The sequence below is a fragment of the Parambassis ranga genome, chromosome 12 (assembly GCF_900634625.1).
Source record: "Parambassis ranga chromosome 12, fParRan2.1, whole genome shotgun sequence".
Lineage (NCBI taxonomy): Eukaryota > Metazoa > Chordata > Actinopteri > Ambassidae > Parambassis > Parambassis ranga.
The window spans coordinates 434,211-506,299 of NC_041032.1; the positions used below are offsets into that span (position 1 = coordinate 434,211).

Genomic DNA, 72,089 nt, shown 5'->3' on the forward strand with positions numbered 1-72,089 from the left:
GCCGGGTTCATTTCTGGGTCACAAGCATACCACCGTCCATTTATACAGACTTCTCTTGTGGTCAGTGCTCAGCATCATGGTCACCCTTTCACCAATTATTGGAGAAGCCAGTCTAAGTGTAGCTGACGTCAATGGCATGGATAAACACGGAGGTGAGAGCCAAGGACATGTTTGATGCTGAACGAGGACGCTGCAGCCAAGTGTTGTACCTCTAAAGAGGTTGTTACCGTTCTTGTCCTAAAATCCAGGAACTTAAATCACAGACTGAAAACTGCAGTAGCAGTGGCTCAAACGCTGAACTGAGAGGTTTTCCCTGAATGTGGTTAACATTTCAACAGAGGAGTTGTACAAAGATGGACAGATAACTAAAAGATTTTGTATTATGTTCATTTGGACCATGTTTGAACAGCTGTCTTTAAATCTGTTACCACATATAATGATACATTTTAGTACACAATGAGGTCAGAAAGCAGATCAATTTATTATATCAGTCTTTAGATCACAATGCAATAACAATGCAGTCCTTTTGACTGGAGTACGATCACAGCTGGCTCATGGGGAGAGCAGACGCTGCATAGCACAACCATCCAAATTTATTTATGGGCTGTCAGTAGTTACTATAACTTAAGTAATGTAAGGGGAATAGAAGAAACATACAGACTCGGCTGAACTGGGACTGAAGAAGACTTATTTACAGTGACTGGACAGATTGCAGGAACAAGATTTTTTTCTCGTCGTGAAACGATTGCAAATTTCATTCTGTGTTTTTCCATTTCCAACATACTTTACATGTAAATAAATAATTACCTTTACACAGTCGCCTCAGAGCAAATTGTGTAATTTGGATGAAACGGGGAATTTAACTGTCAGCACATATGCAATGAAATTAAAATATTAAGTTCTAAAAGCAAAACCAGGAATAAAGCTTAATAAACCTAATTACTGTATGAGAAAAGACATACAGCCTCTTGTATGCCTGTGTAAATGAAGGTGAATTCAAAAGCTTCAAAAAGCATACATCTGAAAAAGGAAATCCCTCTATCCCCCAAAAGGAGCATAATTTATACTCGATTCATTATATAAATAACATGAGAAAAATATAAAGATGCTCCAAAGTCAGAAAGTCACCAACTTCTTGCTCTGCATTAAACGTACTCATACCTGCAGGCTTCATGACTGCGTGTGCACAACTGTCAGTGTGTCAGACTACACGTGGGGGGCTACTGCTTCTAATAACTGATTTGCATGTGAGGATGGAAAGGAGTATTGTTGGTTCCAATGCTTGGGATTTTGGTCATTTCCATCATGTGTGATATTTCTTCAAAGTATATATCAAGGCTTTACAGGCTGGATGGACAACAGGCTACCGAATTTGAAGTGCTGGATCACAGGAAACTTCTCCAAACACTGCAAAAGAGAGAGAAAATCCATCAGCTTACAGAGACAGAACAAAGACAGTTTAATGTCCATGTGTGTCAGACAAAGTGGAAGGCCAACAGCTGACACACTGAAAGTTCACACAGGGATTATACCAATGGTTTTAAGGCCATGCCACTTTTATACATGCGTTCACAATAATGAAAGACTGCTAAATGTAGTCAGTGATGGAAAACTATGATAGTTCCTAGGTTTGGATTTTGCAGTTATCCGTGAAAACTAATCCAGCAGTTTGTTTTCATCCACTTCTTCATACTGAAACATTAAAGTTAGGCTAATCCAATTGGTAGTCATTTTTAAAATGATGAATTAAAATGTTTGTTTTGGTTTTCTGATTATTTTACTGTTAGGATTTCTAATTTATTTTCATCACCATTAACACACCAAATAATATCTTGTTTTCCATCCCAGACATTTGTCCTTAAGAATTATGAGAGCAGGACGATGAGAACAACTATTTATAAGGACTTTTGTTGCCTCCTTTTTAGTGACAGGACATGTCCTTATATTTGACCACTTCACATATACACACTGAGTTAATTGTCTGAAGGCCCCGTTCACACTGGAGAAAGTCATTCCAGCTAGAGTAGGATTGAGCCCAGACAGCCTTTAAGCTGGATGCGCTCAGACCTATTTTCAAATCTGGCTAGCACACACTTGTGTCTGCACTCGGTGGGACCACGTGTGCGCATGCGTCGTGCGTTTTTTTGTCCCGTGTCGGGCCCTGTGAGCCGGAAGTAGCATGTCGCTATCCGGATTCGCTAGCCACATTTGCGTTCACACCTGAGCCACATTTGAGACAATCCGGCTATTGAAATCAAACTGGATACTGCCGGATTCGAGGTGTTCACACTCAGAAAAAAACATCTGGATAGGCCCGAATCTCGCTTTAGCCAGATTTTTTTCCCCCAGTGTGAATGGGGTACTAGTCACACAACTTGACTCTATCCTGCCAGCACCCTGGTTCAAAGTCTCTGTGTGACTGAGCTCATCAGAGGACTTCCAGTGAGTAACTGGGTGTGTTCAAAATTCTGATACACTTCCAGAGATTTTTAAATACTTTGTACTTTTTGTTGAGATTGTAGATCCATTTAAATTCATGTAGTTTCAAGAGTTTTCAGCAGTGAGCAGTTCAGACAGAGAGACTTCCACATTCTAAGAGACCAGGTTACACTGGACAACATGTGGACCTGATTCTAATGCTAATTTGATGAAAACAGATGCTAAGAGAGAATCTGCAGCACTGAATTATAAAACATACCCTGCATGCCCTTATGTGTTATGGAATCGATTATGGTGTCAATTCTGCGATAGGGTGAACTGGTACAGTGTAACATGGCACAAGAAAACACACAACGCACACCTCTCTGCGGAACACAAGTTACGGTATATTTATGAAAAAATGATGTTGACATTATGAGTAGGTAGGCAACTACATAGGTCAGCAAGAGCAAGATAACATGTTGACCTAAGACATGGTTAGAGGTCTTTTGTACATTAAATTATACATTTGCTAGGTCAATGATTGATGTCTGACACACATTTGTCACTGTTGGTGCATTAGAAGTTATCAGTGCAACTCTGTCTGAAAACGACTTATTTCTATTAATCTAGTGAAAATAGGCAACCTCGAAATTACCACTGCCTCGTGCTGTGTTTTGTTTTAACATCCTATATTAACTTTCATTTCTGGCGCGTTGCTTTTCTGTAATGCACTATAATGTACTGAACCTTTTAAAAGTAAGAGCTGGTTGTGCAACTTTCACAACGTTTATTTACTGTATACATTATATAAAATTGGATGAAATAAAAATTACAAATCAAAAAGTCCTGCCACCATTTTTCTCTGCGTAAATGTGTCATTTTGTAAATTCAGTTTGTTCAAAAAAGCCAATGAAACCCCATTAACTCCTCTCGGATTCTGCTCTTTCTAGGTCTACCACAACTCTCTGCTCGAAGCCCTGTGTGGGGCCAGGAAAAGGGAGAGAGGAATGCAAGTCTGCTGATGGTAGCTCCAGGCTTGGAGGAAGGTCGGGACAGAGGGAGGGGAGGATTTAATGAAGGGAACGGCGGAGGAGGGGGAAGGGAGAGGCAGACAGCTTGGCCCCTCAGCTCTTTGGGAAGACTCACACACTGGAAAACACAGGATGTGGGTATGCGGGTGGGGAGAAGCCCCCCCCATCACACACACACACACACAGACACACACAATTCCATTCTCTCCATTCCTCCCTTAACCCTTTCCTGCCTCGCTCAAACCAAAGAAGCAGTCAGTTTGAACGGTCAAATCCTGGGTCCCAGTCTGCTTTCTGCAGTAACCTCATTTCTAAGATGTCATGTAAACAAGTTTCCTTGGTCAGGGTGAAGAATTAAAGCAAATCCAGGAAAGGCAACAGCATTTTCATTTCTAATTTCTTGGGCATGCATTGGCTGATTTTTATTTAAATTTGATGCAAGGAACCATTCATTGGGCAGATAAAAACAGCAGCAATACGGCAGGAAGAAAGACAACATTTTAAGTAGAGGCTCTTATAGTAGCAAGCACTGGGAATGGCATTTATGTCCTAGTGTGTCATTGACCAATTCATTTTTCATCAGGTCAATAACTCAAACATTACAATGTCAGATGAAATGACTTATTCTCAACAAATGGCAATCCTAAATATTGTGTTCATGAATTAAGTGAATGGGGAAAAACATGTTTCTTGATGTTACACCGAACTGTCACACAACAGTGTACTCTACTACAGTCGTCTATCTACAAATGAAAGCAAACAATGACAGTTTCTTAAAGCTTTTGTGTTGGCCATTCAAATATTATGGTTTTCTATTGAAGTCATACTTAATGTTCTTTCAACTGTCAAAAATAATGAATCACTGAAGACGGCAGCAGACATACCTCAGCCTTGTACATTTTGACCAGGCCCTGGTTGACTTTGGACCAGGAAGGAACAGCACTGATATTCCACAACTGGTTGGAGTGTTCAGCAAATGGACCAGTCTTCATCTGCAGGATAGAGAATGTCAAAGACGAGGTGAAAGAGAGACAGCTGACCTGATATTACCGAGTCACACTGTAAGAAAATACAAGGGAGGTTTTGTTGACAGCTCCAAATGAATAATGAAGAAATAAAAACTCTGGATTATCCAGTGTGTTAAAACGTCCACAGGAAATGAGCACTAGTACCAGAAAACCAAATCAGACAAGACAAGTAAAGCAGTGTAAAAAATGTCAGCTGCAGCCCAGATGTATGAAAATGTCTTCTAAAAGAAAGTAAAAACAACGAAGAGTGTAAGGAGAACAGTACAGGCCATCTTGTACATACTTATCCACTGTGCATGTATGGTTTTAAGTAGTTCAGTAGGAACACTGATGCATTTGTGACTCTTGTCCATGCATGAATTTTTTATATTTATACTGAACTTAATATTGCGTAGTGTCAGGAAACCCCCCATCGATCATGATGATGGATAGCAAGTGTCACCTGTTCATACATTTAAAAATTTGGTTGGAGGCCCCTCCCTTCCACTACACAGCCAAGACGGCAACCATTGAGGGTGAAAGAAGTCTGTCCCACACTCAGCTTTTGGCCATTTTGAGTGCACTGCCTTGGTACTCATACAACAAGTTAGCATCCCTGTGTAACAGTGTGAACAGTCACGCACTCAAAATAACTGGTACTTGAGTGTTTCTGATTGGACCGACTAACTCCTTTCTGCATGTTAAAGTGAAGTCAAAGAACAAAAGGCTGCCTATTCTGGAGTCAATGAGTGTATGAGCTTACAGAGTGACAAAAACAAATGTATGAATTATGAATGAAAGATGAGGACTATAGACGGTTTTCCCACCATTTTCTCCCAAGAGGTTGAGGAACCCAAACCCAGACCCCGAGGCATCAATCCACCAACCCCCTCCTTTTTCCATCCCCCCATCCAACAGCCCCTCACACTGCTGTAGACACTTTCCAGGGCCTCGCATGAGAACACTTAAGAGAAGGGCATGGAGGCGGGAGGAAAGGGGGTGGGGCTGTGTGCTGGAGACAGCCTGTATTCCCTGGAGGAAGGACTGATTCACAGCAGCATGTGGGGAAGGAAGTGACTCATGTTTAGGCCGCTCACACACATACACTACAGCCTTTTGTCCAGAGTAAAAAAAAAAGACACTTTTAAATATTCTTGTATGTGGATAAGATGAAAGTAAACCCAGAGCCTGAGGCATCAATCCTCTGGATTTTGGTATTTGTGTGTATTTAAACACACAAATTACCACAGAAACATACATACACACACACACACACGTGTATAATGTTGCGACTCCAAAAACACCATGGGTCTTTTTTTTGGTAATATTTAAAGCAGGAGATGAAGACAGACAGAACAAAGATGTTGGAGTGGTGATACAGGGGTGATATAGGGTATGGAACTGCTAATAAACAACATACAACCTGTTTTTCTTGTGGAGTTGTCAATGGTTTTGGATTGTTTTAGGCACTTAACCTCAGCTACCCATCAGAACTCAAGTTCAGATGAATTAGAATGACAACAAATTGTTTTCAGGTCTTGCACTTTAAATAAAGATGCTTCAGTTAAACAAAGCCCGCCTCAATTGTGAGAGATGTGAGACAGATGGAGAATAATTAGCAAAAATGTTGTAACTACCATCATGGACTGGCTGGAGATGAATGACCATTGTGTGTTCTCGCTCATTTAGCACAAAACAACATGAAATATAGAAACTGTAATGTTTGTGATAATGTCTATTTTAATCAGGTGGATTTACATTGTTTTCCTGCCACTACCGTTTGTTTGGCTTCAGTAATTTCTAGGTTTACATCAGGGTCAGCGATGGTGGTTACAACCTTCTACAGCTATACCAGATCTTTAATCTCACAACTATAACACATCTCAGACACACACAAACTAATTAATAATCAAAATAAACTAATTAACAGACAGCTCTCCTCCAAGCCTCCAAGACACTGTCAAAGGGCCGCAAAGAAACAGAAATAACTAAGAGGAAGGTGGACGGAGCAGCAGCATCCTTCATGACCATGAGGTGGAGGGAGAGGTCATGCAGAAGGAGGCGGAGGAAGAAAAAAAGAAAGAAGGAAAAGGATGTAGCTGCTCCACCAACGCCCTCCGCTGCTTCCTTCCCCTCCTTTTCCTCCAAAACCCCATAACAAAGCGCACGGTTTCTGCTCTGGCACGTTACCAACGCAATCCATCTGCTGCCCCCTGTAACACCCCCGTATTCTTTTTCCTGGACAAAACTACATTCAGCTGTGGTCCAACTACTTATTTCCAACATTAAATCTGTAGAAAATCACACTGACTACATACTGATGACATTTATATTACATATTAAATGTAAATCGATTAAACGCCCAGTGGTTATTCACTTGTACAGAGCCAGAAAAGATAGTTTGGTGTGAATTTTTAAATATTTCAAGAAAGAATTCAAATACAGAGCTGTTCAACACAACGGCCATTAGGGGGCAGGTATTTTACGTGGAAGCCTCCTCATATTGATGCAGCTGCCTTCAGTCTTGTTTGTTAGTGAGTGAATAGCAGCTCTTTTGGGCTGAGTTTAGGTGACTGACTTGATCAGTAAAGATTACTCCAGTTCTTTGCCTTGAGAAACTCTTAGGTGTATTTAAATGTATAAAGCCGTTTCTGACTGTGGACTTTGGCAAAGACACTCCTACGCCCTGCAGACGGTTCCTGACTTGGCTGATGTTGTGGAAGGTTTCTTTTTCACGACGGACAGAATCCTGCCGTCATCTACCATGTTCACAAGTCATTTTTTCCACGTCAAGTCTTTGTAGTCAAGTCCAAGTCAAGGCTCAAGTTTTAAATGATTAAAATAAATTAAAATGAATGTTCTCTCATTAGATTGAAAGGATCCTGTACCATCATCTATTATTATACCGTACAATGGTTCCCCAAAGGCAAGAAGTGTACGTGTGACCGTATAAGGTAGCTAGCTTGCTAGAAGTTAGCTATTTGTTAGCTAACTTGGCTATCTCATAACATCGACTGCCTCCTAGGCTCCTACCAATGAACAAGGCAAATAAATGACTCATAATTAATCAAATAAAACTAGTGTCAGGCGGGGAACAATGTAGCCTACAGCTGTGGTTTGATTAGTTTGCTAGCAGTTATCTGTCCATATGGGCCAAGTTTCCCTTTAACCTAACCAAGTGACAGACTGACCTGTCCTTGTGCTTTTTGAGGTGCTTGATCAAGTGCGACGTTGTTGTGCTGCATCGTTTATCCTCACGCCACACACTCTGCAGGTTGCCATTTGCTTGTTAGCCGTCTGTTTGAAGGCGTCATGTCCAAATGTTATCACAAATGGCACAGCTACAGGAGAAGCCATCACCATGGTCTGTGTTGATTTGAAACCGTGCTGCACTCATGAGTTACGTTGTGCGTAGTAACACATTGTAACAACTGAAATTAATGAAATGAATAATTCCATGAAATGAACATTGTTTCCAAGTCACAACACCCAAGTCCAAGACAAGTCTTAAGTCACTGAGGGCAAGGTCAAGACAAGTCACAAGTGTGTGTGTGTGACTTAAGTGCGCCTCAAGTCCCCATCTCTCTCATCTACTTTAGTTGTCTACTGTGGTTCTCCAGGTCTTTTCCATTGCTAACCATGCCAATTAATGCTTTTCTTTTAAGAAAATAAAGGGTCGTACTGTACTGTGTTTTTGTTATCTTTTTATCTATTTACTTGCTTAGACACCTCTAAAAGACATGTTTTAAGTTCCACCTACAAATGCACAAGTAACACTCAAAACCACCTTCAGGACTTTTATCTGCTTGATATTAATGGACGAGGGAACAGGACACACATGAACATGCAACTTACATATACCACCAAAATATTATATATTCCAGAATGGTGAATGCCGCAAAACCCTTGAATTAAAGGTGAAAGTCTTGTTCATCAAAATCTCAGATAAGCTAATTATTGTATTCACACAACCAGTCACATGTGCACAAGTAGTCTAGTAACCAAGAAGGTGTGGGAGAAGCTTGTATACGCTGTCACCCCCAATACCTCACAGAACATCTTGTGTTGGCCAAACTGAAATGGTGACCAGTAAATGTGGACAGCAGTTCATTACCCACCTCATTTATAAACTTGATGCACTCCAGAAACATGTAGTCATGGTGGTGCTCATTTACCACCCTCTCATCAATGAAGTGTCGTGGCTCCAGTGTTGGATGATCTGAAGGGAGATCAGGCTGTAAGTGCACATGTTCACAACCAGGTGTCACCATTCAATCAATCCAAGCACTAAGCAGATGCAGGCATATCATCAGTCACTGGTGCAATAAAGTTTGTTAAAAGTAAACATAATGGACATGTCATGATCATAGACTTTTTGACAATGGAAACAGTTCTAAACAGGATCTAATGATGATGGCGTGTAAGACCCAGATAGAGTTATTCTTTCTGCCACTAAATAAAAAAGTAGGATAGCACTTAGACCATATATACAGGATAAGGCCATCAAAAGGCATAGAGATACACATCAGTCTCTGTGACTTTGACCATAACTCCTGTCTTTGTAATAGTAAGCCACATATAAAGTATAATATGTAAAACAGGCACTGTCATTACTGGTAACAGCTGTGCAGATGGCCAGCTATGGGTGTCTGCTAGAGTGCATGACAGTGTTAGATATTGAACTGATGACCCCTAGTGTTTTTAACTGGTCACTACATCATTTCAAGATACAAAGAGGTTTATTTATCATATGTGCAGTATCGACAGCAGGGTCATCTGAGCAATAAAACCTTGAAACAAGGCAGGCACCTCCGAATAATCTTAAGTACGAAGAACACAAAATATAACAAATGTGAAACATAATTATGATCAACTTTAAAGCCAACAGTACTTTTCGGTTTCAAAATATTGCAACTCCAAAACTCTTCACTTAACAGGGCCTCCTGTACGGACAGAGACCGGAACATAAATGAATTGTAGTTTAGGATGCTCATGGGTAAGAAAAACATACATTTGTTCCTAACTATGGCAATGTCTCACCAAAATCCTAGTGTGTCCTGCAATGTCCCCTATGTGTCTCTCTATATACATATTTTATTACACTGTTGTAGCAAGTCTTACCTACAAACTGGGAGCTGCCCCAGATAAAGGGCAGAAACTGGAAGTCATCCAGCCCCCACACACCTTGGCTTCCAGCTGGCTCCATTCTGTAGGTTCTCTGCAGTTTCCGCATCACTGAGAGATACCTGAAAAAACACAGTGTGTTGTATACATAAGCCAGTTAGGCTTGTTACTGTAATGGTTTGCATGCTCTTCTGTATACATTTGCTCCTCTAAAACCAGAACTATTTCTTTCACCCGCTCTGCCCCCAGTTCACACTACAGCCTGTCGCCTGGCAACGCCTCTACACAATAAAACAAAAACTGAACCTGCTGTACACAAGGACATTTACTACAATCACTGCATTACAAGGAAGCCCTAAAGCTGAAAACAGTAACACACAAGCCCTGTGTTCTACAGTTACCAGACACGCTTACAGCTCACCTCTTCAAATGGACTCTGCATCAAGATCTGTTTTGGTTACATGTATAGTACAGTATTTTACTTCCCAGTTCATGTTTTTGCTGCTCTACTACCGCAAACTTGTCTAACATTGAAATAACTCTGTAAAACGGAGAGTGTCACTAGCTTTACATGGTTCACTACCTGCTCACAGGCAGAATGAGGCTTCAGGCAGCAGTGGCTCAGTGGTATAGCAGTGTTGTCCAATAACTGGAAGGTTGGTGGTTCGATCCCAACTCCTCCCTAGTCACTGTTGTGTGTCCTTGGGCAAGGCACTTTACCTGCACTGCCTCCAGTGTACTCACAATTTCCCCATTGTGGGACTAATAAAGGTTTCTTAATTTAATTAAGAGTAAATGCTCACCTGTTAAAAACCTTAAAGACAATGGCAAGCTGATCATCTACTCTGAGAGCTCCAACCTTACAGAGACAGCAAAGGAATGCTGCAAAGGCTGCTTCATGACCTGCAAAGACAAACAATCACACTGAGGATACACACAAAAGACAGACACAATGCCCATTTTATATGAAATACCCCGGACCATCCTCAAGTAGAGCCAGTGTGTTTGGCTGTGTTCTCTGTACATAATGCAATTAACATTGACAGTGTGGACTATTATTAACTGCAGACAGAAGCAACAGGGCTTCAGGTGTTGGTGGCTTTTTAACAGTGAATGAAATACCATCTATGATTATTTAAATGTATTTTTATATTACATTTAAAACATATTAAATATTATGAATGTATTGATGCTGCAGGTTACTATAGAACCAACAGTAAAATGATCAAATACTGAGGGAATTAGTTATCAACTATTAGTTGTAGTTCACAACATCACAATGCCTCTGACTAAGGTTTTTTTAATCAAATGTTGCTCATGCTGAACAAATAACAGAATTTCCAAAGGATAGAATCTCACAGATAACAGTATTAATTAACCATCTCATTATCTACAGTATGGTGCTGAGACCCCCCCAGTAACTTATTATTAGAATTACCACTATTTTTCACTAAGAACACTCCAAACAATCCGCTGCTCATCAACTGATTTTGTAATAATGTAATGTAAGATTGATTTTCTTTAAGGACTAATCTGGCTTTGGTTACAAGAAAAAGAACAAAAGTGATGAAACCAAATCTCAAACATCCCTTTGCTTGTAATGAATATTAGTATTTCTATAATAAATTGAAAACATATGTAGACAGTACTGTTACCTGTTCCGTAGTCTATCCTGGTGGGGTTACCCACAGACTCCTTCAGATAGACAGCTATCTCTGGAGCTGCTGCAGACTTGTCAGTAGGGAGCACAGCCATCACCAGAGCCTCTGCTTCCTACTCTTACACACACAAACATTTTGTTGTGTTGTCTGAGAATTATTTCAGTATTTGGAATAGTTTTACTAAAAAATGGTCACTGAAAACGCCATCGCACAGATCCTCACAGGGTCCGTCCACACACACACCTTTCTAGTTGCAGGAATTATCTGCTCAAACTACTATGTATATGCAATGACCATGTAAGACAGTGTGTGCACTGACCTGGTCTAGTTTGGCATACCAAGTTCGATAGGCCTTATTGCCAAAGCGTGAAGGCTGGTCAACAGGAGGAGTCTCATTTATCCATTGGTCCAGAGTTCCCAAAAGATCTAGAAGCTTCTCCACAGTCTATCAAACGACAACACAGTTGTGACTGCAGCATCACCATTTCAGACACAGTGTAAGTTACAAGCCAGCACATGAGGCACAAAGTTACATGTGGTACACATTGGTAAAACAAAGTGGGTAATGCTGATACCCCTGAGTCAGACATCACCATTCAGTCACGCAGCTGTTTGGGTCTATGAAAGGATCTGTAATTCATTTTCAAAGTCCAGCTGGTATGTGTGCATCCCCCACTTTAGGAACCACTCATTTAATAATCAAATGTCTAGATCTAATTTAAAAATACTGTGCACTTCTTCATGTCAGAAACACTGCCTATGTTAATAATGTAGGTTACTTTTTCAACCATCAGCTATTTAGGTGCTTTCTGGTCTTGAAATCTTTTATTTATTAACACAAGCCAAATATTTGTTTGTGTTATTAGAAAAAACAAGAAGCAACTCTAAAGTCCTGAAAATAATTTTCTAATATCTGTGTGTATGGGGCAAGCTTGCCTTTAGTATTTGGAGAGCAAAACCTCTGGTGCTGTCTGGTAAAAAGATGCATTTCAAATAAAATTGTCATAGAGAAGATGTACATACATAATGAGGACTGTATACTAAAGTTTGTCAATGCATTCAGATCACATGCATGGTGGGTTTGAGGCTGTGTAAACACCAACTGTTGCATTAAGAAAGACAACATACAGTACCTCAGACACTTTATATTCACATGTGAGTTTCTTTCCCTTCACACCTTCATTCAGTGTCAAAACGAAGCTCATATAATCTGCATAGGCCTGTATGAAAGAGAGGACAATATCAGGACTGGGAGTATTATGATATTAATAGTATTATTCGAGTTCAAAGACATTTCTTAAGGCAAAAAGAAAAGTCTTTGACCCGATTTATATAGAAACACATCACCAAACTGAAACCTGTGATGAACCTGTTCCACCCCAAATGTGCACACAGCTAGAGGTAGCAACCTACTTGAGATCGCTTCCACTTTCCCATGTCAGGCACCATGCTGATTTCTTTCTTGGGAACCATGAAGGTGCTACTGGCTGCAATGTCAGGGGCTTCATCTTCAGGAGTAGATCCTAAATAAAAGTTTAGGAACGAATTAGTTCACTCATTGATCACTCCACCATGAAAGCTTTTAGCCAACAGATGGATACTCATGGTTCATGGCCAAGCATAGGTTTACAATTATTATTAATAAATACATTATTATTATCATCATATCATTATTATCACTCTTTAGGGGCTGAGTTTATTACACCTCATATGATTTTTCACAAATATAAAATCATGATTTAACCGGCTTTGTCCTGCACACAGGGTTAAGGGGGCCTGGAGCCCATCCATCACAAAATCACTTTGAAAAACCCTTTATATTATCACATATTCATCATTTCCTGATGGTGTTATTGACTATCATACATATGTCTCTAGTATTTCACATACTGTTTCCATCATAGGAAATGCTGGATTTGGAGCCTCGGTCTAGAAATGACAAAATAAAAGTAACTTAAAACACTAAAAGGTTAGCGTTTCACATGAAACGATGGCTTAACTGGCGTAAAGGCTCATACAGTACGTACATATACATTTGCATATTTATGATGTTTTATGTAAGAAGCAGGAGTGCAATACTCAGAACAATTTCTCTCTCCGTGCTAGCTAACACTTCCAGGACAGCAAAGCGAGCTGCGGAGAGTCAACGAACAACAACAAAACAATATTTACAAGTTACACTTGATAAACAAACACACAGTAAGCTCAAATAGCGACCCATCCAAATGTAGTCAGTATGATAATAGCTTTTATTGAGGTAGTGGTCATATTCTTCACCGTTAACCCGAAACATGTACAGTCAGATTCTTATGCGCAATGGACCTGCTAATGTTACAAGCATTTACCACGTGCGAGTATAGCACCCAAAAAGTTGCTAATGTGAGCAGAAGCATCAATCCGACTTTACCTGACTGCTGTTCTGTTTCCGCCATGGCGAGGATGACGCTCTTTTTTGTGGCTCTTGTGGTAGATTTAAAACAGTTATGACTCACCGTTGCCCCCTGCTGTTTGGAAAATAAACGGCATCGTGGCTTCTGGGTAACATGCAGAAAATCAGCCCTCTCTCTATCAATGCTTTGTTTTTGTCAATACATTACATTCAATCAATCAATCACTTCAAACACTCGTCAAAAAAGTGGCAATTATGATGTTTATACTAAGTTATGAGAAATAAAAATGATTGAAAGATTTACAGGTGAAGCTGTTTACATTCTTAAACCAGAGAAAAATAATTCATATGTTTATATTATGGAATAATCTATGTGGGTGTGGTAATAAAAACTAGTTGCCGGGGATGGTGTTTGAGGTGATGGTTGTGGCTGGGTACTGAAGGATATTAAGAATCCTGAAAATGATTTTATCTACAATACTATATAAAGAAACAAGAAAAAAAATCTGGCAGTACTAGGGCTTACATAAAATGTTTTTATATTGACTTAAATAAGTAAATAAGTATTGTTTTTGTCCATACTCCGGTCCGGTAGATGGCAGTAATGCGCTCATAAAGTGGTTGGCAACCGCCCCACAAACCCAGCAGAGGAGTAAGAAAACTCAACGCAAGGGTAATCTATCGATTTTTGTTGACCTGCTTTTTCTTTATTTTGTCTGTTTTCATGGATGTTTTTACCGAAGTCAAATAAAAGAGACGTAGGTCACTACGTGGACTGTTCGAATGCATCCTATGTCTACAGTAACTTTACTTCTTGTGTTTTGCAGCTGTTCGTGTGGTGATGACGTCAGGGGTGCTGCTAACTTGCCTGTGCCAGTGAAACGCTGATAAAAACACTAGTGAAGGATACTGCCGAACCTACGGACAGACAGTCAGTCAGAGGCCGTTCCTTCGATTGCAGAATGTGGGGCATTTGCTGCAGAACTGTGGTATGTAACGCGAATTCACCTGACTGTCGATGTTTGCTTATATTGGTTAAATACCAGCTTTAGGACCGATGTGAGACAGTGATGATAGACTAATTACAATAATTACTTGGCACATTAAGCTGGAGGGTAAACGTTTCCAAGCTAGGTGTTAGCAAAGCTTGTATTGAGCATAGGAATTCAAATGAGGTAGCTAGCATTGGTAGGTAGCATGTAACGCTAGCTAATCCAACTAGGTTAAAGGTGACTTTGGGGCCAGCTAAGAGCAATACAACAATATCTGTGTTTGGTCTAAAACTTTCTAATGGATTGTAAAAACTGTAATGAACGACGTCACAAAATGTAACTGCATTTATTAGTTAGTAGCCTACTAGTTTTTCAAACAATGTAAGTGCAGGTCAGCCATAGTTTATCAGTTCAGTTCCGCAAAGGTGAATGATGATTTGGCAAAATAAGCTTTAGGCATATTTAATAATATATTTGAGTACAAATTAATTAATATCTCCTTTCCTTGTTATTAAGCTAAAGCTTGACCGTCGAATCTTTAAAAATACCCTCTAAATATTAGTTTTATTTTTTACAGCTTTTGTTGTCATGGTGAAAATGATGGACTACCTCTAAGCTGGTCATATGCTCTTTGGCTTTGTTATAACTGGTTAGTTGGCGTCAGACATTTCTCCACATCAGCGTAGGAAGCATTAAAAATGTAAGGGGGACACCTTCTGTAGGTGGGTGGTGAAAAAACGTACATTAGTATATTATAAAATATAATATAACATGAAGTAGTTGCCATTTCCTGCGGATTTTAACAGGTTGTTAAACTATTTTACCTACAGAAGTAAACTTAATGACTATTTCAGAGACGGATTCAACAAAAACTCATTTATTTAAAAACGGTGACAAACAGAAACTAATTCCAAGTGAAACAACACTTTTGTCAACCACACTGGTGCTACTACACTAACAGATTATACAAAGCCTCCATATCTGAGGCCTTCTCTCATTTACAGAGACAAAAGTTTGGCAAATCTCCCTCATGCCCACCTGATAGAGTTTTCATCACTCACCTCAGCAGCAGAACTTCCTCCACTGGCCCTACATGATGGCCCTGCCTCTGACTCACTCTCAGTACCAACCTCAAATATCAAGAGATGGAGAGACTGTGCTTTACTTTTCAATTAACAACCAATATAAGTGAGATTTAAATATATATACATCATTAATGAAATAACATCAGAATGTTTTGTTTGAACACAGTTCTCATCATCTGAGTTTCAAAAAGTTGTTGGACCATGAACCAAACTCTGCTTAATGCAGATAATACAGAAACACTAAAAATACTAACTTACAAAAAAAATGCATGTCTTTATTTTTATTTGCTTATACAACTGCTGAATTCACAACAAACCTTGTGGATGTGTTTATAATGATGCACAGCCTCATCTGCTACATCAGTGTTTCCCTGTTCATATAATGCCCCACTGGCACTGGCTCGGCAAGTCTGAAGCTAGCAGGCTAACAGGAGCTAACCTGCCTCATTACAATATGGGTTAATGCTGAAAACAACTCTAACTCTCCGTGTCTTTGTTAGGAATCTCCTCATGTCCACTGTGTGTGGGGAGGCAGCAGAAAAGGCAAACATGTCGTCAGACTGTCTACTGTAACTGAAAGTAAACAGCGGCTTCCTCCCAACTTTTCTAAGTTGATTTAACATCAACCTAACGTCACCTGGGTCCATGTGACAAAACAGTCAGGCTTCAGCATGAGCTGGACTTTGTGGGATGACACTGATGTTACCTCCTCCAGCTTCCACAAGCACTGACGGTTCTCTTTGCGGTGTTTTACGCTCGCTCGAAGAAAGCCACTGGCTTTGTTAGCTCTGTTACTATAGTAACAGTATTGTACCGCTGTGGAAACCAGGAAAACGTCGAGTGGATTCAGCGGTGAGGTTATTCTCTTATGAATAAAGTGGAACGGACTTTTCCACGAACAATCGCGACAGCGCTGGGTGGAGTTTCCTACTCGGTATATGTGACTGTACAATATTGACTGCTCACATTGACAAGTAACCCCATTACTTTTCTTTGACTGTCTGACAAATATTAACTCCACAGACTGGCCCAAGCCAACCGGCAGGACCCTTACCCCTCTGAAAAAACAGTGATAACCAGTGCAGCACTGTACTGCTACATATGTGTGATACTGTCTGTTTTACCCTTAGGTAAAGGTGGGGATGGCAAAACCCCGTCACTTGGTGAAGCCTGTATCAGCAACTCGGGTGGCTGGCAGATACCTGACCCACCAAAAGGGATTGCCCGGGCTGCCTGTCCCACCTCTGCAGCAGACCTGTGAACGTTACATCTCTGCTCTGGAACCCATTGTAGAAGTGGATGAGCTGACACACACAAAAGAGCTGTTGGATGATTTTCAAAAAGCAGGAGGGCTTGGAGAGAGACTGCAGAGTGGTCTGGAAAAGAGATCACACAACACTGAGAACTGGGTGAGCTTACTTTCATAGAGTCAACGTATTTAAGCAGTTGTGACACAGGATTTACAAATCTTCCCATGTGTTAACATGTACCTTTCACATAATTTAGCAAAGATTATCTCTTTTTATGTGTAGTTATCAGAGTGGTGGGTTCAGGTTGCATATCTGGACTACCGAATGCCTGTCATTGTCCATTCAAGTCCTGGATTGGTGCTACCCCGCATGAACTTCAGTGATAAGCAGGGGCAAATAAGGTAATCACGCAACCTTAGAAGGAGGCCTGGGTTCTGTGTCATTGGAATGTGCATAACGTAAAAATTTGGAACATCTCGCTTCCCTCTATGCAGCTTTTTCTCAGAGCTCCTAATTCAGCAAAAGCTAGTAGCTACAGAGTGATGTACAATGCATCATATGATAGAGTCAAACTATAAGCTGTACTTTCACATTTTATGATGCTTGTTGTTGACTTCATAGCTTATTGGCAGAGGCTGTTATACATGTAGAAGGTGCAGTGCAGAGGAATTAGTAAAAGAAATAAGTGAATCAAACTGAGAGACATGCTTAGCTAGAGTGCTACAGAGCTGCCTGGTACCAGGCAAGGGCTAAGTAAAAACATACAATTTGCTTAGTTGCTTAGAAAATGGTTAGCTCCCACAATGCTATCAGGATGATGGTGTTTAAACCTATGTTAATGCTTCTGTTTTTTTAGTAGCATTAGTCTAAGAAGGTAACAAACACAGAAATGCATTGTATGCTTCTTAACACCAATTTCAACATTTTCCAATTTGTGGCAAATGTCACAGATTAGAAAATAAAATCACTTTTTATTATACCCTATTGCAAGAAATGAAAGCCTGCTGTAGAGACTGCAGAGATGTCGTGTTATTGCTGACAGATAAGTCAAGTTGTATAGAAGCCTCATTTACATCATTTTTATAATGTTATAAAACAACCAAATGTAACAACTCTGGTATTTTCAAACTCATCTTCAGGATATGACACAATAATAATTTATTGTCACTCTCACTGTCATTTCTGTTCCATTTGCTTTTCTCAAGCTTTAACAAGATAAGAAATGAGACAGAGTACAGTAGGGGTGGGCGATATGGCAAAAATTTTATATCACGATTCTTTAATGATAAAATCATCAGTAGATTTTAAAGGCAAACAACAACTCTGATAACGTGCACTCAGTATTAGTTTTCAATAAACATGAAAATTTAAATAACAATTACAGAACAAAATTAAGTTTTATTTCAAATAGGTTAAAAAGAAGACTAATGTAGTTCTGTAAAGTATTATTCAACAGTCATTTAAACAGACTGAAGTGTGCCTCCTAAGGTTAAACAATAAATACAGTATGAGACTTAAGTAACTCTTAAAGTTCAATGTGATTTAGACCAAATGATCAAACTTTAATGGGAATCATATCTAAGGACAAACGGAGCTGCTGCTGTCACCTCTGTCCACCGTTTACTAGAGTCCTCATGGAGCCTCTTCATCAAATGCCTGCGTTATTGTTTTGGTGACGTCATTAGCTGCTGCCTCTGTCTGCATCTGACACACACACACACACACAGGTGTAGAAGAGCTGCTGACGGCACAACAGCAGCGAACCTGAATATAACGCTGGTAATGTTCAGAGAGGTGGGCGCATACGCGCTCGTAGCATTATAATACACGCGGCCCTTCCACTGTCACACACGTCGCGCGCACACACAGGCTTAGAAGACGCGTCGCTGCTGCCGGCAGAAACAGCACCGAACATAAAGGTGGAGTTCGTTTTAGGGACCAGTTCCTCCGTTCTCTTTTCGTTTTCAGCCGTAGCTTCCTAACAGGGAGGCTGTCATTGGTTGGTCGTGTTCACATTAAGCGCACTGAGAGTTGGACGAGTGAAAAAACTCATGCGTCTGCGCGAACATAGAACTGCAATTAATAGAACGTGCTCTATGGACGATAAAACGATCTGTCCGTTCTGGTAGATCGCAGATACGTTCAAATCCTTCACGATCATTTATCGTCAAATCGCACAGCCCTAGAGTACAGTGTTTGAACTAGCAGAATGCCAGTACAAGTTGCACTTCAATAAATCACTTTTTTCTTTTTAGATTTGCTGCCAAACTGATAGCAGGTGTTTTAGACTTCAAGACGATGATCGACAAGTAAGTACTCACACCAAAAGCTTCTGCCAAAGTCCAGACATTTCTTCACTCTATGGATACCAATTAATGACTGTGGTTTTCATTTACATGTCCTTTCTGTGCCCATGCCGTGTGTCAAACTCTGTATACTCTCCATATGTTCATGTTTCATATTAAGCTTATTTGTCTTTCAGTGAAACTTTACCAGTGGAGTACCTAGGAGGAAAGCCCCTGTGTATGAATCAGTATTACGAAGTGCTGTCATCCTGCCGTATTCCTGGTCTAAAGAGAGACTCAGTGGTGAACCATGCCAAGAGCCTCCCCAAGCACATCACTGTGGTACACAACTTCCAGGTGAGGGGCACTATTCCAACATGCATCCGCTGTAATATAGGGTAGTTTTTACAGCACTATTATGAAGCTGCCTTAACACATACAGTGAATTCTAGATGAAAAGAATACAAGCAGTACCTTCATAGATCCAGAATCTGAATGATTATCATGACACTTTGTCACAGTCACAGATAAACAGAGTTACGCTAAGCTGTATTACCGTAGAAAGACAACATAGCAAATCATCTGGCTTGTTATCAGTTGACAGTCAGTAATAAATATTTCCATATTTAAATTTTAAATTAAATTGAAACCTTTATTAGTCCCACAATGGGGAAATTGCTTAAGGCAGCCCAGCAAAGAGAGCCACACACCAGTGAGTACACTGGAGGCTATGCAGGTAAAGTGTCTTGCCCAAGGACACACAACAATGACTAGGGGAGTTGGGATTGAACCACCAACCTTCCGGTTACTGGACAACCCTGCTATACCACTGAGCCACTGCTGCCCACATATTAGCTGCTTTCTTAGTGGTGAATGACACATGGATTTGCTGAATATAAATGAGGTTCTTCCTCTTCTCTGTGAAGCTGTTTTAAGGTTCACAGAGGGTGAAGGTTCAGAAGGAGCTTGAGGGAAGGGGTCGGAGGCCTGTGGAGATGCTACTTTCAAATCTTGCTAACTTTCCAAAAATACCAGCCCTAGCTGTAATTGACTCTTAACAGACAACACTTACCATAAAAAAACTGATTTTGGCTTTTCTTGGTTTCTTGGTTGCAGTTCTTTGTGTTGGATGTGTACCACAGTGACGGGAGTCCACTAACAGCAGACCAGCTTTGTGTGCAGCTGGAGAGAATATGCAGAGCTTCAGCAGAGAGCAGTGTAGATCCTGTTGGCATCCTTACCACCCAGCATCGTGACTCCTGGGCCAAATCCTACCTCAACCTTATCAAGGGTGAGCCCACAGACTTCTGACCTAGCCACATTCACACAGAGTTTGTGGCATAAAGCTGCATTGGGAAAAAAAAAACCTTCTTTATGCCACCTTTGCTCTTCTTTGCATGTTCACGCCAACTTGAAACAGTTGGTGTAATGCTGCCTTAAGGGTGTGCCTCTGTTAAAGAGGTCGACCGGTCTGATATTGGGTCATTTTTTAATAATCGGTTATAGGCCAATGCCGAATTATGTAAAGCCAAGCTGTGTGTACTTTTCATGACCTGTGTGTATTTTACATGTCCAGATAAAACCAACAAAGAATCGGTTTTAGCTATCCAAAGGAGCATCTTCACCCTGTGCCTTGATGGAGCAGTGCCTCAAGTATCGGATGACATGTACCGCAGCTGTGTGGCTGTCCAGATGCTACACGGAGGAGGCAGCCAGTGGAACAGTGGCAACCGGTGGTTTGACAAGACGCTGCAGGTAGCCCACACAGGACTCTCATACACACATAGTAATGGCTACATCGCTGTCTGACTCGATGAGGCCATGGTGCTATTGTCAGGCTTATTTTCAGGAAATTATTTAAAAATGCTGGTTAGAAAGAAAAATGATGTGTATATGCAAACGTTTTGTTCTTCTCATCATTCTTTTAGTTTATTGTTGGGGAAGACGGGACGTGCGGCGCAAACTATGAACATGCCCCAGCAGAGGGCCCACCCATTGTGGCGTTGATTGACCATGTTGTAGAATATACGTAAGTAATGCATAGTATTTAGTAGGGGTGAGACAGTTCAGGAAAAAAATCCGAACCGTTCGGGCGCGTGTTCTGTTCGGCTCTGGACATGCGCATCAAGTAATGCAGGGAGGCATTTTACCACAGCATGGAGACGAATGTGAAGACACTAGTGACTTTTGGAGACTGACGTGAAATCATTCTGCAGTCAGGTTACTGTCCCCGACGAGCAGTGTTTGTGTGTCTCTGTGTGTGTGTTTATCTGTGCATGTGTCTGTGTGTACGCACATCGTGCCTCTGTGCGCAGACAGCAGCGCTGAATTGTAAACGTACAACCATGCAGACAGAAATGACATGCTGCATGCAAATAAGATGAATAACATGAGCTGTTCAGTTTGTTTAATAAAGAACAAGGTGTAGACCTGTTCTATAGTAAAGGTTATCTTAAATGGCTTCTGTTATGGTCTGGCGCTACATAGAAATTAAAAAGAAATGAAATTGACTTGACCTGATATAATGATGGAAACACTGAACTGATTCTTAAATATGGTAAATGTTGGATAATTAGGATATATTTTGTGCTCATCTGGTATTTCCAGACTGTTAAAAGTAGAAAAACCCTCAACAATGTGAACCGAAAACTGTGACCTCAGAACCGTGATACGAACCGAACCGTGGATTTAGTGAACCGCTCCACCCCTAATATTTAGGCAGCTTAGATGACTTTGGTTGTCTATTCAGTTTTAGCAGCCAGAAACTGGAATTGCAGCTTATTACAACTCTATTGAAGACATTGCAAATGTTGGATATGGATAAATAGGAACTACATAAATGTGCCTTGCACTGAAAGACCTTCAGACCCTTGAGTGGTTTTGCAGTGTTTGTCTAGTCTGTTATGTTCACCTTGATGGAGCTGTATAAATAACTGTCTGAGATTTCTGAGTCTGAACCCTTGCAGATTGTTCAGTACCGTTGTTTTTCTTCCATGGTTTTGTTTCCTATTTGTGATGACAGGAAGAAGACCGAGATGGTAGGGTCTCCCACGGTGCCTTTGTCCATGCCTCAGAAACTTCACTTCAACATCACACCTGAGATAAAGAACCACATTGAAGAGGCCAAGCACAGCATGAATGTGTGAGGGCATATATATAACATATATATTCTGTATTATAACATACATATTCTGTTATTAGGAGTAATGATTAGATGGATCTGATCTGTCTATGTCTCTTTCTGTAGTCTGGCTGAAGACCTGGACATGAGGGTTATGGTATTTAGACACTTTGGAAAAAATGTCCCCAAAGCCCACAAGATGAGTCCTGATGCCTTCATACAGATGGCCCTACAACTGGCCTACTACAGGTGACATGCTGATTTCACCTTCTGAACGTCTTGACAAAACATTGTCTGATTGATAATGTAATTATTGCACACAATGCTTGATGTCAATTCTTTGGTCAGTTACCTGCTGATCTCATAAGGTTCAATCACATGGAAGTTATGTGGAATATACTATAGTCAGGTTAAAGTCCATTTAACATTTGACTAATTTAGATATAGTCTCACATAGAGGAGGGACATCTGTGTTTATGTCTAGAGCTTTTGTCATCTATTAAAGCATTTAGGAGGCTTTTCCTCACAGTATCTTTCTTTTGACAGGATGTACCAGCGCTGCTGTGCCACATATGAAAGTGCCTCCCTGCGTATGTACCGACTGGGCCGTACAGATACCATCCGCTCAGCCTCAAGTGCCTCGGCTTCCTTTGTCAGGGCCTTTGATGACCCCAGTAAACAGGTCTGCAACCCAGATTCTCTGGCATGGTAATTGTAGGCATAGTGATAATTGCCAGGTTCCAAGAAAAATGATAAATGTGAAAAAATACTTTATAGTAGTGTGGATGAATTATGATGTTTTCAGAGAAACTTCAACAAACACTGAGATGTGTCCTAACATCCCTGCTGTTTGGTTTTGCACAGAATACAGAGAAGGTTGAGCTAATGGAGAAAGCTGTGAAAGCCCACAGGCAATACACTGACACGGTGAGTCTGCACAGCCAACAGAGAGTTAAGGAGTTGGCAGCACTTACTGCCATTCTTACACGCAGATTTGCTCCAGCTCTGTCACAGGGAGCATGACAAAGCTTTACATATCTCCACAATGTTCATTAAGGGACAGAGACTCATCCAGTGTCGTCTCCTTCTCTTCAGTCTTACATTGTTTAGTCTAAGATCTGTTAAATTCTGTCCGACAGGTGAATAACTTTATTGTACACTCTCCCACAATATATAGCAAGGTCTACCCTATTCATGTTTAAAACTAAAGATGGCAAAGGTGTTTCCTCCATAACTGCTAGGTTGTGATCAATGCCAGACATCTACATCACTGTAACATATATTGAGTGAAAGGATCATACTTCATGAATTTACGGTCTAAAATAATGCCAGCATCCTTTCTCTCCTTAATAACAGGCCATCAGTGGGCAGGCTATAGACAGGCACCTGCTCGGCCTGAAGATGCAGGCCCTTGAGGAAAAACTCCCTGTGCCAGACATCTTTAAAGATGTTGCTTTTGCTAAAGCCTTGCACTACCAGCTATCTACAAGTCAGGTACGAGTCTGTTTGAAACAAAGTTCTTTTTCCATCTTCTGATTCCAGCAGTAAAAGTTACAACAGGGGAAATGTTTGCACAAGATTCAAATATTTACCCTCCCCTGTCATTTCTTTAAAAGGTACCATCCAAGACTGACTGTGTCATGTGTTTTGGCCCTGTGGTGCCCAATGGGTATGGTGTGTGCTACAATCCTATGATCAACCACATCAACTTTGCTGTGTCTTCGTTCAACTCATGTGAAGAAACAAATGCAGGACAGCTGGCCCAGGCAGTGGAAGGCGCACTGCTTGATATGAGGACACTGCTGGAACAAACCCCAAGAGCCAAACTGTGATGCCTCTCGTCTGCACAGGTCAGCAGCCACATTGCGACTGAAATATTTTGGATGTCATGCTCTGTTATTTAACATCACAATGCACTTTAATTTACTTGATTATTTCGATGTCAGACATTTCTGTAGAATGGTATGATAAAGGTCAAGAGGAAAAGCCCATATTTTATCCTTGTCAATGGATCTTGCTGATGGAGCTGGATGTTTTATTGTCAAATAATTGTCAATCAATCAATCGACAATCTTTAGATTCTAGCTCTGTTACTTCATCTACTATTAATCTGTCCTCACATGGCATTCTGGTAGTTTGTTTACACCATTCATACTAAAGTTTAAAGCTCCATTTTGTTGGTTTTAACCATTTCTGGAATTCACAAGATATTGCAATTTAATCATGTTTTCAGAAAAATAATTGCAGTCACATCTTTCTGCTGACAAAAGTTCTGTTTAATAAAGTATTGAAGACGCAAACTGAATGTATTTCATATTTCATTTTGAGTTGTCAATGGGTCTCTTTAAATCTGCACAAAACTATTTAGCGCTAAATAGAAAACCAACTTCAAGGTCACTTACAAACTATTTCAAAATATAGTAAGCAAGGTCTTTTTCATGCATTCATAGATCAGAGGTCACTGTATCTGGATTGTAAACATTTATTATTTTTAAGTTTTTTTTAAACTGAGCACTGGTACAATAAACACTTGCATGTTGCAGTCAGCATGGCCAGTTGACCCACCTGTGGTCACATGAAAATGTGTGGTATTCAGATAAAGGTGGGGATGTGTAAATGCCCTAATGATCAGCTCATTCGGGTCAGAATTATGCACATATCTTCTGTCTTCTGACCCTGGACTTTCACTGGGGTTTGCAACAAAGTTGTCAGTTGTGTTTATCAGGATAAAGATGCCATGTTTTAGATCATGTAATAATTCCAAAATAGTGTAACATGCCCTGCCACATTTGACAAACACATTTCTTAAGTTCTTTCATCCTCTCTGGTACAACAGCAGGGCAAGACTGTATGGCTAAGGTATACCGTAGTTCAGTTCAGTTCAGTTTTTTTATATAGCGCATTATACAATCAGAAATGGTCTCAAAGCGCTTCTACTGTAGAAACACTGTTGATCCTTTTACGGAATGGCATTGCTGTGGTAATACTACACCCGTGCTGACATTCCCAGGAATTTCTGAAGAATCCATGTGACCCTTACTGTCTGAGACAGCACGCCACAGAGTAAACACCTTACTATGATTCAGTAATTCCAGATGGAAAGAAATGTGTATTTTAAGGCTAAATTGAGCAACAACACCAAAAGTTGTGTCAAGACAAAGTAGATAGAACAGTAAAAACTGCTTTGTGTTAAGTCAGCCACCTTTGTTCATTGTAACATTTTGCCTTTACACTGACACTGGATTAAGTAATTTTAACTAACTACTAGAGAAACACTGCATTATGGAGAATAAAAGGGATTCTTAGTAAATATTGTAAAAATCCAGGTCGTTTCAGGAAGTCACTGCTCTTAATCTTCACTGGTTCACCCTAATAAAGTGGATTCAAATGCACTGCACAGAACATAATTAGCATGAGGTTTGGTCGCAGAGAAACCAGTGATCACCACCCTGAGTCACCTATGAAAAGTGTTACAGGTTTTCATTAACATGTTGTACTTGTGTAAGTCAGGGACTTTCTAAACATGTGGAAATTACTGTATTTTGAAACATTGAATAAAAGAATTCATTCTTAGCAGAGATGCTTCTGGCTAGTGTGTCCAATATGTTCAAGTGTCTTCACAAGCGTTATTTCCAGGGGTTTGGATCACATGTGGAAAGACTGGGTTTTCTGGTTTGGGCTGGTTTGCTGATTTCTCACTAAAGTACAGCTGTGACCCTGATTCATAATCCAAGTTTGAACTGTAAAGTCTTTATCAAGCACCAAAGTATGCTGAGTGCAAGTAGACAGGTCTGATCAGGCCAGTGACTCAGAGTTACGAGAATGCTGCTGCTCTATTTCCTGCTCTGTGGTCCACATGGATTTCACAATCACTAAGATCTCTTAACAGCAAATGGATTTCCAAAGAATGTATCACTGGTCTGAGGGAGTCTGGTTTCTGGAACTTCACTCTTACCCTTCAACATGAACTCCATCCCTCTGTAAGTCTCAGTAAGAACTCCTCATGTAAGTATTTTTATTTCCTTCATAAAATGCCTCACTGACTGACACACTGTGAACTGCAACAGGCATGGTACCTGATCCATGGCATCAAGGATTTATGATTGTCAAGTAACAGACATCGTGCGGAGGATCATGATGATTGCGTGGCTGTTACTGCTCTCACTCTTCTCTGTGAGCGCACAAAAAGGACAAGATAATGGTGAGTGTCCTCTAACTCCTGAGAACATATGGTAATCTGCACAGCTGTAATGTAACATATAAATATGTTAGTCATAAATATAACAAAGTGTTGATGGAGCATGGACAGGTAAAAGTGACTGAATAATCAGTGCATCTACAGTATCAGTTAATTGCTTGGACACTCATTCAGTTTCTGTTTCTTCATTTTTACTGTGAGTATAGTCTCTGTTTGAGCTGTACTGAATACAGGTTATCTGTTATTTCTCCCTCTATCTTTACCATAATAACACAGCAATGCTGAGCCCTCTCTTGCTAATTATTACAGTTTTATAAGTCAGTTGCTTCGTCAAAGTTCTGACTTATGATAACATAGTGAGACAGGTGATAGATGCCATTCCAAAGTACCTTTCATTGGTAATAGGTGAGAGTACTGCTGAATGCTAGAAATCACTGACACACATTTATATGTCACCACACATTCACCAGGCAGTTAGCAGGGGTCTGCTTTAAGAATATTTCTTTCTTTCCTCTTGCATCTATGAGTCACTGTTACAGTTACACTCACAGTTACACAGTGCAGCCCTGCTACACAATCTCAACACACTAGCCCTCCAATTAGCTGCTAGATGTAAATAATATGTGAGTTTTCAACTTTTCACCGTGCCTAGAAAGTGCAAATGCATCAGAAGCAAAAGCACCACCACAAGGAATGTGGCAAACCTAAAATACACACATCTCTAGATAACCACTGTGTTCCTCTCTTTAGGAGGATGTGTGACCTTAACATGAAACCTAATTTACTGGCATGAAATTTCCTTTGAGCATGCACAAAAGTCTGTAGGCCTATCCACAACACGACACACAACTGGTGTGTATGAAATGAGGTTTTTAAAGTAAATCGCTAAAATGACTCCATTGATCATAGAAAGTTTAGAAAACAGGACAATATTACCACAAACCAGCTATAAATAATCACATTTTATCACATCAACATGCTCAAAGTAAAACCTTTGCTTTCTGTTAAAAAAATCAAATCTGCACCATTTAGAACATTTATATACAGCACAAGAACACATTTTGTACTTGTAGCCATTGTGCTGTTTCCATAAAGGTGCAGGACCATGTTGCATGTACAACTGCATGTTTACATTTATGTCATGTACATTTTCCTCAGGTGTTTTGCAATGTGGACCACAGAATGTGAAACTTAACAGCATGAACCAGATGCTCCTCCTGGAGTGGGACGATGACCCTTCATGCTCTGCGTTACATGATGAACTCATTTATGAGCTGGTGGTTCTCATAGCAGACCAGCAAGTACATTATGTGAGTTCATTTGCTCTAGTGGTTCTTCCTGTGTCACAGGAACAGATGGTCATACTTAGAGTATCTCTGATTGATGAAATGTTTCAGGATGAAGTCACTGTTCCACCTGACCAGATACTTTCCACTCATTCATGGAACTGGACGTCCTATTTGTCATTAGAATGCGCTTCCCATTCAGTCAGACTCAATTCCCAATACAGCAACCAAAGAAGCCCTTATACGCAACAACAAGCACTTAGTAAGTATTAAGTCCTTTAGTATTTAGACCCTCCATGTTGACTTTATTTACTGTGTATTATCACTGTGCTTTTGCAGGGAAGCAAAGCTCAAAAACATATGAAGTTCACCCACGGGATAGAGTGTTTGCAGCTGGCAGCACAGCTACCTTCTGCTGCATTCTACCAGCAGGGGAACATTTTGACAAAATGTACCTGACTGGTTATGATGGTACCAACATAAGCTCTACCAACATCAGTCATCAGATCTACACCCTGACTCTCACCCTGACCCACGCATCGAGTGGCTGCATTAATGTAATCTGTAAAACAAACAGAACCACTTATGGAGCTTGTACTTATGTTGGCGGTAAGTACAGTATGTCTTAGCATGTGAATTCGTAGTGTTGTTTATATACATCTGTTCAAATACAGTTTTTTTTGCATGGGTCAGACCCCCCTGGTGACAAGGATTTGCAGTGTGAAACCCGGGATCTGGAATCTGTTGAATGTCACTGGATAGCAGGAAGAAAGACGCTCCCAGGGCAATGGCATCAAACCTATCAGCTACTTGGAAGGTATCATTTAACTATACCTGGTGCCATAGGCTGAGGTGAAATCAAGAAAAGGCTGAAAGGATTTATATCCCAGAGTTAATGATTCATCACTGCAGCCAATAACATGGCAGCACAAACTAATAACAGATATGGGGAAAATTATCATAACGATCAGACTAATAGCTACTTTCAGATTGATAGTGCAGCTTGTCCCAAAGCCACATGGTTAGTAAGTGCTCAGTGTTTTCAGTAAGATCTGGGCTAAGCAGCAGGAAGTTCTTCTTCCTTGTGTGACTAAATTATACTGTGTAGAAACCAGAATAAGCCTGCCCTGTTAAGAATATAAAATGAATGAATCTATTTATTAATATAAATCCAATTTATTATTAATTTGTTCCTAACATTATTTTTATTACAGACCTAACCAGCCTATTCATCAGACCTCATACAATAGCAGCAATCTACAGTAGAACAATGACACATTTTCAAGACAAATTATACAAATTAGGTTGAAACTTCATTGGACTCCGTAATATCATTCAGTATAATGTACAACCTTTTTCCCCAGCAGAGTTCTAGTGACGTCTATGATGTAAAAAAAGTCTGTATGTGTGTATTTCAGTTCATGTGCAGATGGAGTTAGGGGTAGATGCTCGAAAAAAACTCAAGTGGACGCTGTTGAGAGGAACTGGACCCTAACAGTAGAAAATGTGCTGGGAAAGGTGGAGCTCCATGACAGGGCGGCCCTGTCTCACAGAGGTGGTTTACTCATCATTCATTGTTAAGATGTCTGTTACAGCTCTTCTTTCCCATCTCTTCTGAAAGCTCCTTGAGTCTTGTGTTTTCTGTCCCATGTGTGTATGCTGCTGTGCCACAGAGGGAGTTAGTTGTGTGAATGAACAGAAAGACTTCACATTGAGATTGTCCCCACCAGTTTCTATTATACATGTATGGTCAGTCTATGTGTTATTCGGCCTGTGTGTCATGTCTTTGTTCCTGTTTAGTTTCCTTGCTCTTCGGCCTTGTTCTGCTGCTTTCATTTTCTCTTCCTGAATTTTCTGTCTGTTCCTGTCGCCTGTATTTTGTTATGCCTGTTCACTGTTTATTTAGTTGTCTAGTTGTGCTGAACCCTCAATAGATTGCTGTGGTCTTTTGTTTCAGTGCACATGCTCGCTCCAGAGCAAGTGACAGCTTCAGCTGTGAATGCCAGAAATGTCAGCCTACAGTGGAGGTGGACTGTGGAGCACTACTATAATCTCAATGTAACATGCCAAGTAAACATCAGCTGTGGTGAAACATATACCATAGTGAGTTGATGAGAGGACCAAATGTATAAAGTATATTTCTATTTTGAACCAGACTAACATGAATTCTTATCTATATCCAGACTGAAACGTTTGGAGTTGGTCTTAATGTTTCAGTTTTCAATGACCTGATACCAAACTGGACATATGAAGTGACAGTACGATGTCGGACAGCACAACACTCCTGGAAATGGGGTGACTGGAGCCGCAGTGTCAACTTTCACACAAAGGGTGATGGTAAGTTTAAAAAATATCAAACTTTTCATCAGTATAATAATACAGAAGTCTGAAGTCTGTTTGCAACACAGTTCCAGAGGCTCTTGATGTGTGGATGCAGAGGAAGGAAAAACAGACAATAATCATTTGGAAGGTGAGTCACAGCAGTTTGTACCACTTTCTAACAAGCATCAGTCAGCATTCATATCATTGTATGTTATATGAAGTAATACATGTTGGGTTGGGAGATATGATCTGCCACCTGTTATCACCACATAGTCTGTCTTTGCTGGAGAGCATCTGTATCGCCTGGCACTAGAGCACACACAGAGCACCAACACAAACACAATGAATCACAGTAGGGGACCCCGCGAGCAAATCCTCCAAATCGTCAATACTGCTGCTTTAATTATTAAAGCAACAGTATGTATTTTAACTGTAGAAGCAGTTACAGCTAGAGATACAGATACAGAAGTGTCAGTGATGTTCCCTCTCTACAGAAACCAGAAGCCTATCACAGCCATGGAGACATCATTGACTATGAAGTTACCTGGGCAAATCCCAGGGGGAGCGATGGACTTGTGGCCAGAGTCACAGTGCCTCACAACAACCACAGCGTTGCGCTCAGTCTGCACACAAATGAAGAGCATATCACTGTTTCAGCAAGGAACATTTATGGCAGCTCATCCCCATCAACAATCATCATCCCCAGCCTCACTCCTGGTATGAGACTAACACAGCTGCACACATCAGTCAGGTTTTTTTTGTTAATCACAGAGATGTTTACAGTATACAAGGTGGAATTAGGGTTTTGAAATCAAATGTTCAATCAAATTCATTTTCAGACAGAACCAGAGTGAGCACTTCTAGGATCATTGGTGCCAACCGTACCTTCTACCTCTCCTGGCCTGTCAGTCCTTTAGCCAGCTGTGGCTTTATTGTGGACTGGTGTCCCTCCATCAGGCAGGATACTGTAGACTGGGTGAAAGTGCCTCCCAACAAGACTAGTGTCAGCATATATTCAAGTAAGTCCTGTTTTTTTCTTTTGAAATATTCTACCTGCTTGTAAAAATCACATTCATCCTTTGTGATCCCTTTTCACAGGGGACTTCAAAGATGGACTGAGATACTTGTTGTCCATATATGCCTGCACCCAGGGAGCTCCTGTGCTACTAGAGATGAGGGAGGGCTATGTCAGCGAGACAAGTAAGGTCGAATTGTTTGACTTTTCACACAACTAGTGACGCTAAAATTGCACTGGCCAATGGTGTTGCATCCCATGTCCATCTGCCAGGGATAAAGGACGGGCTGTTTAAAACGTTGAAATATAAACAGCAGGGCTCAGATGTTGAAATGTCCTGGGACCCCATACCTCTGAGAGAACAGACGGCTTTCATCCAAGGATATACTTTTTACTATCAAGATGGCAGCAACATGGCCTTTAAAGAGAGCACAGGTATTTCAGCACTCACACCATCTCACCCTGCGAGCAGTCGTGTCACAGTGAGCACAGAAAGTATTCAGACCATTAAATTTCCACTCTTTGTTATATTGCAGCCATTTGCTGAAATCATTTAAGTTTATTTTTTCCCTGATCCTCATATTGACAGAAAAACACAGAATTGTTGACATTTTTGCAGATGTATTAAAAAAGAAGTGAAATATGACATGGTCCTAAGTATCAGAGCCTTTGCTGTGACTCTCATATATAACTCAGGTGCGTCCACATCTTCTGATCATCCTTCAGATGGTTCTACACCTTCATCTGAGTCCAGCTGTGTTTGATGATACTGACTGGACTTGATTAGGAAAGACACACATCTGTCTGTATAAGACCTTACAGCTCACAGTGCATGTTAGAGCACATGAGGATCATGAGGTCAAAGGGACTGCCTGAAGAGCTCAGAGACAGGATTGTGGCATGGCAGAAATCTGACTGAGGATACAAAATAATTTCTGCTGAACGTAAGGCTCCTAAGGGCACAGTGACCTCCAAAATACTTAAATGAAAGATGTTTGGGACGACCAGAGCCCTTCCTAGAGCTGGCCGTCCGGCCAAACTGAGCTAAGAACCCAAAGATCACTGTGGATGAGCTACAGAGATGCAGTCAGGAAATGGGGGAAAGGACCTCAGACTGGGCCGAAGGTTTACCTCCAACAAGACAATGACCCTAAGCACACAGCTAAAATAACAGAGTGGCTTCACAACAACTCTGTGACTGTTCTTATATGGTCCAGCCAGAGCCCTGACTTGAACCCAACTGAGCATCTCTGGAGAGACCTAAAAATGGCTGTCCACCAACATCTACCATCCAACCTCACACAATATGCAACGAGGAATGGCAGAGGATCCAAATCCAGGTCTGAAAAACTTGTTGCATCTTTCCCAAAAAGACTCATGGCTGTATTAAAACAAAAGGGAAAGGGTGCTTTGACTAAGCACTGAGCAAAGGCTCTATATCTGCAAAAATGTCAACAATTCTGTGTTTTTCTGTCAATATGGGTGCTGTGTGGACATTAATGAGGAGAAAATAAACTTAAATGATTTTAGCAAATGGCTGCAATATAACAAAGAGTGAAACATTTTAAGGGGGTCTGAATACTTTCTGTACCCACTGTATATAGGAAGTCTTGCATGGTCATCACAACAAGTAATCACTTAACACTTTTGTTATGTTTAAATTTCTTATGTTTGGAATTTCAGTTTCACCCATAAAAAAAACTGCCCTTTGACTGATCACTTGAACATGTTAGCACCATGACCGCACAAAGTTCTGTTCATAGAGAGAACCAGGAGAACTCTCATAAAAGCCTGAAATAGTAAATATTAGTGACCAGTATTTTAATTAGAGAATCACAGCCTAATATAGTCTATAAAACTTACTATAAAACTATACTATAAAAACATACTTAATTTTTTTACACATATGGTGGCACATATGGTCTTATTTTCTGCAGCTGTGGTGCAGGATAATCAAATCATACCGTATTTCTCCATAATAAAACCTGAATAATGTCTGTACCTGACAAATTCTTTTGTTGCTTTTTTTCTCTCTGAACAAGAGTGAAAAGAAAAGAATGTTCCCTGTGATAGAATCAAAGATCTCTGACATATTTCAGGGTTTGTGCAGCTGGCACACATAAAGAAAGCCTGGTTGTGTCTAACTTGCTTTGTAGAATAGCCTCCAGGAGGCTAAATGCTCTTATCCGGCTGACCAAACCAGGCTCACTCATCCTGACTCAGACTATAGCAACTGAATGTGATAGGACAGAATAGGGAGAAGGTGACTGGGCTGCTAACCATGCAGTTATTATAGGAATGAATCCAAAACAGACCGGTAGTTTTTACTGTGAAATGTAAGTCATACATAGACAGTCGACACCCCCAGTCACTTCCAGGAACTCCATACATGTTGAAAATGGGCCAATCAAAATGAAGCAATCATTGTGTGAGCCAGGTTTGGTTTTTATTTGGATCAATATATTAGTATGTGTTAAAACAATTCTGTTCCTTAAATAACGTGGATAATACAGATCCCACCAGAAAGCAAGAATAATGGCAGGCTATTCACAACATTTGATCTTTACAGTTCATTTGTGTGAATGTTACCATGACTATCAGTACTGCTGCAGGTGACTAGCTGCCTGTAGAGGGCATTAAAGATGTCTTTTAGAGCTGAAATACAAAAAGACTGACAAAACACTTCACATCAATGTGCACAGAAAGTGGTTTGTGCCACTTCTTATATCAATAGGGCCATTATTGCATGTCCACAAAAACAAATAGGGTTAAAAATACACAAATCATTTTCTTAATACAAGATCACCATTATACTATAATATGATATGATATACATTGATGTAAAGCTATTGTGAGGACATATCTGTAATGTAGGAATTTCTGATGGTCCTCACAATGTTAAAGGACTATTTAATGGTCCAACCATTTGTTTAGAAATGAAAACAGTAAGTGGAATTTTGGACCTATTCTTGCACACCCAAAGTCTTGATGTGTCATTTCTCTGCACACACTTACCCATCTGAACTAAATGAAAAGCATGTGATTCTTATGATTCCTTTAGTTATAATGTCGTTTTCTTTTAGACGATCCTGAGGCCACTAGCCTGACAGCCAGACACCTGAAAATAACTTCATACACGTTCACAGTGACGGCACTGACGGCGGTTGGAGAATGTGGGAATACCTCAATCAGTGCAACCTTGAATTATCCCAGTAAGCCTCATTTTCCTTTCAGATTTTTTCAATAGTGTAGAAAGTCCAATATGAGGGACCGTACATTCATCTGAGAATGATGAGCACCCACTTTTATTCAGTTATTTGGGCTGTCTGTCTCCACCAGCTGATAAGATGATCACAGAAGTCGTTGTTGCTCTTGGGGTAGTTTTCTGTGGGCTTGTCCTTGCCATTATCTTCTGCTACCGACACTGGGCATGGTAAGAAATGACACACATTCATTCTGAAATCTTACTTCTGTAGGCGTATCTTTGATATTTATTTTTAATGCATTCTTATGTCCAACAGCATCAAACACAAAGTCTATCCTCCTATCCCAAAGCCAGTGCTAACAGACAAGTGGTTGACATCACCAGTAAGTAAGACTTGTATTTGTCATGAGGAGTTCTCAATAATATTTCATTTCATGTCTCATTTAGTGTGGTAGAAGGGTTGAGATTCAAAAAGAGACTGAGCTCTTCTAATCACCCTGACATTGATATTGAATGGGACAATAATAACTCACATTCTTTTTTCATCTGCATGTTCTCATTGCCCCTACAATGTGATCAATTTGTTCTTGCCTCAGATGTACTGTTGTGTATGAATGCTTATTATTTCTAAAGCCTAAGCACATTCCAGCTTTCAATTAACAAGGTTTAAACTAGCAGTAGAAAACATCCAATAGGAAAATCAGATGATCTTTTAGGTTATGATGATACCAGAAGCACAGCACACACTAGGAACCATCCAATAGTTTGGCTTTTGATTGCTGGATGAGCCACAGGAGTTGCTGACACACAATCCTAGTTTCATATAAAATCAATGGAAATACAATACAGTTCCGTTATTTGTTATTTTTCTTTTCTTATTTAAATGAAAAAAAACCATAGCTGAATAACCTAAATATGAAATTCCATGTAGACTATAGACTTACTTTATGTTGCTAATTATTCCTAATAATGCTGACTGTAGTGTTTAGTTTAAACCACTAAATTAAATCCATAGTGAATTGTTTTCTTTCCATGGTGTAGTATCAGTTGTGTAGTGGTGTAGTATCCTTTCATTAAATGAACTCACTGTGTTTGTTTTGCAGAGTGAACATACTGTCTGTGATCCTCACGTGGACAAGAGCCACCACAGTGAAGCACATACTGTTGATACTGTAGAGGTGGATTATAAATTTAGACTTCCACAGTCCAGTTACATCAGCCAGGAGGACATGCCATTTGTTCACACCCAAACTCCCAAAGGTTACTACAATGAGCCCCTGAAAATGTGCTGCCCACCACCCATCACTGTACCCACCTCACACGTCTCACCTCATTTCAGAGTTGGATTCCCCAACCTGTCATATAACTCTTTTATGCAGCCTGAGGGTCAGCAGTGCAGCTTAGGGCCGGGGTTTCAGCAGGCGATGATCAGATGCTCTGGTGGATACCAACCTCAGAGCAGCTCAGAGTCTTTTACAGAAGAGCCTCCAGACAGTCCCATGTCCTGTGTATCTGCTTACATTTTGTTACCACAGGCACCTTCCACATAGGCATGTTTATTCAATCGAAGGGTTTTACTTTCTGCAGTTTATTAAGCATAGAGTCATAGGTTATTAGTCATAGATACACTCCATATATATATATTCATTATCCATTAACCCGCTTCATCCTGCAGTGGCGGGGTACACCCTGAACAGGTCACCAGTCCATCGCAGGGCAACACACAGACAAACAACCATACACACTCACACGCGCACCTATGCGCCATTTAGAGTGACAACAAGCACGTCTTTAGAATGTGGGAGGAAGCCCCCACACAGAAAGGCCCAAGTCCAGTCAAAAGTCAAAAGTTTTGTCATATTCCTATAACAAAACTTGTGCATGAGCCACTGCTCCAAACAGCTCCATCCCTGTGACACAAAATGTCCTCAGTTCTCCTCTTGGTTGTTGCTCTCCTCTATGCATCACAATCCATTAGATGCTTTGCATATTATGCAGAACAGTCTATATTGTATGTATTCTATGATCTATACGTGATTTAAATGCAAAATTGTGTGCAGACATGGGTTCACAAAGGGGTATACATCTGGAAATGTATTAAGTATGGATCATATGCACTGCTTTTAAACAAGCTGCCCTTAGGTCTGATGGTCGGTCATGTTGACTCATTGAATCTTCAAGGTCCAAGTTTTAGAAAAAGCATCTATATTGTTCCAGCTGAAAGCAGCTGTAGATGATGTAACGCCTGTAGAATGTGTCTGTGCACCGTGCACTGCCATGTCAGCAGCATCAGAGTTTACGTTAAAACATACACTGTAGCAGCAGGACAAACTCTCATCTGACAAAAAACAAAAAAACAAACAACATTTTGTCTCTGAACTCATCATCTGATCATACCATCTCTACAGTGAAGCATGGTCCTGCCTGCATCATGCCCCTGGTTGAAGGGGACTTAGAGGCATAAGAGGAAGCCACCTCAGTAGTGCAGCAACTACAGACTGGAGTGGACCTCAGCCTGGATGACTCAAGGCTTACCTAATTAAGAGTGTGGACACTTCTACAAATGAGTATTACACTTTTCCAGGTAGATTTGCTGCTGTATGACTTGGTTTCCCCCAAGCTTTACTGTCTCTGGTATCCAGAGGAGTTCATGGTCCTGCAAAACGCCCAAATCACCAGCCCTCCACCACCGTGCTCGACAGTGTGTATGAGGTGTTTCTGCTGAAATGCTGCTTTATGAGCTTTTCCAGATTGATGTGCAGCAGCAGTTGCTTCTCTAACACAATTGTTTATGTCTTTCCCTGTTGTTGTTGTGTTAACACCCACCTGAATATTCCTGAGCAGCAAAACGTCTGTACACCTGCTAAAGATCAATTCATCACTGATGGTTTATGGTGGAAGGGTCTTTTTAGACTACTGATGATCAATAATAAAACCCAGTATGATCTGATGATTTTCATCATGTCTTTACCAAAGTTTGTGATGTGTTTGTGGAAACAGGCATCTGCTAAAGAAAATCTGAAAAACTACAAGACCAACATCTTCAAAATCCCTGTTTTGATGAATGTCATTTTAAGAAGTAGCATTCTGTTTCTGTTGTTCTTTCTTTGAGATCATTCATGGTTTTATTTGTTCTAATACTCTAAAGTCTGAATTTAACTTCCTGTTTTATTTTGATCATTTACTTTCTTTGTGTTTCTGTTTTACTTCCCCATTTTAAACTGTGACATCAGCTCTGAGACAGGAATGTCCTGTCTCCTCTCCTCTCCTCTCCTCTCCTCTCCTCTCCTCTCCTCTCCTCTCCTCTCCTCTAAAAAATTCTTTGATTTTTCCAGTGCGTTTAACACCGTGCAGCCTGCCCTTTTGAATAGGAAGCTCCTGGACATGCAGGTAGAGACCCCACTGGTCACCTGGATCACTAACTATCTTACAGGTCGACCACAATTTGTGAGGCTGAGGAACACTGTCTCGGACACGATAGTGAGCAGCACGGGGGCACCCCAGGGCACGGTACTGTCTCCATTCCTGTTCACACTCTATACATCGGACTTCAGACACTACTCACAGTCCTGCCACCTGCAGAAGTTCTCGGATGACTCTGCCATTGTGGGCTGTACCAGCAGAGGTCGGGAGGCGGAGTATATGAGTGTGGTGGACAGCTTTGTGGAGTGGTGCGGACAGAACCACCTGCAGCTGAATGTCACAAAGACAAGAGAGCTGGTGGTGGACTTCAGGAAGCACCAGACACTCCCAAACCCGGTCAGCATCAAGGGTACCAACGTGGACATTGTGGACAGCTACAAATACCTGGGTGTCCACATTGACCACAAACTGGACTGGTCCACAAATGCAGAGGCAATATACAGGAAGGGACAGAGTCGCCTGTATCTACTGAGGAGACTCAGGTCCTTTAACGTCTGCCAGACCATGCTGCAGATGTTTTACCACTCGGTGGTCTCCAGCGTCATCTTCTACGCTGTAGTGTGCTGGGGCAGTAGGATGAAGACGGCCGACACCAACAGACTCAACAAGCTCAACAAGCATGGCTCGGTGCTGGGAGTGGAGCTGGAGTCTGTGGTGGAGGTGATGGAGAGGAGGATACTGAGGAAACTCCTCAGTATTCGTAACAACACGTCTCACCCCCTGCACGACACACTGCTGTCCTACAGGAGCACATTCAGCGGTAGACTGAGACTACCGAGGAGCAGCACAGAACGCCACAGGAGGTCCTTCCTGCCAGTGGCCATCAGACTGTATAACTCCTCCCCTTTCTGTAGGGAGAAGCGCTAGATAATCATGTCAGGCATCACTGTCATTCCCTCCACTTGTCTATATTTATGCTTACTTAGCACCTTACATCTCCATATTGTATCCATGTATCATATATACGTCATTTTACATCTAGACCTGCTTGATTCTTTTAGAGTCAAACATCCACAATCTCAGCAGTACACCAGGGTCAGGGTCTGCAATAATGAAGTTTGTGCAGCTAGATTAGACAGAATCTACATTTCTAAATCTCTCAACCCAAGGTTGCTCTCCTCCAGTATTCATCCAGTTGGTTTTACTGATCATCATTTAGTAGCGGTGAGAATAGTGATTTCTTTAGGTGCATGGCCCAAGTCTTATTGGCATTTCAATAATAAATTACTGCTGGACAAAAATTTTTGTCAGGATTTTGGATGCTTTTGGGATAATTGGAGAACTCAAAAGGTTAACTTTTGTTCCCTTAAGTTGTGGTGGTGGTGCTTTTTGTCAGCAGTACACCTCCTACTCTTCTGCCAGGATTAAAGCTGCAATCAATGATCTAGAATTAGATATTAAGAACATAGAAAAAGGCTTAAATAGTAGTGCAGATGACATCACTGCCCCTTTGCTGAAGGAGAAAAGGTCAGAGCTGATTTCACTCCTGCAGGAGAGGGTTAAGGGAGCCCTTATCCGATCACGTTTTCTCCAGCTAAAGGACATGGATGCCCCGAGCTCTTTCTTCTTCAATCTTGAGAGATTGGTGGCGGAGAGAAAGCTAATGACATGCCTAAGGCTGCCGGGGGGAAGTACTACCACTGACCCAGTTGAGATGAGGAAGCATGCTATGGACTTCTATGCAGGCCTGTTTGGATTGGAACCTTGTGATCTGGAGTGTCGGGAAGAGCTCCTGAAAGATCTTCCCCAGCTCAGCATAGAGGAAAAGGCTGATCTGGACAAAGATCTGACCCTGGAGGAACTGACATCTGCCGTCAATCAGATGGAGTCTGGACGAGCACCAGGGATCGACGGCCTGCCCATGGACTTTTTTAAAACTTTTTGGAATATCATTGGTCATGATCTTCTCGGAGTTTTCTTGGAGTGTTTTAAATCTGGATCTCTTCCGGTTTCCTGTCAGAGGGCAATCCTCTCCCTGCTGCCAAAAAGGGGGACTTGGCACTTTTAAAGAACTGGAGACCCGTTGCCTTACTTTGTTCAGACTGTCTAAATACTGTCTAGAGCACTCTCTAATAGACTAAAAGAAACTTTAGGCATTATTATTCACACAGATCAGAGCTATTGTGTTCCTGACCGGTATATTATGGACAATATTTTTCTAATTAGAGATGTAATAGATGTGTGTGATTGTTTTAATGTAAACATTGGTGTTGTCTCTTTGGACCAAGAGAAGGCATTTGACAGGGTGGATCACTCGTATTTGATTTCCACGCTTAGGTCTCTTGGCTTTGGTGAAGGGTTTGTAAGGTGGTTAAAAACACTTTATTGCAATGCACAGTGTTTGATAAAAATGGGTGCTGGGCTGAGCAGGCCGATCTCTGTACAGCGGGGCATAAGGCAGGGTTGTCCCATCTCCGGCCAGCTCTGTAGTCTGGCAATTGAACCTCTGCTGTGCAGGTTGAGGGATCGGCTCAGTGGCTTTTCTTTACCTGGGTCCTGCAGGCTTGAGCGTGCCTTAATATTGTCTGCTTACGCAGATGATGTGAACGTCTTTGTGTCTAGTCAGGAGGATGTTCATCGGCTGCAAGATGCCCTGCTCCTTTATGAGAAGGCATCCTCTGCACAGGTGAACTGGGGTAAAAGTGAGGCTCTCCTGTTAGGCCAGTGGAGGGATCAGGCAGTGCCCTTTTTACCAGGAGGTCTCAATTGGAAGAGGGAGGGGTTGAAGGTGTTGGGAGTGTTTTTAGGCACTGAGGGGTTTAAAGCTAAGAATTGGGAGGGAATCAGGGATAAAGTGTGCGCTCGGTTGTCTAAATGGAAATGGTTGCTACCTCAGCTGTCTTATAGGGGGAGAGTTCTGGTTGCTAATAACTTGGTTGCCTCGACTCTCTGGCACAAACTCATCCCTCTGACACCGCCGAGGGGCTTCGTAGAGGACATCCAGAGGACAACCCTGGACTTTTTCTGGTCTGGAAAGCACTGGAGTCGGGCAGCAGCTTTGTACCTACCTGTAGCCGAGGGTGGGCAAGGTCTAATTGACATTCAGTCTAAAATTGCTGCCTTCAGACTGCAGACAGCGCAACAGATCCTTTACAATAGTGGTCCAAGCTGGTTAGATACAGCTTGGCTCCTCATGAGAAGAGCTGGCCAGCTGGATTACGACAAACAACTTTTCCTTATACAGAGCGAGGTTCTTGACCTCTCTGGACTTACACCATTCTACAGCTCTGTACTGCAGGCCTGGAGGATTTTTAATTTTTTTTAACATTACGTGCAAAAAATGAGACTCCGGGCATGTGGGTTTTTGAAGAACCACTGTTTTGCAGTGCTTTTTTAAAGCCTTTATCCCTGGAATCTGCTAGCCTGCAGGCTAACCTCAGAAGTGCTGGTTGCACTAAAGTAGGTCATTTGATGAAGCTGACTGCTTTACCGGTGGACGTTCTGAGAGAGAGGAGTAAACTCACCTCTGTTCGTTTGTTCAACAGGGTGGTGGTGGAGGTCTGTGAGGCTCTTCCACCCCCTTTAAGACTTTTTGTAAGAGACTCTACCCTGTGTGAGCAATGGAGCGAAGGCAATGAGTACGGCTTCCCTGTTCTGTCTGTTTCTCCTGCAGTGGGGGAGTGGCAGGAAGAGGGGGTCGGTTGCTGTCTTTTAAAACACCACACCTGGACAAGTTCAAGGATGCAGGGAAAAAGGATCTGTACACAACCTGTGTGAAAGTTCTCCACCTCCAGTCCCTCTCAGAAGTTAGGGAGTCGAGGTGGACTGAGTTCTTTGGCCCAGATGCTTCCCCGAAGGGCAGCTGGCGGTCCCTGTATAAGCCGCCCATTGAGAAGCGAACAGCAGATCTCCAATGGAGGGTTATACATGGTGCAATAGCTACGAACAGATACAGAGCGCACATGGACCCTGGGGTGGGATTAGAGTGTGTCTTTTGCTCGCAAACTGAAACTCTTGCACATTTGTTTGTAGAGTGTCCCAGGCTAGGACCACTCTTTGAGTTGGTGAAAAGGCTGTTTTGGGGGTTTGAGATGAGGTTTTCTTTTGATTTATTTATTTTTGGCCCAAAATATCAGGCATTGTTGAAATCTGTGTGTACATTGGTGAATTTTGTATCTGGGTGTGCATCTGGCTGACACGCAGGAACAAAACCCAGGATTGTGGGTGTGTGGATGTAGTGCCAGTTTTTGGAGGACTGTTAAAATCTCGCCTTCAGGTGGAGTACACTTTTCACAAAACACTAGACAAGCTGCAGCATTTCATACATGCATGGACTATAGGAGGGGTGCTGTGTTCTGTAGCAGAAAACGGGGAGTTAACCATTAAGTTATGATTTGAGAGATGTTTCATTTGTGATGGTCAGGATTGATTGTGTACCCTGAAAATTTTTGTATTTTTTCTTTACTCACATGTTGAAATTTTGTTAGTTTTGGTAAGTGGTCATTAAAAGGACCAAAAACCAAAACCAAACCTCTCCTCTCCTCTCCCCTCCCCTCCCCTCCTCTCCTCTCCCCTCCCCTCCTCTCCTCTCCTCTCCTCTCCTCTCCCCTCCTCTCCCCTCCCCTCCCCTCCTCTCCTCTCCTCTCCTCTCCTCTCCCCTCCTCTCCCCTCCCCTCCCCTCCTCTCCTCTCCTCTCCTCTCCTCTCCCCTCCCCTCCCCTCCCCTCCCCTCCTCTCCCCTCCTCTCCTCTTCTTGTTACTTTAAATGTTTCCACTGGGAGGCGCTGCTTGTACAGTTTACTTTGTTACCCTGTGCATATAAAAATAAGCAAGTAGCCTAATCAGATGTTAATTGTAACAAACACGGGCATATATTTTTTTCATTTGGAATTTTTACGCAAAAATTCATTTGTTCAAACGGAGAAGCAGCTGTTGAGGTGTGAGCACCTGCTTTACAATACTGACATTAACCGTGTTCTGTAGACTCTGTCAGTGCACTGAAGGGTGCTGGATACATAGTTCAAAGATGCATCTAAAGATGAAATAAACAAAGTCAATCTCCAAGATACAACAAGCTACAGGCAGATAGTAACAGGTGTAACACAGCAGTCACAATACACTGGTTCCAGAACAGAGATATGATCGCGCTAATCAAAAATGTGTTGATAAGGTTTTGCTCAACGGCAGAAAATCACATTAATCTCTCTCTCTCTCCCTGTCTGTCTCTCCCCCTCTCTCTGTCTCTCTCCCCCTCTCCCCCCCCCCCCCTCTCTCTCGCTGACTCGCTGTGTGTCGGGTCTCACAGCAGCTCTGTCTTCAGCACGGTAAGTCGGCTATTAACCGTTGTATTCTTGTTATATGAGCCCGGTGTGAGCTGGGATGTGTGACCTCTGATAAAGCGTTCTCCGCGTGGGTTTTTGTGCTCGGTTTGGGTGATGGGAGCGTGGACCGCCGGGTCCAGCTGCCGCTTCACGTTGTTTCTCCTGCTCTGAAGTTCACGGCTGCACCGAGAACTTCACCGCGTCTGACCGGCGTCAACATCTTCCCGATGAATTCCCGACTAGTGGTAGGAGCAGATCATCCAGACTGTATAATACTGAGAGGTGGTGGTCCTCTGATGGAACACAGATCATTGATTGATGGTTGACTGATGCTGAACATATAGATTTAACTGGCACCTGCGTTTCATTAGAAACAATATGTTTGTATGTGGAAATGTCATTTGTAAAATAGACTTAAGGTTAATTATTATTAAATGTTTATTCATTTATGAGGCCACCTCAGAACTAGGAGAACTCTGTCCAGGCTGATTTTTATTAGTTAGTGCACATTTGGTGACACATGAGCAGCAAGGAATGTTGATTGGTTGGATTTAAAAACAGTCAGAAAGCACACAGGAGTTCTGATCGGTATTGACACGATACTGACTTCAAACATTATCACTGTTACTGTGGATGTACTGTGGATGCAGGCTCAAATGCCATCCTGACTGCAGACATCTGGACTAGTCTCTTCCACAGACCTCTGTGAAGGAAGCAGGGCACAGTAGCCTCACTCAGGTCTCCGGATGCTGATTGACAGAAATTGCAGCATTGCACATCTCATTTTAAATTTATTAGGGATAAGAATGTAGTCTTTTAACAATGGAAGAGCTAAATACATGTGTGAAAACCATGTAACTACCTGATGAATGCAATTCTCCAACTACAGTAACAACTCACATTTATTAGCAAAAGGGTGGCGTCACCTGTTGGTTTGAGCCAGTTTGATGCAGGAGGCAGTTGCTTGTAGTGTCACCATGCCATTTTGTTCAGGTGAAGCATGATGTCCAGAAGTAGGGCTAAAATATAAATATGGATTTTTGCATCTATATTGATTCTACATATATTATGCAATAACAACAACAGTGGTCATTATAAGTCAAGCAGCAAGAAAAAAACAAATACAATAAAACACAAATACTCAGTGTATAAGACCCAGATAGCCAAGAGTTAAAAATATATATATATATATATAGATCATTCTGATGTGAAAACAATAAGGAGAGAATGCTAATGTAACTTCCAAATCAGAAACACTCCAGAACTGTGTGTTTTAAGAAAAAAAAAATCACTGTGTTCCAAACATCAGAGAAAGATGAGCTTGATGAGGGGATGGAGTGAACAGCAAGCTGTCAATCACAGCTGTCAGTCAGTAGCTGCACCTCAGACATCAGGGCTTCAGAACAATATTTTTCTAAAAGAGCACACATAGGGACTGTATTTAGTAAAAGAAACACTAATGACTCGTTGAAGAAATGCATTAGGGTTAACAGTTAGGAATGTTACCATTTCAAAATGGTGGATCTGCATTTTAAAAAAACATCAACTGTCTGCATGATCAGTATGCAGCCGGGATACTGATGAACCAGACTGTGTTCTAAGTGAGCGTCATGTTGGACTGATGTTAGTCGGCTGAGCTCAGACGGTTGCAGCCTGTCATTATGTCACTAACTTAAATCTTGTTTTCTCTCTTGTGTGATGAGTCTTTCTTCACAGATGACTGACAGAGCAGCGTGTCTTTACTTTTCCCAGCTTATAAAACATGTTTCCCAACATGCAAATTATTTATTCAAAGGTATACCAATGACAATTGTGTGCCCTTTGTTGTGACTGTGATCTTTAAATGATCAAGGTTAAAGGATATGTTCAAACCTTTTTACCACTAAAGACCTTTTCACACAATCCCATAATCAGTACCATACTCAGTAAGTCATGGCTGGATCCAACTCCACATTGTCAAGAGAGCTAACTGTACTGAAAGTTTAGACATATAAAGAGACAAAACACCAGCAAATTATGAAGGATCTTCATTAATTAAATAATAATTAAAAGTAGAATAGAATAATAAAAGTACAACCAAATACAGAAACACAGAAAAAAACACACACAAAAAACAATTTGCAGAATATCAAGAGATAAATACAAAAACTAGAAAATAAGTAAAATGTAATAACTAAGAAATGAATTGTTGCATAACAAAAAGAGGATTGAATCAATGATAGGTCTGTGAAAATATGTCTGTGGATGCTCTTATTCATCCAGGCCATGTTATGTCCAAGATTATATCAATGCAACATTTTTATTTATCGAAATAAAACAAATCCAGAAAAATATAACACAATAACACAAAAGCTCTCTCCTCATGCAGTCTGTCCAAAGCTACGAGACCTTGAGAAAAACATCTTGGTTACCTTTAGTCTTCAGTTCCTTCTTGGGAACAACTGAAGCGCTGAACACAGGGATCTATGCCTGCAGCCTGCATGGCAGACGTAGATCCTGTGTTAAAATCATTGAGACAATGTGTCTCCACAGTATAAATGTTGATTTTTGACCTGGTGATGTCTACGAATTCAAAAAATAATCACAGAGCTTTGTCATCTAATGAAGGTTTATGTTTGACACAGCCACAGGAGTAGACCAGTACACAAGAGCAGCAGCAGCGTGAGCACCGCCCTGTGAGCTGGCTTGGTTGTCCTCCTTCTCTCACACATGTTTGTTTTTGTCCTGCAGGAACTCCACTTCTTTACACGCTTTTTTTCATTTGTCTTCTCTTCCTCTGGCCTTCATCCTCCAGCCGCCGAGGTCAGCGGAACATTTCAATCCGCTCTGATATTCAGGGTAATCTGATTATGAAGATTTCCTCTGAGGCGGCTCTTTGTAAGTGACGGCAAAGATGGAGACTCCCTTCTACCATGATGACTCCCCTGCTGTCCCTGGTTTCAGCCAGATTGCAGAGTATGAGCGTTACACTGCAAACAAGATGCTTATGAGTAAGAAGGTCATGTCAGTGCCAGGCAGTCATCACTTTCCTGGTGGTGGCAGCAGTGCAACAGGAGGGAGAGGTGGCAACTCCATCAACCTGGAGCTTACTGGCAACAGCTCTCTGATGACATCTGCAGTGTCTTCCACCGTGACATCAGCAGACATGAACCTGCTGAAGCTGGCATCCCCCGACCTAGAGCATCTGATCATTCAGTCCAACCAAGGACTGGTCACCACAAGCCCGGTCTCCAGCTCCAGCAACCCCTTCATCTACCGCAACCAGGCCACTAATGAGCAAGAAGGGTTCGCTGACGGCTTTGTCAAAGCGCTGGCAGATCTTCACAAGCAAAACCAACTGGTGGGAGCTGGGCCTTTGTCTCCATCCTCATCCTCCAGTGTGTCCCTGCAGGCATCCTACCAGAGGAACCTAATGTCTGGTGGAGATATGCCTGTCTACACCAACCTTAGCAGCTACAACCCAGGCCAGATGGGTTATTCTGGAGCACAGATGGCATACGGTGGAGGTTCAGGTCATGGCGGGGCTCCTCAGCCCCACCCTCGAGGCCTGGATGCACCTCAGACTGTTCCTGAGGTTCCTCACCCACCGGGGGACCCAACCTCCCCTCTCTCTCTCTCCCCAATTGACCTGGAGACGCAGGAGCGAATCAAAGCAGAGCGTAAAAAACTCCGCAACCGCATCGCTGCATCCAAGTGCCGAAAGCGGAAACTTGAGCGCATCTCACGGCTTGAGGAGAAGGTGAAGGTCCTGAAGAGCCAGAACACAGACCTGGCTTCTACTGCTGCCATGCTGCGGGAGCAGGTTGCTCAGCTTAAACAGAAGGTCATGAGTCATGTCACTAATGGCTGTCAGATCACTGTCAGCTCAGCAGCCTCCACCAAATCGGGAGGAGGAGGAACCTGCAGTGAAGACTCCAGTTGCTGAGGATGAGGGGCTGAGGGTTTACTCATGAGACTTTGGCACTTCATTTGGGCTCACAAACACAGCAGATGAGGTGGAACTCTAATGGAACTGTAAATCAGTCATCCAGGTACAGGGGGTGGAGCATAGGAGACAAATGGGAGATTACAGGAGGGACAAAACCCTGTTTGTGAGCATAGCTGAAGTTTAGACACTTTGTTTGAGACTCAGTTATGTCTGAGTCGACACGATGCATTTATTTAAAAGGAGGAATTGATTGCTAGATTTTTAACATTCTAGTGCAAAATAGTTTATCCTCTTTGAACTGCTTATGACAAGTTTTATTTTCAGATTTCTAATGTCTCTGCTAATACACTGTATTCGAAACAGAGGATTTTTCATTCACATCCGAGCTATATTTAAGACTTTATTGTTGAAATAAATTGTATGTAGTGGTGAACATTTTTATACCGTGATGAATATTACTGATGTTATTTCTTTACTTTTTCTATCTTGTAAAAACAATTAGATAAGTAAATTAATTTGGGTTATTTTTACAGTTTCTATGGAAGCCCATTTCTGTCAGAAGAAAAGATACAATTTTACAAGATACTCACAAAACATCTGCACCACATTATTCGACTGTTGAGTTGACTTTTTTTTTGTTTTGTAATGGGTGTCCACAGGTTAAGGGCATGTCGGCTCTGGCATGCAGAACATGTTTTTGAGCATATTTTTAAGCACTGATTTTGGCATGCAAAGTAAAAACATGATAATTTCATTACACTCTAGAAAAGAAAAATCATATTAAGTATTTTTTTAATGTATAACATTAAAGTTCTGCCAATATAGAAAACAGTGACTGGAGCTTGATCTGCAGTCCTAAATGGAATCCAAAATAGGACTGTGTATTTTGGTCAGTAAGGCCCTCTGGGTTATGAACATGTCTTAAAACAATGCGTGCTGCGGAGTCCTGAGGCCCATCAGATATAAAGCAGTCCTTGAAAGGGGACTAGTTTTGGGATAGTAAAAGAGAATCTTCCTGTGATCCTAAAGGAAACTTTCCGGGATCCTCCGGTGTCCTTCTTGGAGGAATACTTTTACATAACATTACATTTCCATTGATGTATCAGGCAACACTGTTATGTTTTATGACAGTATCGTGTATTAAGTAGACCGCTGGTAGTGTTCAGTGAGTCAGAGCACCCAGCCCTCTGCTGTGGCTGCTCAGGCTGTTGCAGTTAAGGACTGCTGCTGAGATGAAACTGTAGGCTGTGTGTGAAGATGACTGCATCCCTGGATTGACACTGCTGTCACTGTGTATGTAGCCATGGCTGTACACTGGTCGTTAAATTATAGCTGTCCTTATTAATGGTTGCAGCACTGACTACATGCAGTTTTTGAAGTTATCGTGATCATGCAGTTGTGTTGGTATTTGGTAACACACGTGTCATAGAAACACCAGCTGGATACACGCATAGTACCAGACAATCATCATATAAAGCCCCAGATTTGATGTGACATCTGCAGCTGTGTTTACAAGCAGCAGCTGTCAAAGATCAGCCTCTAGAGATGAGTAATGAAGATGAAATGCTTCGTGGAAAGTGTCGCATCATCTCTCCTCTCTGTAGCATCAGCTGTGTTTGTTCTGACAGTGTGTCTTTTAATTGGATTGGTCTAACATCCACTCTTGAGCTCCATGCTCCTAGGATCTTGAAAAGGGTTGTGGGGTATGACAGTATATTTTGAGGAACCTTTTATGACTTTTTAAACTAATGTAGAAGTCCTTCAAGACATTTTAAATGTCCCAGAGTAAACGGTCCATTAGGACCTGGTTGAGGTCTGCAGAAGCTTGGAAGGAAATCCAGGTCAATAAAGAGGAGCAATCATAAAATATGCAAGAAGTTCCTGCAATCCTTGGACTCTGAAGAACCTTGTGGAGCTTTCTGAGTTACTTGAGAAAATGCATTGTGGATGTTATATGTATTTCAGATGGGCCATACTGTTGCCATGGTTACCTGCAGTTTATAATACACTTAGAGCTCTGATTTAAACTGCACTTTATCAACTCAAAGTTTGTATCCTTTGTATCCTTGTATCCTATGTAATATTATCAAATGATTTCTGACACCCAATCCCAACCCTGGATTCCGTGTGGCCCCACTGTGCATGTTATTTAAGGGTGTGTTATTGTTCAGTGAAAGGACACAGTTGTAGTTTTTCTTGTGTGTGGATGCACACACTTTACACTAACATTAAAAAGTGACAGACTGGGCTTTGATACTTTAGTGCAGTCACTCCTGCAATCCTGCGGTTTATGCAGTGCATAAACATAGCTCTGGAGGTTCTGTTGGACTGTTTCGCTGTGACTTTACTGTCTAGTCAGCATCTGTATCATGTAATAATTTGCTATTTTTTAGCTGTCAGACAGAAAAACATAATTGCAAAACTAATCTGTTACAAAAAAAGTTCCACTGCTGTAAAATATATAATTTGTTTTGTGCTTAACAAATTGAGCAAATATTTATTTTTTGATCTTAAGTAAGGCTTCTATTTTTGTATAAATGTATAAACGTTGTTATTAGAACTGCCTAACTGTGTACATACTGTTTGTTTGGTCCACTCCCTCATGTCCTCATTTATAATGAAAATATCCTGTTATACAGACTTGTTGATTTCTTATTTTCTTCAGATGGTTGTGTCACTTTGGTATTCACAATTATAAGTAACACCTTGTCTCTTTTCACATGGATGTACACATAATGTTTATTATTGATTATTTGTACCTCAATGTACAGGAGTCATAAAACCTGTCCACTTTTGGATTTTGCACTTAGTCAGCATGAACTCCAGTGGCAGTATTTATTTATTGGATTTATGTACTTTCTTATTATGAAGCTCCCAGTTTTGTTTTCACTGTTAAAGACACTTGAGAGAACCAAAACCTGCTGTGTAGACCTGATGTCTGTTTGGGTCTTTACTAAATTGTTCAAGAGTCTTTTCTGGGAATGACTGGACGACAAGATACTTTGATATTAAACAAACCAGTAAATGTATATAGACAATACATTTCAACAGTATATCTATTAGCTGCTTGTTGTGGGTCTAACTCAGCACTTAGCTCATGTTAAGCTCATGAAAGTCTGCAGTACTAACACATACTTGCATTAACCAAATCCACCATGGTTCTACAGTGTCAACCATAGCTTTTGTTTAACAAACCACACCAGTTGGCCATCTGAAATCTGAACTCATTGTAACATTGTGTGAAATTTCTCATTTTAGTAACACATTTCTTCTGTCCTATAGTCTTATTTTGATAATAAGATTTGTGATTGTGAATATAAAAATATTTTACACTCCATATGCTTTGTTAAAAACAATCTTTGCAAGTGACCACACATAACGACTGTGTTTCTGGCTGTGTCTTTGAAGGAATAAGTCAAAGAACAGTGATGCTAGCAGAGGGCTGTATTGTTGCAAAATTATATTGGTGATATTTACACATTTGAGTTTTGCTGGTAAATATTGTACCAAAAGTGTTAAAATGGTAATGATTAAAGCAGCTGTCATTTTGCAGGGTTATGTTTGAAAAACACTCAGTTCAGTAACAGATTCCATTGTCTTTTCTGATGTCTCACAATAATGATATATATATATATTAGAATATACTGTCTCCTGCCAATAAAATATATAAATGTACTGAAGACAACCCCCACCACTGACTCCCTCACTGCTCAGAATGATGGGCTGAGGCTTCTATAGTTTGGTGTTTCACTTAAGCTCAATGACATTTCAGCACATCAAGTGGATGTTTAGATAAACTGACAGCAGCAACAATTATAATAAATCACTCATCAGTCATCTAGAAACAGGGGGCTGAGCCTTAAAGATGGATGTGTCTTCCTGTGTCAAAAAAATCTTGTAAAATCTGGCTGCCAGAGTGTTTTACTAACATGAGTGACAACTGCTTCCACTGACGACATGTCAAACAGCTTCCATGATACCATTGTCCACTGATGTGTCCGATTTAACATTAGATTTAAGCCTTACCTTGTTTTTTAAAAGCTGTGTCTTTAGAATCCCTCAAAGCATCACTGTGGCTGATTGATTCCTAAATGTGACGTTGTGGGTCACACTTGCAGTGGACATGTTTCATTGTCGTTGAGCTGTATGCTATACACTGAAACTTCTTATGTTATCCTGAAATATGTTTCCTGCATTTGTTCATGCAATTTTGTGTTCATATTGTAGGATGCTGCACTTTGATCATTCTTGGATGTTTGTAAACCACTAATCCTTCTAAAGGTTCTGATTTGAAGCCCTTTGTATGACTACACCAATATTTGTGCCCATTTCTGTTATACTTGTATGCATTCTCAATGATAATGTTCATTTGACAGTCTGATTATTGTATGGCACATATACTTTTATGAGTCTGGTGTCTCATTATGTGTACATTGAGAAAAAAAGAAGATAAACAAAAAGAATGAACTTCTCTCAAATGTGATTAGGCTTATTTCTTGCTTTCATGTGCAGCTTCTCAGCTGTCGCCTCTCTGTCGAATTCCAGCAGATCAAAAATTCCAATCAGAATAGTCTTTATTTCATTGTAACAAAACATAATGAAAAGTGAAAGTGACATCTGTGGAGGTATATTGAAATAATGGGTAGTAAATAAATTAGTAGCAGCATGGTGTTAAAGTGTGCAATGTGCAATACTAATTGTGAGTCACAGTGATGGGACGGGAGCCCATGAGGACCGGTGGGGGCCACAGCTGTGGTAAACAAGCTGCTTTTCTGTTCATTTGTTTTGGATTTTGTTGTTCTGAACCTTTTACCAGACAGCTCAAACAGTACATGTCAGCGCAGGGGTGACTGAATTTTCCCAGGGTCACATCAACTTCCATTAAGAAAGCAAAGGGCCACTGATTTTTCTTTTCTTGTTGCCATTACTTTTAAAATAAATAATATGGTAAATTGGAAACGGCTAATTGTATATAACTGTATAAATATACTGTACTCACACTACATTGTCATAGCTGTGAGGGTCCTGTCATTTACTGGGGAGTGCCCATGCCCTCTCCTCTCCCTGTGTGTGACTGGGAGAGCATCTCCCCACACAGGCAATGCAGAGCAAACTTTAATGAAAAACAAAGAACCAAACCTCATCTGAAGGGGAGACCAGAAATGTGTTTTAAGGGAACCCAACCTGAAGGCACAACAGACGACAGGGAAACAGGCTCTCTGCAGAGGGAAGGAGAAAAAAAGAAGGAGGGAGGGGTGCCTCTGGTCAGGTCTGGTCCAGGGTAAGTTGAGTCTGTGGTAATGCTGCTCGTCTTCTTTCACAGGCAGATGATGTCATCAAGATGTGGGAGCTCCATCCCCAACACATGTGGAGCAGTCTTTGGTTGTTTGGTTTCACCAATATAGAGATCAGAGCATTCCTCACTGCACTGGACTGCATAGACTACATGTCTGTGTGTCCCTGGGAGTGTTGTCCTTGGGGTGGACCAGTTTTTGTCTCAGGGTGGAGCTGGGTTTAAAGTGTATTGGAATCTGATGTGTATTGAAAATCCTTCTGAGTTTCTCAGAAACTCCTCATACATATGCGTGACTGGTCCTGCTCCGGACTGAAGAACTGAAGAAGCCAATCGGGGGAGTGGTGAAACATGTTCAAAAAAATCCTTGAGTCCAGTTGCCTCGATCTAATCTCTTAGACACGTCAATTCAGTAGACACACCATACCATTAAATACGCTTACTTATAACACAACCAACAATAGTGTGGCTAATGTTCAAAACTAAAAGATTGTGTTATTAAAAATGGAAAGAGACTTCTTTTTTGTGTGTTTGACTGAGATATTTAAGGTCATGACCTGGGAGATTGTGGTTGAGAAAACCTGTGCACAGCTGGTTTTCAACACCAGTATAACTTTCTTTACTGTGACTGTCTGTGGGTGCAGCACAGAGAGATTAGCCAAGTAGTATTAGTGGATTTAATAAAGAATGAAGACAGATTCATCACCTGGTGGGTCAAAGCTGAGACCTTTAAAAGGTAAGACTCCTTTTAAAAATAAAGCTAATTATTACAGTCTGACCTAACAGGTTGTTGCTGAGGCACTCATGTTAATGACAGTAAGTCATAGTTGGCAGTTATAGAAATCCTTCAATTATACAGTTGCAGTGAAAAAAGTCAGAAAACCACCGCGTCTCAGAGTGAAACCAGAGCCATAAATCATGTAAATAACTCACAGACCGAGGCTGCTTTTCTGAATCCACTTTCATTATGTTATATATTCATGGTTGAAGTAGTGTACAAGCAAAATAAGGAACAATTATGTGTAAGGTTTCTATCAAATATAATAGCAGAAACATGATTTGTGGACTGTGGTCAGTCAACGGTAGGAATCAACTAAAACTAAACTCCCAGTGTTGACATCAGCACTGTGGAATGGAGTCCTGGTCCTCACAGCAACCAGACCATGTTGATCCTGCAGATCATCATACAGGTTGTTGTTGCAGGAACACATGAACACAGCTGACCATCATACTTCCTTCTTTCTTGTTGGATTCAGGACAAACCAGATGTAATGACTTACTATGATGGTGTCTCTACCCTTATCATTGTGAAGGCACACAATGACACAGCTCGTTGGCTGACATACAGTGAGCCCTCTGTAACACATCTGCGGCAGGTATACCTGTTGGTTCCACACATTTTCCTGATAAGTTTGGTTTATTTTTAAGGTCCCCTGAATTTAATTGAATGTGTGATGTGGGAGGGTTCAGAGCTACGACACTAGTTGTTTTAATCTGTTTTAGAAAACAGACATTTTCCTGGTGAGTACAGGCTGTTTTGTAATGTGTGTGTTTGTGTGTGTGTTAAGCTGTTTGGTAAAAAATGTTGTATTGCTGTTTTTCCATATTCTGCTCCAGATGGAGTGACCCACTTATGGGAGAGAGGGAGAGAGAGGCTCTGTGCCATTTCTGGTGACTAATACCCCCTCCACCCACACCTCGACACACATACATACACACACACACACACATACACACACACACACATACGAGTGGTGTGTTCATATTCATGCTGTCCCTGTGTGTTTTTTGATCTCTGGTTCTATTTGTTAAAAGTAAAAATAAATAAATGAGTGTTAACAGTTGATCATTGGAGACTGGTTATGAGATGTTGGGCTGTTACTACTACTGAGTTTTTAATTTCACTTCAGAAGAACAGAACTAATTGTTACAATTCACTGTGAAAAATACATAAATATTGTATAATTAACAAAACATGACTTTATTAAAACAACGTTAAAACAGTTTCACATTTTTATGTGAAAAGAACCAAACCAGATCATGTCAAATAACAGTATTTAAAACAAAAACATCTAAAGTGTTAGAAATGTACATTCTTACATACACATACAAATAATTATGAGACACACCTGATTTGGACAGGCCTGAGAAAGTTATACTGTTCATTTCCCAGAGCCATGATGTCGAGGTGACAGCCGCATTCTTGATGTAGGTGGGTCTCCAGGGGAGAAACAATACAACATGGGGCACGTCATGAGGATCTGTTGGAGAAAAGGGATCTGAGTGTTTGACAGCAGCATGCTGTCTGATCCATCTTCCCTGTCAAAACTCATAGTGTCACCCACTGAGCTGGCTTTTGGCTTCATATCTTTCAGCCTACAGGAGTGAAAACCATTTCCATGATACTACTCCTTTAAAACGTCTGTCTGACCTTCTTTGTTATTCTGAGCCTCTGGACTTTGTATGAGGATCATATGCAAAAAAGTCTTGTTTCCTTGTGCCACTCCCTCTTTCTCAGGGAATATCATGCCTGCACTCTGCAGCTCCTTTTCAGATCTGCTCCGGACCCGGTTGTGTGGAGCATGTTCTTGCTACTTGACACGATGTGCTAGAGGCTTGCATTTGGATCAGACCAACACCACAGTAAAGCAATCCTGAAAACCTCAGAAAGTTCAATCAGCTTCTGTCTTAAGCTGCCAAAGTTGTTGTGAGTTCACTGAGAGGCATCGAAAGAATTGGGTAGACCCATTAGCAGCCTGGGTTAAAAAAGTGTGGGCATACCAGATAATTTCCATCTAACAAGAAGTTGCATTGCCTGAATTCAGAGGGCACTTGCAAGATAGTCCAGAAATTTGAGCAATTATTCATTACGTTACGATACAAGTGATTAAAAAGACTAGATATAGTTTTATGTTTTGATCTTTGTTTTTTTTAAAACATGCAAATCTGCAGCAAGTACAGATCTGGATATTAATGTTTCTCATTGCATGGTCAGTGGTCTCCCTCAGTCCAGGCCTACAAACTATTATAAATTGGTCATCTGTTTGGACCACAAACACTTTTAACACTTTTCTTTAAGTATTACATGTTTTAGTTCCAAAACATGAGCCAGAGGTTCAGTCATATTTGTGAAAGACAGTATTTTACCCATATGCAGTACTTTGTCTTCCTTAAAAAAAACTCCACATCAGGGCAGATGTGAAAAGGAATCTCATTGATTGCTTTGCTTTCTGCTTCTCCTTTTCCTTCTCTTGTTGACTGACCCAAAGTGTTACTGCCTGTTACATAACTATGCACACACACACACACACACACACACACACACACACATATGTTGATGTTGCTATGGCAATGCTGGCTTGAAACAAAAACAGACGTAGAAAATAAAGAGAGAGGCATGACATGAGACTGTAAAACACATCTGTGAACATTCAGAGAATTGGAGAGGTTGTTGCTTGTGTGAGTGACCAGTTTCATTTCATGTTTTCGTTATTGTACAAATAATCAGGAATGGTAATCATTTATCTGATTGATAGAATGACAGAAGAGTGAGATCAAGAGGGGGAATATGTGAGAATAGAAGTGGAGGTTGCTTTGTGTTAGGAAATAAACTGCGCTGGTGAAACAGTGATCCAGGAGCTGGTGTGTTATGTAACGGATGTTTGTATGTTGACTTGACAACAGCTTTTGCTTCAGAACTTAACAACAAAACACATTAATTTTATATATCAGTGTTGTCCTGAGCCTGAAAGAGGGATGATGAAGGTGTGAACGGATGGAGGGAAGGATGGAGGAATGTATTATTGGCTCTGTAGTTGTTTGAGGGTGACTCAAATGCTCCACCCACAGACACCATGAGTCACCATGAACCGCCAAGTACTCCATGAGTGTGTGTGTGTGTGGGTGTGTATGTGTGTGTGATGTACCTGATTTAAATGTCAGAAAAGTGAGAATCTGACTCTTTCTCACTGTTTTTTCTGATTGGCTGATGAGAAGTTACAGCAAGAAGACACACTAATAATCTGAAACATATGGGGTTTAAACTCTTATTGCTGTTCAGCAGCACTTCAGCTTTTCCTTTTTAAACTACATTTCCCAGAAACCCTGCTTGTGGTTGGCGCTAACTGTTGGGATATATGTCAATCATGTGGTTCATGACAGGCTATCTCTACAGATTAGCTGTGTTATTAACTAAACATGAAGATTGTGTATTGATCCAACCAGAGTCAACATTTATCCTCCTGGCATGGACCCGCAGATCCCTTATTTTAATGTCATCAAGTTAACCTCAAGAATTAGTTGCCACTCTTGTCCAAACTTTTTCTCAGCCTCCACACAACTGTGCACTCTTCTCCAGCCTTTATTTATTTGTTTGTTTCTCTTTGTGTCTAATGAGCTCAGACTGTGATGTTACATAAAGCTTCTGTCTCAGTGAGGCCGTGGCAGAGGGATCCAGACAGGTAGGCTTGTCGGCTGTCACATCTCGTCTGATGGAGCATCAGTGCAATGCCATGACTCGTTTACCATGCTGCAAAAAGAAATGTCGGCCACAAGGAAACTGCTTCAAACCTACCAAAGGAGGCTCTTTCAGAAGTTCATAACATAAATGGCAGCGTGATTTTAAATCCTTCAATTCAATTCAATTCAATTTAATTATATAGCACCTTTTACAATCCACATTGTCTTTAGGTGCTTTACAGAAAACCAGAGCCTGATCTCACAAGCAAGCAAAACTCCATTTTAACAAAAAGAAACCTTGAGAAGAAAAACTACAAGGAAGACTGGACACACAACTACAGACAGTGCAAACACCAGTTCTGTTTAGTGTCAGGAGTCTGACTCCACGGCATATTTGTGTTGCCGCATCACACTGCCTCTTTGCCAGTTTGTCTCGTGGATTTTCCCAGTGTTCCAGCATTTTTTTGTATGATATCTCAGCGTTTGGACTAACCTTTGCCTTGTTTCTGATTCTTCGCCTCTCCCTTGTCAGTACCTTGGTCGGACTGTTTGTGGTATTACCTTTGCTTTGGACTGTTTTCTTGAGCTAACATGCCCCCTTACCTGTTACCTCTGCTCGTGGACTGCCTTTCTGGTTATGACTTGGCCCGGACTCTGTCTTTTGGACTGATCTCCTGTGTACCGACTTGGACTGAATTAAACGTATCCGTCTCGTCCTGCACCTAGATTCCTGTTTCCTTTTCGGCCCTGATCGTACGATCTGGCCATATCATGGACTCAGTGGACGTGCACTTCACTGGACACCCAGGGTCGGAAACTCCGGCAGCAGGACGAGCAGCTGGCTTCTTTCCAACAAGGCTTGTTAGAGGTGTCTAACCGCCAGAATTGGCAGCTTGCCACGGTGATCAAGCAGATTGGTCAGCTATACCGCCAGATGAGAGCCTCCCCGGCTAGTGCCATCATTCACCTAGCCTAGCTAAGCCTGAACTGGAAGCAATGGAAAATTACATCTCAGACTCTCTCAAGGCTGGCCTGATCAGGCCGTCCACTTCACCGGTGGGGGTGGGGTTTTTCTTTGTTGAGAAGAAAGATAAGTCACTGCGTCCCTGTATTGATTACCGTGACCTCAATAAAATAACCTTCAAGAACAAGTACCCTCTCCCTCTCATGAACTCTGCCTTCGAGGCTCTTCAACAGGCTAGGGTTTTCAGGGATCAGGGAGGGTGACGAGAGAAGACGGCATTTAACACCCCGCTAGGGCATAGCGCCCATAGAGCCCTTTGGGCTCACTAACGCCCCTGCTGTTTTCCAACACCTCATTAATGATGTTCTGCGAGACTTTTTGTACCGCTTTGTGTTTGTGTACCTCGATGACATTGTCATCTTTTCTAGAGACTTGCAGGAACACCAGGGTCATGTCAGGGCAGTCCTGCAGAGGCTTCTGGAGAACAGGCTATTTGTGAAAGCTGAAAAGTGTGAGTTCCACTCCGAGTTTCCTTCCTGGGATTTATTATAGCTAGCGGCACAATCGGACCCGATCCTCATAAAGTGGAGGCTATAACCTCGTGGCTGGTGCCTACTAGTCATAAACAGCTACAGCGGTTCTTAGGTTTTGCTAATTTCCTCCTTAGGTTTGTCAGGAATTTTAGTACTCTTGCCGCTCCAATCACACGACTCACCTCCCCTCCCTCCCCTTCGTGTGGTCGCCTGCTGCAGCTAAGGCATTCTCTGAATTGAAGCCCCGTTTCTTCACGGTGTTGGCCCAGGCCGACCCATCTAGACAGTTAAGTGTTCTCCAAATGAGCTTCTAGTGGCCATCCCTGAGGGTGGATGTCCGGGAGTTTGTCCGGTCTGTTCCTGTAGTAAGCCAACAACCAACCTACATCCGGCTTTCTGCACCTTCTTCCTGTTCCCGGCCACCCCTGGTCCCACATCGCCCTGGACTTCATCACAGGGTTACCCCCGTCCAGAGGTAAGACGGTCATTTTAACTGTTGTTGACTGTTTTTCTAAGGCTGCTCACTTTATTGCCTTGGAAAAGTTACCTACAGCGGCTGAAACGGCCCAGCTGATGATTGTTGATGTCTTTCGTTTATATGGCATGGTCATGGACATGGTCTCGGACCGAGGAGACCATGTCCATGACCATGCCATATAAACGAAAGACTTGTCTCTCAGGTGTGGCAGGCTTTCTGCAAGGCGTTTTGGGCATCCGCTAGTTTGTCCTCGGGCTTCCATCCTCAGTCCAACGGGCAGGCCGAACGCACTAACCAAGACCTGGAGGCGGCTCTCAGATGCGTCTGTTCCCGCAACCAGTCCTCATGGAGCGTAGAACTCCCCTGGGTTGGAATACGCTCACAATTCTCTCATGTGTTCCGCCTCCGGTCTGTCCCCCTTTGAGGTGTCTCTCGGCTACCAGCCTCCCCTGCTGCCTGCTGAGGAACAGGTGGCCGTCCCATCTGTCCAATACCAGCTTCGCCGCTGTCAACGCATATGGAGGGAGGCTCGGGCAGCGCTCCTACGGACCTCTGAAACCAACAAATGCCTGGCTGATCGTCACCGAACTCCGGCTCCCAGTTACGCTATGGGTCAGCGTGTCAGGCTTTCCACTACCAACATTAAGTTGAGAACTTAGTCCAGGAAGCTAGCACCTAGATTCATTGGCCCTTGAGATCATCAAGATCGTCAACCCAACTGCTGTCAGACTCCGCCTCCCGAGGACTCTACGGGTGCATCCCGTCTTCCATGTCTCTCAGATCAAACCCCTGGTCTCCAGCGCCTTGCAACCCCCTTCCACCCCTCCTCCTCCTCCTGTCATCGATGGCCAGCCCGCCTATACGGTGCGACGCCTGTTGGACGTTAGAAGGCGGGGCCAAGGTCTACAGTTTCTGGTGGACTGGTAGGGCTACGGTCATGGGTCATGGGAACCTGCCAACAGAATCCTGCACCCATCCTTGATCCAGGACTTTTTCCGCCATCACCCTGAGAAGGCTGGTTTCGCGCCAAGAGGCGCGCATAGAGGGGGGCTACTGTCCGGAGTCTGACTCCACGGCCGCTACTAAAACTACAAACATGGCGGCCACCCCCGGGGAACCCGGAACTTCCTGCTGATCGCCGGACTCCCGCCACCAGGGGTCAGGCACGCCCCTTTTTCCAGTGAGCACCTGGGAACGGCGGCCTATTTGTGTTGCTGCATCACACTGCCAGATCGTCTCGTGGATTTTCCCAGCGTTCCAGCGTTTTTTGTATGATATCTCTGTTTGGACTAACCTTTGCCTTGTTTCTGATTCTTCACCTCTCCCTTGTTGGTACCTTTGCCTGGTCGGACTGTTTGTGGTATTACCTTTGCTTTGGACTGTTTTCTTGAGCTAGTGTGTCCACTTAACTGTTACCTCTGCTTGTGGACTGCCTTTCTGGTTACGCCCGGACTTTCTCTGGTCAAGTTTTGGTACTGCTGTGTTTGTTTTGGACTGATCTCCTGTGTACCTACTTGAAGTGAATTAAACTTATCTGTCTCGTCCTGCACCTTGAGTCCTGTTTCCTTTTCGGCCCTGACATTTAGACCCAGGCCTATGGGGAACCCAGACATAACATACAGTAATTCTCCTAGAAGATAAGATAGTAAAGTTGGCCATTTTAACATAGGAGTCTATGGGTCTATAGTCACTTTATTGGAAAATGCCTAAAAAAACAAGAGAAAAAAAATGATAAGAGCAACAAACAGGGCCCTTGCAGCTACAAATTATCTATAGTGTACTAAAAGTTTACAAAAAATAACAAATAATACACAGCAATGAGCTGGCTCCTGTTTACACACTAAACAGATTCAGGGTGTGAGACAGGGGGCAAATTATCACACAACTGGTTCTGGAAATAAGGAGTGGTGGAGAAAGGAGAGGAAAGAGAGAGAGGGGCTGTTTGTGGTTTAAAAAAGGCTCACTCTTCTTCTGGTCCAATCCAGAGTTTGAATTTGTCCAGGCTTCACCTCCTCCAGAGAGTGTCACAAACAAAAGGTGAGGGGATGAGAGGGGGAGAGACTTGCCACACACAAAAATAGAATACAATAACATCACTTATACAAATATGAACTGAACTATAGACTCCAGAAACACTTTGCACTTTGCTTTTAACATGCACAGAACAGTGTCCACCATCCCCCGAAGGTTCTTGGCACATTTCTCAAACCAAATAACATATATAATATATACATATAGATATATACTAGATATATACTGCACAAAATGGCTCTAAGAGTTTGATTGGTGCTGTGTAATGCTCACTGACTATTGAAATGATAACTAGAAGTACAATGCTTCACATCAAGCTCTGAAATGACATGCAAAGATTAACCATGATCACTCTGGATGTATTTCAACAAACCAAAAGTATAAATGAATTTGACAATTGTCTTTAGAATATCATAGATACAATTTCACAACATCAGACTTGAGTCCAGGCTAGAAGAAATAGTGGAGTCCATGATACCCAAATGATCAGACTGTGATCAGAAGCAAGGTTTAGGACCTGAGAATCAAACCTGTGGCACAGCAATATTGGTACACAGATTCATGATCAAGACCACAGCTTTGATACTAGCAGCACAGTAGAACACCACTAATCATAGGGTGGTTTTCACGTCAGATTTTTCACAAGAGACTAGCAGGCTGACAAAGTAGGGCCACTCTGCTGTGCTCTAATTAACCGTTCTTTATCCACACAGACAGTCATAGGGATGTGTCATCAGGCTAAACCTCTGTAAGACAGGTGCATTCTCTTTGCACTACCAAAGTCAGCCCACTGGATCAGAGGAACTGAAGACTCACCGTGATCCACCAGATCTCCAAGTTTTCATTCTTGAACAAAATACAACACACGCTACAAAAAAGACAAGAGCTTGGCAAACTTGTCTAATCAGAAGAAAAAAGAAACAATGTCAGAATTTAAGTTAAATTTCAACTGGCTTTTACATACAGTGGGTATGGAAAGTTCAATGAATTCAGTATTCAGTATTCACCCCTTTACATTTTTCACTTTTTGTTATATATTGCAGCCATTTGATAAAATCATTTATGTTCGTGTTTTACCTCATTCATTTACACACAGCACCCATATTGACAGAAAAACACAGTTGTTGACATTTTTGCAGATGTATTAAAACAGAAAAAGTAAAATATGACGTGGTCCTAAGTATCAGAGCCTTTGCTGTGACTCTCATATATTGAACTGAGGTGCGTCCATTTCTTCTGATCATCCTTCAGATGGTTCTACACCTTTATTTGAGTCCAGCTGTGTTTGATGATACTGACTGGACTTGATTAGGAAAGACACACACCTGTCTGTATAAGACCTTACAGCTCACAGTGCATGTTAGAGCATTGAGGATCATGAGGTCAAAGGAGCTGCCTGAAGAGCTCAGAGACAGAATTGTGGCGAGCCACAGATCTGGCAATGGTTACATGGAGTTGTGTTGAGTTCGCAATATCACTGTTATTATGGATGATATTGTGAAAGGATAGTGAGCTCTCTGTTAAACAGCTCATGATAATTTCACAGCCGCCTGTCAGTAATTGCTACAACTAAGGTAAGGCAAAAACGACAGGAAACTGATGTACAAGCTGGGTAAGAATCATACAGCAGGCCGTGCATGGGGATGTTGGGGCAAAATTAATTTAAAAAGAAGTCTCTATTGTAAATCACAATTTAGTTGAGGCTCACCACTGCTTACAGTGTGGTGTTGAGAGTTTTTCCTCCAGTGAAGAACATCTGACCTGGAGTATCCCAGCCTCACACTGACAAACAGGTCAGGAGGTTGCTGCAGACTTCTCTTCCTGTTTCTCGCCCTCACGCATCATCTCCTGCAGGCGTTTGGTCTGTTTTAGTCTCTCTAAATAACAACAGCAGCTCATTCTTCAGTTCTGAGCAGAAGATTTGGCTGCCGGGATGTCAGTCCAGATTAGGTCTGATCTTGTTTTAGCTTTGACCTCCGGGCTCCAGCACACATCAGACAATCTGCTTCCAAAAAGCTGGTCATCCATGTTGGGGGAAGATTCCCCAAGGGTCCTGTAATAATATTAATGAGATATAAACTGACTTCTCATTTAAAGCTGTGACCCCAGTGGACCTAAAGATCCAGCGCACCCATGCCTCAGACTCGCATGTCCAATCTTACCTGCTATTTTGGTTCATAGATGAGACAGAACAAAGTGCAATAGTGCTGGCTGGAAAGGAAGGAAATCATTAGTCGGCACAATAAGAACAACTCTGCAGGCAAATGTAGGTTAAATGGAACTAGATATTACAATAAATTATAATAAATTACATAAAGGTTTTTGTCAAAAAACATTTTGTGAGCTCACAATGACCTTTGACCACAAAAGTCTATTCCGTTTAGCCTTGAGTCCCACCAGATATTTGTGCATATAAGTGATATTTCTTGTCAGAAGATCCCTCACTGTGCAGGGACCTTGTCACCCTAACTACCCTGGGGCTATTGTTAGAAGTTGGGGATCCTTAAAGCTGTTTCATCTTCTGAGTGAACTTTCTGCTCCCCGAGTGGTGGTGCTGGCTTCTAGACCCAGGGTAAGATCTGACCAATTCAGAACTTATTTGTGAACAACTGGGACCAAAGTAAAATAATTTGCTTTCCGTGAGAGGCCTTTTGTTTGGAGAGAAATTGTGCTGCATCCTAGTGCATGAACCTGCCCTATTTGTCTGGTAACATGGTGGTAGTATCATGGTTTGGGCCTGTTTTGCTGTATCTGAGCTATCTACATGTATGTATACATATACATATATATATATATATATATTATATATTTATATATTTACAGGGTGCCTGTAAAGTAAACAGGGTGCCTAAAGTAAGGTAGAGACACTATCAGACTGAGCTTAAAGCTGGAGAGAGCAAGATTGAGTCTGTGGTCTGAGGGCTTGGTGGAATAAAATAGAATTATGTTTAATTCATTTCTATTTGGTTCCTTGACATCCAGGATTTAATCTCAGCTAGGCTGCTGAAAAGTCCTTTCTTCCTGATAAAGTGGTGCTGCTGTTCTGTCTGTCCAGTAAGAAGTGAACCCTTATATTGCTGTCACTTGAATAATGACAATACTGAAGTTAACAGAATAATGTGGTTCACACAGTCAAAAGCTACACATAGCTAAATACTAAAATAGAAAGAAAGCTGAATGCACAACCAACATGATGTCATTATAAACCTTCCACAAAATGGATTCTGTACTATGGGGAAGTCTAAAACTGGACAAGTCTAGGTAGAGCTGTTGTTTTTTATACAAATGTCATATAAGATAAATCAAGATTGCATTTTATATCCAAAGGTAAATTTCACCATGATGTCTAGTTTTTTTATTCTTCAGTTTTGCATTATAAATACTTTTACGGGCATTTACAGGCATGCTTCAGGAAGCAGTTGTAAAATAGAGTGTGTTATACATTGTGTGTGTGAGTCTGTTCTAAACAGCAGTGTATGTAGATGCATTGAGACAGCTGCCTTTTCTTTGCAGTTACACTGGTAGATGCCCACAGCATGTAGGCTGGCAGTCTGTTCCTGTATAATCACACTGTAAAAACACACAAATGTTCCTAAATTAGAGAACAACTGAATGTGTGGCCCACATGTACATGTGTCCAGATCACATCACATCCCTTTTTCAGGTGCACGAGTCCAAAGAATAAAAATAAGCAAGGAGAGAAAGGTAGAAAAGAAAGTCGATCCATGTATTATTGTTCTCACTTCCCAATGCAGACGAAGCTGTTGTTTTAGACAAGCATAATGTACGTCTTATGCATAGTATATATTTGTTATGTGATGTGTAGGATTTTTAACAGGACCCAGGCGCAGACAAGAATAAAGTTCAACAAAAGGTAGCTTTATTCAAAAGCTAAACTACAACACAATGACCAGGGGAGCGGAGGAACAAAAGGAGGGCTACTGAAAACAGTGCCAGTAAAATGCAAAAATTAAAGTACCAATAACTAAAGAAAAGATCAAAACACAAACCAAACCTGAGGAGGACAGAAAAACACTGAGTTAAAAGGAGGACAATGAGACGGTGGAAGGCAGGTAATCACAATGGGAGACGAGCAGGACTCACACGGGGTTCACATGGGAGCACAAGGGAAGAACTGACAAAGACAAAGGGGAAACACAGGGCTTAAATAGGGAAGAGACAGCACAGGTGAAAACAATTAGGGAGGAGCTGACAATCAGGGAGGAGGGACAGAAGGAGAGAGGGAAGGACTGAGGAGGAGCAGAGAAAGAGGAAATACACTAAAACTAAATAACAAAATAAACAATATGATCACATGACAATGAGCAGAACCCAGGCTCATGACAATATTTGTCCACTTTTTGCTTTTAGTATGTACTGCAGCTGTAAATAAAGCCTTGAACCTTTTTACATCTATCATGGTCCATAGCACCAAATACAAAAACAAGATTGTGATCAATCCACCAGCTCAGTTAAAGCAAAGAAGCCATCTGTATTTGCATTTGGGATGTTTCTCATGTTTTAAGGTCAAAGCCATTTTGCCTTTCAGATGAGACTCTGGGGTACTGTGGAGGCATTTGGAGAGAGGTCGAGACAATAGACAGCTATTACAACAGGAAAGCAGCACAGGCACACAGGAATATGTTGTGGATTACCTTAACTGCAAGTATGAATGAGCATAATGTTATGTAATGGATGAGCTAACATCTTCAGCCATCTGCTCCTTTGGGGGCTCAAAGGTCCATCCTCATCCACTCCAACAGTCTAGCTGAAGTTAGCAAATGCTGTAGAAACTCTCCTGGAGTAGAATCATGTCTCATATGGCTGTGTCACAATAAGCTGTTATCAGCTGTCTAGCTCCTGCCACCCTGTCCATACCTGACAGTTTACAATTGTATCTTTTCTTTCCATACCAGGTTCTACCTGCTAATGCATTGTCATCTCTGTGTTTCTGTCCTTTTGAGGACTGTTTGACCAACTCCCACCTTAGCCATTTTGACTGTATTCTATTGTATTATTGACTGAGAAGATTGACTCAGTTTGTAAATATACACTGCTCAAAAAGAAGGGAACACTAAAATGACACATCCCAGATCTCAATGAATGAAACATTCTAGTTGAGAAGCTTCATTCATTACATAGTGGAATATGTTGAGAACATGTGCTCAGTGTGAACCTGCTCTCATCCACGAAGAGCACAGGTGTCTTGGTGTTCTCTGGCAAATAGCAATCACCCTGCACGGTGTTGGGCTGCAGGCACAAGCCCCACTTGTGGAGGTCGGGCCCTCATACCACCCTCATGGAGTCTGTTTCTGACAGTTTGAGCAGAAACATGCATATTAGTGGCCTGCTGCAGGTCATGTTGCAGGGCTCTGGCAGTGCTCCTCCAGCTCCTCCTTGGACAAAGGAGGAGGTAGCGGTCCTGCTGCTGGGTTGTTGCCCTCCTAAGGCCCCCTCCACGTCTCCTGGTGTACTGGCCTGTCTCCTGGTATCTCCTCCATGCTCTGGACACTGTGCTGACAGACACAGCAAACCTTCTTGCCACAGCTCTCATTGATGTGCCATCCTGGATGAGCTGCACTACCTGAGCAGTGGGTTGTAGACACCGCCTCATGCTACCTCTAGGGGTGACAAAACATCAGGCAGAAAGGATGAGAGCAGAGACATGGTCTGTGGTCAGCACCTGCAGAACCTCTCCTTTATAGGGCTGTCTTGATAACTGCCTCTCATTTCCATCTGTTGTCTGTTCCATTTGCACAACAGCAGCTGAAACTGATTCACAATCAGTGTTGATCCAAACTGGACAGGCTGATTTCACAGAAGAGTGATTGACTTGGAGTTATAATGTGTTGTTTAAGTGTTCCCTTCAAGTTTTTGAGCAGTGTATATATAGATATATAAAAAAATCCTGTTTTATTTGCAGCAAGCTATGCAAATAATTAATTTGATGACACTACAAAGAAATGTATTTAGTGGAAAATAAGATACAAAACTTATCATAAACAAGCATCCTGTAGAGAAGATTTTCTCTTTGATTCTCTTTAAAGGTGAGACTTTCTCCTTCCTTACTAGTTCAATCTGTTGTGATTATGTCTCAATAAGCACATACAGTACAATGAGGTAATTTCAGTCAGTAACAGAACTACATGTTGATGAAATCAAGGCCTCCAACTCTAGCAGCATGGACACCTCTTAGGTGCATGGAGTTCAGGGTTACAATTACTCCCTTGTTGATATTCTTAGGAGGTTTAGCAAATGCCAACATCTCATGTAAAGGCAAGCCAAGCATTTAATGCAGCTTTCAGGTCTGACAGTAAACAAATGAATGAGTTTAGTCAGTCAGTCTGTTTCTGTATGCTATTTCAGCCATCATTCAGTCCATCCTCACCTCCTCCATCACCATGTGGTACGCTGGGGCCACAGCCAGGGACGAGCACAGACTGCACTCTGCTGAGAGGTTACGGTCCATTTAGACCAGAACCTCATGCCACAAGAACAGCTTCTTCCCCTCTGCTGTTGAACTGTTGAACTCTAATTGAGCATACTACTCTGCACTGTCACTTACAATGTCATTTTAGTATAGTCACTGCAGCATGCTCAGTCATGATCAACCTGACTATTGGCACTGATTACTTTTCATCTTGCACTACCTTGCACGCTTGTACGATCCATGTGGTACCTGTTACACTGTTACACTTTGTTCATATCAGGGTCTATGTTGTGCCATTGCAACCATTACTCATGCTCTGTTCATTGTAAATTCAATTTGATATATCAATTTATAGCCTTATTAGACTTAGATTACATTGTTTTACTTTATCTTATCTTATCTTATCTTATCTTATCTTAACCCATGCATGCTTCTTATGTATACTTATGTACGCACTAAACACAATAGACCAAGTCTAAAATCAGACTTAGACTTCGACTGATATGTTGGTGAATAATCAACTTACACGTCATAGAGTTTTTGAATGGAAGTTTGCATTTACCCTGCAGTTACTCTGACTGCAGGTCTGATGTATGTCATATTAGTGGCAAATTTTAGGGAGAAGAAGCTTCACTGCATTTGATGGTAGTAGAAGCTAGAGAGTCAGAGAAAATGGAAACACGATCAGTGCCTCCTGTGTGTAGATATGAGGTTTCTATCTCTGTCATTAGCATTAGTGTCGGTCTGAACGCAGCACATTAGCTACAGGTTTTACTCCTCTATAATTAATCCTCTTCACGCTCATCTATAATTCATGGAGGTGTTTATTTTTTTCTTGGCTTTGGAAGAGAGAGGAGCTTATTTAAATTTTACACAGTTGGATGATTATAAGGTGGTGGTGCTGGTGGTGTGAAGAGATCTCCCTGCAATTAAACTAGCTTTTCATGTTTAATTTTGTGTTTTGTTTTGTTTTTTCTTAATGTTTCCCCTGCTGTCACTGTGGGGGGAGGAAAACTCTTTTTAACCTTAAATCCTCAAAAGAACAATAAATCTATAAAAAAATAGGGATGTGCTACCCAGAATAACCCAAACAGCATGGAGATGATTGACAATTTGCAGATTTGGATTGTGATTAAAGATGCAGAGCCTAAAATTCAATCCCTTTAATTTTGCTCTCATACATATTTAATGGAAGAAAAGCCTCTAAAACAAGAGAGAATTTAGAGATCACTTTAGCTTTGTTTCCATAAAATAAATCTATAAAATAACTTATACACAGTGGAAACTATGCAACAGCAAAAAACAAAACTAAAAACAAACAAAACAAAAATCTTCTTTTTAGTGTAATTTAATGAGAACATGATGCATGTTTAACAGGCTGGTAGTGATTACAAGCACTGGTAATGTTCAGACTAATAATTGTCTTTTCCTAAATGATTGTTTTATAAATCACACGCTGATGTTTTTTTTTCTTGAAGCCCCTGGGAGAAGATCAGAGTCTAATCATCATGGATGTTTAAAAGAATCACTCTCAAAAACGCTCCAGCATCCTCCTGCTCAGCCTTACAGAGCTGTGAGTCACTCCACAGAAGGAACCCAGCGAGGGATGAAAGTGGTATTAGTGCCGGTTAATTCATCCTGACAGTTGGAAATGTTAAATCCTGCAGGGGGCTCAGCTTAGCGCGCTCACTCTCTGCCTAAGTAGGTTAAATACAAACCAGTGAGATCAATCTGCACATACTAAATAAGTCTACACACTTGAGTCAAACACACACTGAAACTGAAAACTTATGAGGAGAAAACAGAGAGGAAGTGAAGGAGAAGAACCACAGAGGAGACCTGGAGCAAGTCACCAAACCACCAGCCACTCAGAGAAGACCAGCATGGAGTGATTATGAGCCAGGATGATGGGGCCAGTACCAGAGGGCCCAGAGGAGATGAGAACAGGAAGGGTGTGACAAATGGCACGGTCGCAGTAATGTGGTGTCACAAAATAATAAATACATTAATAAATACAATAACTGCTATTCATCAGTCAGGATCAGCAGGTGTGTCAAGTATCCTCATCTGTGGAGAATTTCAAGTAGCAATGACTGATCAACACATACAGGGCTCCCATCGAAGATTTTAGCAGGGCCTTTGTGGATTATGTGTTCTTTTACATCAGGAGTCTTATTTTAGGAAAATGTACTTTTTACAGTCACTGAACACATTAACAATTAAATAACTTAAATAATAATTAAATAATAAAAATATAAAATAATAAAAAAAAAATAATAATAAAATAATACAAAAATATAAATTCAATAACTGAACACATTAGGAACTCCCATACAACCTAACAGCACAAGTCTTATGTTCCTTTATGTGTGGTGTTGCACCCTGACCTTGTTCCTTACCTTATTCTGGTGACAATATTGTTCTTGCCACTCTACAAGCTACAGTGTTACCCACCACACCATGGCTGGTGCACAGCCTCCTGAGTGGAGGTACTGGCAGTTACTGGCATGTTTTAGGTGTGGTGATGACAAGAAATGACCTGCAGAAGGAATATATTTTTGAAAGGATTTCAACCATACAATGTAGTTATTCCAGCTAAAAATGTCTGTTTTAAATATTGTATTTTATTGAACTTATTTAAAGTACTGGAGCACTGACTGAAATTGTCCTATGCCCTGTGTAATATAATACTAATAGTAAGCTTTCACAATACATCCACTTTGTGTCTGTACATCTGTTCACTTTACTGTTTAAATCAATGAACATGGAGTTTGTGTTTCCTTCTGTTTCTCTTAAAGTAGCACTGAGGAGAGATGTTTTGTGTTTCTCTAACATCAGTCTGTGGCTCTCTGATATGGCACTCAGGGTCTGATCTGGCACTGACAGCAGAACCTCTGTGATCAGAGCACATTCCCACATTACCTTCATGTTGGGGGGAGGTGATAAGATCTCAGGAGGATCCTCATCATTTTTTTCCATGACATTGTGAACAGCCACCAATCTTCTCATGTCACAAAGTCACTGTCATCTATTCTGTGACTCATGAATATGTACAGAAACTATCCACCCTAGCATACTGGACACACTGGACTCTTGTGGATGCATTGGTCCCAGTTAATAATACAACACAGTAATTGTACGATTCCACGTCTGCTTTACACCAACAGTCTCATCATGTCAATATGTTTTTTCATAAATGTAAATCCAACTGCATATGTAAGCATGATTATGATGCAGTTATATTTTTGAATGATGATTGGAAATAAGATATTAATAACGTGTTTACAAAAAACTTGAGGATTTGAATGAAACCGATAACTAGTTTTTATAATATGATACAGTAAGGAATCATGATACAAGGAACAGTCACAAGGACTTAAAGCAGAACATGTGCTCTCAGCATTTAATGCTTGAAAACGTCACATCATGGTGGCTTAACGCACCGTTATTTATTTCAGATATTTTGTGATGTCAGTGTACAAGTTAGCCTGACCGTCATTTTGGGTAAAAATCTTGACGTTCATCTTGCGACCTGCTCAGCTGGGAGTGGATGCATGGTCAGACGAACAGACAGAGGAAAAGGCCCTGCAGCTGCTCTGCTGCATGAAATTACAGAGAAAAACACGGCGAGGAAATTTATGCTGCTGCCTCTTTGTGTTCACGCTGTGGGAGAGCAAGCTGAGCGGAAACTGATCAGATCTGATCAGAGCCACGTTCAGGATGAGGCCAGCAGTGCGGGGCTGACTCTGGCTGTGTGTGTGTGTGTAGTGAGGGGTAGGGGGCAATGCACATTCACGGAGCCATGAACTAATTTCATCCAGAGTCCTGGTCGCGGCTCGTCTAAAAATAATAACGCCTCACGTTTTATCTTCAAACTGGAGGTCAGAATCCGAATCAACAGCAGCTTTCATGTCTCTGCCGGAGCTGTCCTACATTTTTATTTTCCCTTTTGTCTCATTTTAATTGCATCTGTCTACAAGGTTCACATGATATTCTTTTGGTCGTTTTTTGTCAAATTTTACTCCTACTCCTACTACTACTTCCATTTCATGAACTTTTTTCAACCTTTTTTTGAATATTACAGTAAGTAGGATTTTTAACAGTGTTTATGTTGTGCGTTCATGCTGAAGGTCAAAGGTCATTGAATAGTATTTGGCCCTGAAAATTAGACTGAATATTATATTTAGAGAAAATTATTAGCTGTTTATTGTTATTATAGCAACCATTTATTCATACACTCATGTTATAACTTAAGCTGCAGCCTCCTGTATTGTATGCCAACTCACCTATCCACCTCTGATTCACATCTGCAGCATCTCCTTGAACCTCAATCATAGGTATGTGATCAAAGTTATATGTTGATGTTCATATGAAGTTGTATTATAATAATAAGAGACAAAACATTAAGGTGTTTTCACTGTACTGTACATCTTGTGCTGTAGGTGTCAGTTGTTGGTAGTTTGCCCTAATTGTTCCCACCTGTCTCACCTTCCAAATGACAGCAGACATTATTTCCTGCTGGATCAGAAAGCGCACATCTTAATATATTTGCTGTTTGTTGTGTAGCAGATTAATGTTCCTGAATTAAAGCTGACAAATCCCAAACAAATGACGTGTGTGTGTGTGCATGCGTGCTTGCGTGTGTGTGTTGATTTGTTACCTTCAGATTATTATTAGCTGAAATGCTTAGGGTGACACACATTCAGCACTTTTGACTTTTTGACTTTACCTTCCTGCATTACAGACAAACTAAAGTCTGATAAACTCCTGGTCGTGTCCCAGTTCTATATATGCATGAAACGCTCTATAAGGTCATAGGGCAGAGTAGCAGAGGTATGAGAATGTCCCTGCTGCATTACTGGATGAAAGTGAAAATTCTACCTCAAGTGTTGACAACAT

General features: G+C 41.4%; 4 protein-coding genes across 4 annotated transcripts; 3 read left to right on the top strand and 1 right to left on the bottom strand.

Moving 5' to 3' along the window:
- Positions 1–462: 462 nt before the first annotated feature.
- ptpa (protein phosphatase 2 phosphatase activator) lies at positions 463–13,709 on the bottom strand. The gene is made up of 10 exons (XM_028418587.1): positions 13,652–13,709; positions 12,658–12,767; positions 12,378–12,464; positions 11,564–11,689; positions 11,239–11,356; positions 10,387–10,486; positions 9,581–9,705; positions 8,578–8,678; positions 4,337–4,444; positions 463–1,407 (listed from the first exon to the last, which is right to left on the bottom strand). Exons 1-10 carry the CDS (start codon positions 13,674–13,676, stop codon positions 1,333–1,335), a joined length of 975 nt encoding a protein of 324 aa, XP_028274388.1. The 5' UTR covers positions 13,677–13,709; the 3' UTR covers positions 463–1,332.
- Positions 13,710–14,229: 520 nt separating this feature from the next.
- crata (carnitine O-acetyltransferase a) lies at positions 14,230–24,346 on the top strand. The gene is made up of 15 exons (XM_028417316.1): positions 14,230–14,306; positions 14,461–14,622; positions 16,841–17,119; positions 17,243–17,361; positions 19,216–19,269; positions 19,443–19,602; positions 20,362–20,536; positions 20,822–21,000; positions 21,174–21,274; positions 22,268–22,387; positions 22,493–22,615; positions 22,913–23,048; positions 23,231–23,293; positions 23,723–23,860; positions 23,983–24,346. Exons 2-15 carry the CDS (start codon positions 14,596–14,598, stop codon positions 24,196–24,198), a joined length of 1,890 nt encoding a protein of 629 aa, XP_028273117.1. The 5' UTR covers positions 14,230–14,306; positions 14,461–14,595; the 3' UTR covers positions 24,199–24,346.
- A 1,848-nt stretch (positions 24,347–26,194) lies between these two features.
- LOC114443371 (leukemia inhibitory factor receptor-like) lies at positions 26,195–37,351 on the top strand. Its single transcript, XM_028417315.1, has 18 exons — positions 26,195–26,346; positions 26,434–26,567; positions 27,723–27,874; positions 27,962–28,112; positions 28,190–28,459; positions 28,544–28,667; positions 29,269–29,405; positions 29,808–29,953; positions 30,034–30,187; positions 30,259–30,320; positions 30,667–30,889; positions 31,012–31,191; positions 31,271–31,372; positions 31,461–31,622; positions 34,271–34,399; positions 34,527–34,620; positions 34,709–34,775; positions 35,496–37,351. The coding sequence occupies exons 2-18, from the start codon at positions 26,450–26,452 to the stop codon at positions 35,940–35,942; spliced, it is 2,718 nt and encodes a 905-aa protein (XP_028273116.1). The 5' UTR covers positions 26,195–26,346; positions 26,434–26,449; the 3' UTR covers positions 35,943–37,351.
- A 5,638-nt stretch (positions 37,352–42,989) lies between these two features.
- Positions 42,990–47,451, top strand: june (JunE proto-oncogene, AP-1 transcription factor subunit). Its single transcript, XM_028417317.1, has 2 exons — positions 42,990–43,078; positions 45,806–47,451. Exon 2 carries the CDS (start codon positions 45,969–45,971, stop codon positions 46,998–47,000), a length of 1,032 nt encoding a protein of 343 aa, XP_028273118.1. The 5' UTR covers positions 42,990–43,078; positions 45,806–45,968; the 3' UTR covers positions 47,001–47,451.
- Positions 47,452–72,089: the final 24,638 nt, after the last annotated feature.

What these genes read in the sequence shown, in the direction of transcription:
- ptpa (XM_028418587.1), bottom strand. Translation starts at nt 13,676, where the DNA reads ATGGCGGAAACAGAACAGCAGTCAG. An exon ending in CAGGATAGACTACGGAACAG is followed by an intron (nt 10,487 to 11,238) that starts GTAACAGTACTG and finishes TTGTCTTTGCAG; the next exon opens with GTCATGAAGCAGCCTTTGCA. An exon ending in GTCTTTAAGGTTTTTAACAG is followed by an intron (nt 9,706 to 10,386) that starts GTGAGCATTTAC and finishes GTGTTTTTTCAG; the next exon opens with GTATCTCTCAGTGATGCGGA.
- crata (XM_028417316.1), top strand. Translation starts at nt 14,596, where the DNA reads ATGTGGGGCATTTGCTGCAGAACTGTG. An exon ending in GCCAAGCACAGCATGAATGT is followed by an intron (nt 22,388 to 22,492) that starts GTGAGGGCATAT and finishes CTCTTTCTGTAG; the next exon opens with TCTGGCTGAAGACCTGGACA. An exon ending in ACAGGCAATACACTGACACG is followed by an intron (nt 23,294 to 23,722) that starts GTGAGTCTGCAC and finishes CCTTAATAACAG; the next exon opens with GCCATCAGTGGGCAGGCTAT.
- LOC114443371 (XM_028417315.1), top strand. Translation starts at nt 26,450, where the DNA reads ATGGCATCAAGGATTTATGATTGTCAAGTAACAGACATCGTGCGGAGG. An exon ending in AGACAATAATCATTTGGAAG is followed by an intron (nt 30,321 to 30,666) that starts GTGAGTCACAGC and finishes CCCTCTCTACAG; the next exon opens with AAACCAGAAGCCTATCACAG. An exon ending in CATCCCCAGCCTCACTCCTG is followed by an intron (nt 30,890 to 31,011) that starts GTATGAGACTAA and finishes ATTCATTTTCAG; the next exon opens with ACAGAACCAGAGTGAGCACT.
- june (XM_028417317.1), top strand. Translation starts at nt 45,969, where the DNA reads ATGGAGACTCCCTTCTACCATGATGACTCCCCTGCTGTCCCTGGTTTC.